This window comes from Henckelia pumila, chromosome 2 (genome assembly GCF_033568475.1).
Source record: "Henckelia pumila isolate YLH828 chromosome 2, ASM3356847v2, whole genome shotgun sequence".
Classification (NCBI taxonomy): domain Eukaryota; kingdom Viridiplantae; phylum Streptophyta; class Magnoliopsida; order Lamiales; family Gesneriaceae; genus Henckelia; species Henckelia pumila.
The window spans coordinates 110,677,298-110,749,386 of NC_133121.1; the positions used below are offsets into that span (position 1 = coordinate 110,677,298).

The 72,089-nt window shown below is 34.3% G+C and overlaps 1 protein-coding gene and 1 long non-coding RNA gene across 2 annotated transcripts; both read right to left on the bottom strand.

The window, feature by feature from the left end:
• Positions 1–31,059: 31,059 nt before the first annotated feature.
• On the bottom strand, positions 31,060–32,684 carry LOC140878158 (uncharacterized). The gene is made up of 2 exons (XM_073281770.1): positions 32,020–32,684; positions 31,060–31,966 (listed from the first exon to the last, which is right to left on the bottom strand). The coding sequence occupies exons 1-2, from the start codon at positions 32,682–32,684 to the stop codon at positions 31,060–31,062; spliced, it is 1,572 nt and encodes a 523-aa protein (XP_073137871.1).
• A 16,127-nt stretch (positions 32,685–48,811) lies between these two features.
• On the bottom strand, positions 48,812–50,226 carry LOC140878911 (uncharacterized). Its single transcript, XR_012149358.1, has 3 exons — positions 50,161–50,226; positions 49,170–49,347; positions 48,812–49,015 (listed from the first exon to the last, which is right to left on the bottom strand). It is a non-coding gene; the product is annotated as an uncharacterized lncRNA (long non-coding RNA).
• Positions 50,227–72,089: the final 21,863 nt, after the last annotated feature.

Below are 72,089 nucleotides of genomic sequence, written 5' to 3' on the forward strand. Positions count from 1 at the left end.
ATTAAGTTGTGATGGACGGTCGCCATGTGGATCCCCCAATAATATGAGCCGATCCCATGGGAGTTCCACCCAACTTACAACATGTGTCGATCCAATGTACAGCTTTCCGACGGACGGGCCCCCCCAATAATATGAGCCGGACCGTATCCGCGGGTAGCATCACATACATTGACCGTTGATGGAAGGTAGGAACATTTAAACAAATTTAAATTTCCTTTATTTATCTTGATATCAATTTTAAATCATATTTAAAATGAGGGATTTTTAATTATAAAATATTTGTCTCATCAATTTTTCAAATTATTGCATGCTTGCCGGATTCACGCAATTATGTCTAAAACATGCATACAATCATAATATCATATATTATATAGGATGATCGATTCCATTTCTAATTGACCCGTGGTTGCCAATCACGAGTCTTAGTCCAATCCTAGGTAATATGCAGTATGCAATGCAATCCTATTACATATGCTTCCAATTTACATTTCTTCAGTCTTTATTGTCTGCTGGGCCCACCGTCTTCAAATCTTGATCTCCCACTAAATCTAATGTATTTACAATAAATAACAATGACAAGTAGGGGATACATTTTTAGGGGTGGGAACGGGCCATAAACCAAGCCCACTTTTATTACATATGACATTCATATCGGGCCATAAACCAGGCCCATTAATAAAACCAACAACAATAAAACAAAATGTAAATTCCTAACATACACCTACAAAATTGGTCATGGCAATCGATCATCCTTATCCAATAACATTTAATTCAAAATTAATTTATTGGATAACATGCAGTGGCAATTCAAATTTAAACAAGATAAAATCATATTTTATATATAAAATCATATTTTACACATAAAATCATATTTTATCTCTATATCAAATAAAATCACATTTTATCTATAAAATCCAATTTTACAGATAAAATCATATTTTACTTAATATATTATAAGATCATATCTTATCATCAATTGTACCAAAAATAATTGATTTCAAAATTCAATTTAAGGATAAAATATTAAAATTTTCCAAAAATTCAAATTTATCCAAAAATCAATTTTAAAATTTACGGACTCGAACAATTCGATCCGAAATCTCGTGAACCAATCAAAAACAATTTTTGACCGGACCAAAAATAAAATTTTAACACATTAAAATTAATTTTAAATAAAATATAATTTTTCCCGCGGGTCGCCCGGGACACTCCCGGGCCGGCCCGCAGCCGGGGCGCGGGCCGGGGTTAGCCCGGCTGCCCCCTTAGGGCAGCGCCTGGGGCGGCGCCGTGCGCTCCCTTTGGGCGGCGCCGTGCGCCGCCCGGGGCAGCAACAATTGCTGCCCCGCTGCCCGGGTTTTGCCCCGAAAAATTTTTTTATTTAAAAATATTTATTTTGTTTCAAAAACCGAGACTCAAAAATTTTGTACAATTGATTAATTTAATCGTTTGATCTGAGCAACCTGGCTCTGATACCACTGTTGGAAAACTGTGTAAGAGTGGGTGCCCAGTGAGCCAACTGTATGGCTATGGGCTTTGTTGACTCTTTGTATAAACAATCTTTTGTTTAATATTATTTACACTTTTATGGCAATGACTTTATATTACTTCATATTGTTATATTGTGATATACTATTGTTGTTTTGATAAAGACCTTGAATATACTATAGTGTATGTAAGATGTGGTAGAACATGGAGATGTCTATCATGAAATACATCTTATAGTCACTGTATATTCTAAAACCGTTCCTAGTCGATTGAGCCGTCCGATAATAAGGATAAGGATCGCTCGAGTTTGAGACTAGCATTTGCGATGCGGAGTACCACGTTTCATTGGTAGGGAACATGGAGATGTTCGAAGCATGCAAATGGATATTCATAGGATGAATAATCGAACTACCCTATCCGGACTTTCCAAGTGGTTATCACTTATCGAGTGGATAAAGTCCGCGGTTTTGGTTGTACACCATTAGTCCTTACGACTTGAAACATCATGGAGACTCTATATGCTAGTGCTGTGCTTTGACTCGTTTACCGACTCTAAGGGGGTCATCAGGTGTCGAGATTGGGTACAGTTACGACACATATAGGAGTCAATGCATTGTTGTCAAGGATTCACCACATACTTGCGAGTGTGGATATCCTATGCGATCTGAGGAGATATTAGTGTGACAAATCTCTGGCCAGAGTACTTGATGTGATTTAAGAAATGGTTTCTTAGTAGCACATGCGATGTCACTAATTTGATCTTCAAGATGTATTGCATAGTTATCGAATCTTGAGCGACTCTCGATATACCAATGGTTGTTGATTCGATCGGGATATATGGATGAAGGGACCGTACTGTACGCTAACCAAAATCTACTGGTTCTTGTAGGCACTATCAGTGATACCTAGGGAATCATGGGGCGATGTTGCTAGGCGCTTTACCATGATTCGTTGGGCCCTTATTGGACATGAGGTAAATACATGGGGGTTGCTTTGGAAGCAATTGGGCTCTACCTTTTGAGAATTATGGTTGGCTGATATTATTCGGGACCATAAGTTTGTCAATTGGACTCCATGTTCTCACTAAGGAAAAAGTTTCCCGTTTTCACTAGAGGGTGGTGAAATCGTTAAAATAGTGGGAGTGAGATTCATAAAATTAAATTCGCCTATTTTATGTCTTAGTAAATTGTTAAACAATCATTGATATATGTCTGTTTTCCTTTTCAGTATTTCATACAATGAATTCGCGAAATCCTTTATTCTCGATCCTCGAACAAAACAAGCTGACTGGCGCCAACTATACGGAATGGTTCCGGAAGTTGAAGATTGTCTTAACTTCGGAGAAAATGCTCTATGTGTTAGAGAAAGCACCTCCGAAGGAAGCACCAGCTGATGTTAGTCCGGAGGAATTGGCCAAGCTTGATGCATGGTGGGACCATGACATCAAGACCAAATGCTATATGCAAGCCTCGATGTCTGATGAACTCCAGAGGCGATTTGAGGACACGGTGAATGCTGCTGACATTCACGCGCAACTCAAGGAACTTTTTGGGCTCAATCGAGGGCTGAAAGGTTCTCTACTGTTAAGGAGTTGATGACGTGCCGCATGCGTGAAGGGACTTCGGTCCGTGATCATGGGGTACGAGTGATTTGGCTCATACAGAAGTTAGCGACCCTTGATTTGGTGTTGGAGCATGAACTCAATGTGGACTTGTTGCTTCTATCTCTTCCTTCTTCATTTGATGGATTCGTGATAAATTTTAATATGAACAAGATAGAGGCCACCCTTGAAGAGATGGTCAATATGCTCGTTACATATGAATCCACACTTAAGAAGGATAAGCCAGCTTTCTTGGTGGGCTCCTCATCTTCTGCTAAGAAGGGGCCAAGTATGAAGGGCAAGAAACGTTCTGCCCCACCCAAGAAAGTGGAACCCGAGAAGAAGCAAAAGACAAAGGCTTCAAACAATGGAAAATCCAAGGATGTTTGCCATTACTGCAAGAAGCCGGGTCATTGGAAGCGCAACTGCAAGGAGTATCTTGAGCAGTTGGGAACTGCAAAGGGTATGTTCTATATCGAAATAAACATGTCACTTAATACAACTTCTTGGGTATTGGATACCGGATGTGGATCTCACATTTGCAATGATTTGCAGGTGATGACAAGAAGTCGCAGGCTTAGAATGGGTGAGACCCAGCTGAGGCTCGGGAATGGTTCCAGAGTTGAAGCTACGGCCATTGGAGATGTTTGTTTGATATTGCAGAACGGTTTTAAATTATTGTTGAGAGATGTTTTATTTGTGCCAGATTTAATTAAAAACATTATTTCTATTTCTATGCTTGATAGAGATGGTTATTCTTGTAATTTTGTGAATGGGATTTGCAATATTTACAAGAATGAATGTTTAATTGGAAATGGACAACTTGAAAACGATCTATACAATTTAAAACTAAAAGACGTTCCAGTAAATTGTATTGACAAACCGGCGACAACAAACAAAAGGAAAATCGATAGTCAAAACCCGGCAAACCTTTGGCACGCTAGACTAGGTCATATTTCCTCAAGGAGGATGAACAAGCTAGTGGGAGAGGGCATGTTTGATATGTCTGATATTAACTCTCTACCTACTTGTGAATCCTGCCTAAAAGGGAAAATGACTAAATCTCCTTTTAAGGGGAAGCCTGAACGTAGTCAAAATCTGTTGGATTTGATCCATACAGATGTTTGTGGTCCATTTAGAGTAGGGACTCAACATGGCCACACCTACTTCATTACCTTTACTGATGATTATTCTAGGTATGGGTATTTATATTTAATGAAATATAAGTCTGAAGCATTTGAAAAGTTCAAAGAATTCAAGGCTGAAGTAGAAAACAAGCTAGGTAAAAGTATTAAAGCACTTCGATCGGATCGAGGTGGAGAATACTTGAGTACCGAGTTTTTGGACTATCTAAAAGAGAATGGGATTCTCTCTCAGTGGACTCCTCCTATGACACCACAGCTTAATGGTGTATCGGAGCGTCGTAATCGAACTTTGTTGGACATGGTTCGATCCATGATGAGCTTCACTGAGCTTCCACCTTCGTTTTGGGGCTATGCGCTTGAAACGGCGGTATTGTTGTTGAATAACGTCCACACTAAAGCAGTGGACAAAACACCATACGAGTTATGGAATGGCAAAGCTCCTAAGTATTCATACTTGAGGATTTGGGGATGTCCTGCTTACGTGAAGCGGACAGTGGGAGATAAGTTGGATAGTCGATCCAGCTTGTGTTATTTTGTGGGGTATCCGAAGAATTCAATCGGATATTATTTCTATTATCCTGCTGAAACAAAGGTGTTTGTTTCACGGAATGCCACCTTCTTGGAGAAGGAGTTCTTATTGGATAAGAAAGGCGAGATGATGGAACTCGAAGAAGTTCGAGAAGAACCCGAAATACAAAATAACGATCCCACACCTCAGGAACCATTGCTGGACACGCCTGCACCTAGAAGATCCGAAAGGACTTCTAGACCTCCAGTTCGATATGGTCTTCTTCTTGAAGGGGATCAAGATGAACCCGACATTGGATGTGATCCAAGAAACTTCAAGGAAGCAATTTCTGATGCGGATTCGAATTTATGGCTTGAAGCTATGCAGTCAGAATTGGATTCGATGCATACAAACCAAGTTTGGTCTTTAGTGGATCCTCCCGATGGAATTGTTCCAATAGGGTGTAAATGGATCTACAAAAGAAAGCTTGGGCCTGATGGTAAGATATTGACTTACAAGGCGCGATTGGTGGCGAAAGGTTATACTCAAAGGCAAGGAGTTGACTATGATGAAACCTTTTCACCAGTCGCAATGTTCAAGTCCATAAGAATCCTAATTGCCATAGCTGCATGGTATGACTATGAGATATGGCAGATGGATGTGAAGACTGCTTTTCTTAATGGAGACATTAAGGAAGAAATCTATATGAAGCAGCCTGAGGGGTTCACATCCATGGGAAGCGAGCATAAGGTATGCAAGCTTCAGAGATCAATTTATGGTCTAAAACAAGCATCAAGAAGTTGGAACCATAAATTTGATGAAACAATAAAAGATTTTGGTTTCATCAAGAACCCGGAGGAACCTTGCGTGTACAAGAAAGTAGTTAAGGATGCGGTAACATTCTTAGTACTTTATGTTGATGACATCCTACTCATTGGGAATGATGTAGGGATGTTGCAGTCAACAAAGATATGGTTATCAGGTAGATTTTCGATGAAGGATTTGGGTGAGGCATCCTACATTCTTGGGATACAGATCTATAGGGATAGATCTAAGAGAATGATAGGACTCACTCAATCAACCTACATCGATACCATATTGAAACGGTATTCAATGGATGGGTCCAAGAGAGGACATCTACCCATGTGTCATGGAGTTTCTCTATCCAAGTCTATGTGTCCCAAGACTGAAGCAGAGATAGAGAATATGACACATGTACCATATGCGTCAGCTATAGGTAGTATCATGTATGGGATGATATCTACCAGACCGGATGTAGCATTTGCTCTGAGTGTCACGAGCAGATATCAGTCTAATCCTGGTCAGATGCATTGGAAAGCCGTGAAGGACATTCTTAAGTACTTGCGAAGGACTAAGAATATGTTCATGGTTTATGGAGGACGAGAACTCAAACTGGAAGGCTATACCGACTCTAGCTTCCAAAGTGATGTGGATGACTCGAAGTCAACCTCTGGATTTGTGTTCATGCTCAATGGTGGTGCTGTCTCTTGGAAGAGTTCCAAGCAGGACACCACAGCGGATTCCACCACTGAGGCTGAATACATTGCAGCATCAGCTGCTGCTAAATAGGCCGTTTGGATGAGGAATTTCGTCCAAGAGTTGGGCGTCATTCCTGAATTTGTTGGTCCAGTCCCGGTGTACTGCGACAACACGGGTGCCGTTGCTCAAGCAAAGGAACCAAGGTCTCATCAAAGATCCAAACACGTACTGAGGAAATACCACATAATCCGGGAGATTGTGGAAAGAGGAGACATCAGTGTCGAACGAGTGGCCTCTGCAGACAATATCGCTGATCCACTTACTAAGCCTTTGCCAGGACCATTGTTTGACAAACATCGCGAAGCAATGGGTCTACGTAGTATGACTAGTTGGCTATAGGGCAAGTGGGAGATTGTAAGAGTGGGTGCCCAGTGAGCCAACTGTATGGCTATGGGCTTTGTTGACTCTTTGTATAAACAATCTTTTGTTTAATATTATTTACACTTTTATGGCAATGACTTTATATTACTTCATATTGTTATATTGTGATATACTATTGTTGTTTTGATAAAGACCTTGAATATACTATAGTGTATGTAAGATGTGGTAGAACATGGAGATGTCTATCATGAAATACATCTTATAGTCACTGTATATTCTAAAACCGTTCCTAGTCGATTGAGCCGTCCGATAATAAGGATAAGGATCGCTCGAGTTTGAGACTAGCATTTGCGATGCGGAGTACCACGTTTCATTGGTAGGGAACATGGAGATGTTCGAAGCATGCAAATGGATATTCATAGGATGAATAATCGAACTACCCTATCCGGACTTTCCAAGTGGTTATCACTTATCGAGTGGATAAAGTCCGCGGTTTTGGTTGTACACCATTAGTCCTTACGACTTGAAACATCATGGAGACTCTATATGCTAGTGCTGTGCTTTGACTCGTTTACCGACTCTAAGGGGGTCATCAGGTGTCGAGATTGGGTACAGTTACGACACATATAGGAGTCAATGCATTGTTGTCAAGGATTCACCACATACTTGCGAGTGTGGATATCCTATGCGATCTGAGGAGATATTAGTGTGACAAATCTCTGGCCAGAGTACTTGATGTGATTTAAGAAATGGTTTCTTAGTAGCACATGCGATGTCACTAATTTGATCTTCAAGATGTATTGCATAGTTATCGAATCTTGAGCGACTCTCGATATACCAATGGTTGTTGATTCGATCGGGATATATGGATGAAGGGACCGTACTGTACGCTAACCAAAATCTACTGGTTCTTGTAGGCACTATCAGTGATACCTAGGGAATCATGGGGCGATGTTGCTAGGCGCTTTACCATGATTCGTTGGGCAAGTCGGAAAGTGTTGTTCCGAGTCACAAGGAGTTGTGAGCCCACGGCTAGCTGTATCCCTGAACCATTGAGGGTCACACAGTGTAATGGAGTTTTAATCCCCGTTGAGATAGTTAAATTTAAAGAGTTAAATTTAATGAACTAAGGAGTTGGACTTCTTAAATAAGAGTAAGGGAGTAGGATTTCCTAAAATGACATAGGGATGGACATTTTTGGAAACCACTGAATTCGGATTCAGGAAAATTTATTTTGACTTTAAAACGTGCAGAAATGGTTTCTGTGCACATTGGTGAAATCGTTTCATCAATCGGAGTCACGATGAATTTTATATTAATTTCTGAACGAGTGGGCTTTGCTTGTCGGGCCCCAGCTTATGACTAATGGGCCCTAAGGTGTTAGTGGCCTGCATTATAAATAAGTTATTTCAGTACAGAAATTACACACAATAGGTCATAATTTTTGAGACAGAGCAAAAATCGAAACCCTTCTCTCTCAAAGAATTTTCGGCCGTCCCCCTCCTGCTCTGCCCGAGAAAATTCCGGTCTGTGATTTTGAATCGCAGTAAGGAATAACGAATCAAATTCGTGTATTCTCTTCGCAGAAAACTTCTGATAGATTTTCTAGTGCAATCTATCAGAGGGATTAAACCTCTGTTCGTGGACCTGATTGAAGGCGTTCATCGGTTCCAGGGAGAGACAACAAGAGCAGAATTGTTCTGTTGGTGTCCATTAATCTCGTTGCGAGATTCGAGGTAAAATTTATTTAATTGTTATTTAAATTTTACACACACACGTAATTCAATCGATGAACGGTTGATACCCATACCATGGAAACGTTCCATGAAAAATTTTTAGACTTCCGCTGCACCGGGTATCAATCGTAATTGGTCTGGGAACTCGCCAGTTTTCCAACAAACTGGCGGTCAGATCAATCACGATTGATACCCGGTGCAGCGGAAGTTTAAAAATTTTGTTATGGAACAATTCCATAGTGTGGGTATCAACCGTTCAACGATTAAATTATAAGTGTGTAAAATTCAAATAACAATTAATTAAATTTTACCTTCAATCTCGAAGCGAGATTAATGGACACCACACAGATTTCTCTGCGCTTCTTGTATCTCCCAGGAACTGATGAACTCCTTCAATCAGGTCCACGAATGAGGTTTAAATCCCTCTGACAGATTGCACTAGAAAATCTGTCAGAAGTTTTCTGCGAAGAGATTAAACGAATCTGATTCGTTATTCCTGACTGCGATTCAAAATCACAGACCGAAATTTTCTCGGGCAGAGCAAGAGGGGGACGGCCGAAAATTCTTTGAGAGAGCTAGGGTTCGATTTTTTTTGTCTCTCAAAATTATGACCTATTGTGTGTAATTTCTGTACTGCAATAACTTATTTATAATGCAGGCCGCTAACACCTTAGGGCCCATTAGTCATAAGTTGAGGCCCGACAAGCAAAGCCCGCATGTTCAGAAATTAATATAAAATTCATCGTGACTCCGATTGATAAACCGATTTTACCAATGTGCACAGAAACCATTTTTGCACATTTTAAAGTCAAGATAAATTTTCCTGAATCCGAATTCAGTGGTTTCCAAAAATGTACATCCCTATGTCATTTTAGGAAATCCTACTCCCTTACTCTTATTTAAGAAGTCCAACTTCTTTATTCATTAAATTTAACTCTTTAAATTTAACTATCTCAACGGGGATTAAAAACTCCATTACACTGTGTGACCCTCAATGGTTCAGGGATACAGCTAGCCGTGGGCTCACAACTCCTTGTGACTCGGAACAACGATTTCCGACTTGCCCAACGAATCATGGTAAAGCGCCTAGCAACATCGCCCCATGATTCCCTAGGTATCACTGATAGTGCCTACAAGAACCAGTAGATTTTGGTTAGCGTACAGTACGGTCCCTTCATCCAAATATCCCGATCGAATCAACAACCATTGGTATATCGAGAGTCGCTCAAGATTCGATAACTATGCAATACATCTTGAAGATCAAATTAGTGACATCGCATGTGCTACTAAGAAACCATTTCTTAAATCACATCAAGTACTCTGGCCAGAGATTTGTCACACTAATATCTCCTCAGATCGCATAGGATATCCACACTCGCAAGTATGTGGTGAATCCTTGACAACAATGCATCGACTCCTATATGTGTCGTAACTGTACCCAATCTCGACACCTGATGACCCCCATAGAGTCGGTAAACGAGTCAAAGCACAGCACTAGCATATAGAGTCTCCATGATGTTTCAAGTCGTAAGGACTAATGGTGTACAACCAAAACCGCGGACTTTATCCACTCGATAAGTGATAACCACTTGGAAAGTCCGGATAGGGTAGTTCGATTATTCATCCTATGAATATCCATTTGCATGCTTCGAACATCTCTATGTTCCCTACCAATGAAACGTGGTACTCCGCATCGCAAATGCTAGTCTCAAACTCGAGCGATCCTTATCCTTATTATCGGACGGCTCAATCGACTAGGAACAGTTTAGAATATACAGTGACTATAAGATGTATTTCATGATAGACATCTCCATGTTCTACCACATCTTACATACACTATGGTATATTCAAGGTCTTTATCAAAACAACAATAGTATATCACAATATAACAATATGAAGTAATATAAAGTCATTGCCATTAATAAAAGTGTAAATTACTTTAAACAAAAGATTGTTTTTACAAAGAGTCATCAAAGCCTCATAGCCACAAGTTGGCTCACTGGGCACCTACTCTTTCAATAATCTTGCGGATCGAGCGAGCAACTTTGCCAAAGTTACTGCCTGAAAAACTCAGCCCTCGCTCGATCCGCAATAACTTGCAGATCGAGCGAGCCACCTAAAATTTGAAACAGAGGACAGAACAGCTTGCCCTCGCTCGATTCGCAAGATCTTGCGGATGAGCGGTGACAGAAACAGAGTAAAAACAGCAGAATTCATGCAGAAACTTAAGTCCAAAACCAACAACATTTTATCATGCATTACAATCACAAGTTCTCCAACTAATACATGAAATTCTAGGGTTACACAACCGCTCAAAAGTATTGGATTTGTAACGACAAACTTTCAACACAGCTAGCATAAACAATACAATAGCATAACGAAGTTCGATATCTAAACATGTTCAAATACAATTAGGTAGACATGCTGACACGACTTCTAAATCGAGTCTCACTACTACCTCTCCCTCTTGTTGCTAACCAGGCCCTGACCCACCTGTTGCCAAGTACACATACAAAACAAAGCAACAGCCAGATAAACCGGTGAGAATAACATTCCCAGTAAAAACAACATAACAAGTAATGAATATACAACATGCTATCAAACAACATATTCAAGTCGAAGCTAATGATATGCATGTCTTTAAAACCAGGATATCAATTCTGATAAACAAGGGAGTACTGCTCTGCTTTTGGGATCCCAAGGATGAGATCACGTAATGACTCACCGACTCTCCCAATCGAGGTGGTGCCACGTATCCCACTCCTCTAAACTTTGAGCAACCATAACGAGTATGCTAGCACAAGGCGAAATACTACAACCCAGGCCACTCAATCATAGTTCCCAAACGTCTAAAAAAAAAGGGCGGTTCTGCCCGCTGAAATTAAAGTAGGCTCAAGATGAATGCATAACAGAAACATAAACATAAGCCACATAACAAAACTCAATCAATCAACAAGATACAAGTTCCACATTCTAGAACATGTATCGATGCAATATGTGATTTAAAAGGGAAAACTCGAGAACCAACAGTCCCGAGTATGCTATCCCGCGACGATGACTGCTTTTACCTTTCAATGCAGTAGTTCCAACTTCTGGAAAGCTACAACAAAAGATTGTATCAAAAGCTATACAATCTAAACAACAACAACGGTTCAAGGCGAATCTCTTTACCGTTCTTCGTCCAATCTCTTGACGATCAAAAGGCTGATTAACACTGGCTTCACAAACTCCAAATGAATCTGTACGGAGACAAAAAGTGATCAACAACAACGTTCAACTCAAGCAAAAGTCCAACAACCCAAAAACGGTTCAAATCTCTAAAACTCAAACCGGCGGCATAACGGCTATAACTGAACAAACCGACAACGCAGACAACAGTTCAATAGTGATATAATCTCATAACAATGCTAATACCACAACAACAAGGCCATCCCAACAGATCTCAAATCTCAAACTTTCGAAAATGGCTTCCAAAAATCATAACAATTCCGAACGTCGCTCTATTTCAAAACCGACAGATAATAAACGATCAGAACACTGTAGAGAACAACATACTTGAATCTAGAATGATTCTAACAACATCCAAAAACTAGAATGCGTCGGATCGAAGGAGAACTTACGATATAACGAATCTCGTTGCCGTGATCGATAATCTGCCTTCAGAAATAATTTCTAACGGATGGATCGACAGGAAACCGAGATTGGAAAAGCTTTAAAGGCGTTTCCCCAAGCTTCAATGGTGCTTCACGGTTTGGGGAGGAAGATGAAGATTTCCCAATCAATTTCTAAGTGTAGATAATATATAAAAATCAATATTTGCGTTTTAGTCCCTGAAATTTCCAAAATTTGTAAAAAGGACCCTGATCAACAACAAACCGGCTCGAGAACTCTGTAATCTCTGATTAACTCAAATAAACTCATTTAAGATAAAAACGGGGCGTTACACATAATTTCCTGAATATCAGTTTATAGTTTGGCTTTCTTTTATAAATACCAAAACTAAATTTCCCAACAGTTATTTTTATTTAATTATTGACATAATATGAGTGATTGAATAAATAATCAAAATATAAATAAATTAAGGTTGAATTGGATTAAAGGATTTGAAATCTACGAATATAAATATATCTTCATTGCTTAGATAAATTTTTAAAAAAATTCAACTTGATATTTATTACACCACAATTGAGGTCATTACAACAAATTTCAAATCCTTAGATTATTGAAATTTGATAGGATCGGTTGAAAGTCTAGAGGGGGGGGGGGTGAATATACTTTCAAGCAGTTTTGTCAAGAAAAATAGAACTCGATCGATTTAAGAATGAGTTCAAGGGTTATCTTAGTGTCCAATGTAGTTTGGAAAACAGAAATGTGTGCGGAAATATGCCAGGCTACAGATTTAAAACACTTAGTGTATATCAGTTTAGGGGTAGGTATAAAGATGAATGGTAAACTGAAATGACACACGATATTGTTTATGGATGTTTGGAGATTTCAATCACTCCTACGTCACCCTTTCTTCTGCCTCGGAAGGATTCACTAGAAGACTTTGATTTATACAAGCAATTTGCACAAACCCAATCTAGTTTAGGACTTAAACACTGCCTAAACAAGAACTCCTAGTATGACACTTTGATTTCAGTGCTAGACTGATCTTACAGTGGAATATAATATAACTCGAAATCTTTTAACACAAAGATTGACCCTTCGATGGTCTGAATGATGCTTTGAATGTTTTGTGCTTTTGAGTTTCTTGATCAAATCTTGAGCGTAGGGTGCTTTGTGATTTTTTGAGCAATAGGAAAGATATCTGCACTTGGTATTTTTGAACTTTGATCAAGATCCCTATTTATACTCTTTGGTCTGCAACGGTCATAATTTCAAAGAGTTCTTCAGATGGGATTCAAATTATTCCCGTTGGATTTGTCACTATCATCAACGATCTCTGACGCCGACATTCCCTTGTTATCGCGGCACTACATTCTGCAGATGTGTCAGAGTACGGACGATCTTATCCGTGAGTAGTATGACGGTGAGCTGACAATCAGTTGGGTGATGGTGCACTGATAGATTCAGTTTATTAGGGTAAACTAATTTGTATCTTTGAAACGATCAGTTTGAGCAAAGATGGACTGAAGAGTTCGGTTTAGCTTGGTAAACTGAATGTGTTCCTTAGTATGACTGATGAATTCAGTTTAGTTGAGGTAGACTGAATCGTCTGATTTAGTTTATCGTCTGTATGTCATCATGATGTCATCATTATTGTATATTAGTTTAGCTTTCCGTAGACGCTTGAATAGTTTAGCTTTGTTTTGTTAATACCAAAACTAAATTTCCCAACAATTTTCCCCTTTTTGGTGTTTATCAAAACATTTCTATCCATTGTCATCATTACAAGCTGATATGTATTGTCATGCAACATAAATCAAAGTCGTAATTCTTTCCCCCTTTTTGATAAAATGAGAAGTACAAGAGTAGATAATATAATGTTCTTGATAAGAGAGGAAAAAGAACTATCATCGATTTGAAGATGGTCTGTGAAATGCTGAACTGCGAGTTGGTTGACGGGCTGCTAAATTAGAGCGTTGTAGAGCCTGAGATTCATGTTGAGCTCGTAAGACATTCTGTGATAAGCTAGCCAATGAGTTCAGTTGCCGAGAGATCCCTTGAAAACTTGACTGAACTGAATTGTGAAAATTTTGAACAAAGCTATTCAAGCTGTCAATTTTTGTCTCCAAAGATTGATGAGAACTTTGTAGATGAGACAGTGAGCTAGTTGATTGATTTGAATCTGCTAAAAATTTATCCAGTAGTGCAAGCTTTTCTTGAAGTTTTTCAAACTCGGCATTCATTGATTGTCTTAGAAAGGAGATGTTGTTGTTAGTAGTTTGTTGATTTTCTTTAAGACTGGTGACAGTTTTGGACATGATGTAAACTGAGCTCTCAATTTGAGAAAGATTTTGATACCAATCATCTTCAGCTGTTGAGGTTGGAGATGGATGTCCTTTGTCAGAAAATAGGATATGCTCTTTGGAAAAATATTGCTTCTGCGCTTTAGGAGGAGATGAAGGAAGAATTGTGAACATGTCAATCTTTCCTTTTCCCTTATCCAAGTGAGTTGATGATTCAGGAGCTGTTTGGACAACCATTGCTAGAGTTTGAGGTAAAGTCTCTGTCTCAATAGCTTTGGTAGGAGGAGATGAATCTTTGTTTGATCATGTGGGGAAGATTCATTCAATGGTTCTTGAAACTTCTTGTCCTCAAGATTAACTGGTGGGACAAAAGAATCATCAATTGAAGAGGGTGTAGAAGGTGCTTCCTCCGCAACAGACTCTGTTTGAACAGGTGTATCATTAAGTTGAGATGAATTGTCCAAAGTCTGACTGAGTTCCTGAGGTTGTGTCATAATTGATTCGATGGGGTTTGATAACTTATCTTCCTGGGACAGGTGTGGTGCTGAGATTTCCATCTGAATTGGAGTGAGAGATTCAACTGTTTGATCATGAGTTGGAGAAGATTGTGTGTCCATGCTAATTTGTGGAGGTTCTTCAAGTTCTTTCTGAATGAACACAGGAGACACAATTTTATCTATAGTTGGTGCTGATATTATAGGAGTTGAGTGATTCTCTGCTTCAATGTGAGAGATAACTTCATCAACATTCATGAGTTGCAGTTCAGGAAGAGCTTTGTCAATTTCGGAAGGATGTAGTTGCTGCTCAATTGTTGTATCTGGAGCAACTGAAGTTTCTTTTTGAAGTTCATCAAATTCCTGATCAATAGATTGGTTGGAGGATTCAGTCGAAGTATGACTTTTCTTGTTCTTCTTATGTTTGGATTTGGATGAGGAATGAGTTTTGTGTTTCTTCCATTCAAAGGTTTCAGGAATTTCCAATTTTTGATCCGTCTCCCAGAATTTGACTTCTGTTTGAATTTGGATGAGATCAGTCTGCATTTGAGTGAATATGGCTCTATCTTCGTAAGAAGTTCTAGCACATGGATCATAATTGCTTTGAAATTCACCAACAATTTCACCCAGCTTCTTAATCCGTAAAAGATCATAGAAGTAATTTCTTCTTATTAAAGCATCTTGAATGTTGGCAGTCTTGACAACTCTTAGCACGATTTCTTCAGTATTGACAAATTTAGACAGCTCAGTCTTCTTGGTGAGGTGCCTAGCCAGTGTGGAAGTCCTGTATTGATGCCAAGTGTCAAAAATTTCAGCAGTCCGCTTTTCACCATATTCAATTACTTCATCCATGGTTAGGTCAATTTGTAGTTGAATAGCATTGGATGGTCTGTCAGGATCTGAGGATGAAGCTATTTGTGAACTTCCTACAACTAAGTCCAATCCTGAATGGGTGTATTCAACAATTTGTTTCGAGGATAGACCGCCAATTGGTGTTGCTGGAGGCAGAACTATCATTGGTGAGACAAACTGTAGGGTAGCTTTCTGAGTTTTAACAACAGTGCTCAAATCTTCAGGTGTGGGAATGTCCAGAGATGGTTGAAGACTTTGAAGAGGTTCAATCAGCATCGGTTGCTTTCCCTTTGGATCAGTTTTGGTTTTAGCCTCCTTGGCCGTGTTTTCAATACGATGAGTGACTTCAGTTGAGATCAAACCAGTTGATTTAGGAACCACAGAGATGATCAGTTTGGATGGTGAAGACACAGCCTTTGTTTGTAAGGTTCTTGTTCGCTTTGTTTGAGGTAGTTTAACCACTTCTTTGCTGTTAGTCTCATCACTATCATGAATGACAAGATTTCTTTTCTTTTTGATCACCTTCTTTTTTGGGGTCTTCTGTATTTTTTAATCAGCAGAGTCTCAAGATTGAAAACTTGCAAGATATTCATGATTCAGAATTCTGAATTAGTGCAGTTGAGTAGAAGCTTGAAGAGTAACTCCGAGATTTTCAAGAAGTTGACTGGCTTGAAGTATATAACCAGAGGACTGCTTGGTAGGTGTCATCATTTGAACAAAGACATTGAAGAGAATGTTACTCCAATTAATCTTAACACCTTTCATGATAGCCGTCATTACTTTGAATTTTCCAACTGTTAGCCTAGCGAAAGACCCTCCTTTGGCCAGAATGCTTTTGGCCATGATGTCAGCTAACATTTGGTATTCAGGTTTTAGGTCTCTTTTGAGCCCAGATAAGGAAATTAGTTGACTTAACCCCGAAAATAGACTCTGCATCTGTAAGGCCCGGGATTATTTAATTTTAATCCGAGAATATTTAGTTTGGGAATATTTAGAGTTTAGAATTAAATTCTAATATTCTTAAATTGAAAAGGATTGAAATTGAATTAAATCGCTTTTCCGGGGACTGAATTGCAAATAGCCAAAAGTTCAGGGACTAAAGTGCAAATATGCAATATTTATCTACATGTCCACCTAATTCCTATCATTCTCACGTGTATGTTCAGAATAGAAGGAGAAGGAATCAGAAACAAGCCCTCACGCCATTTTCAGATTTTTCAGCCATTTCAAACTTCGATATCTTGCGATCCGGTAGTCAGAAATTTGAAAGAAATATATATCTGCGATCACCGCTCCGAGACCTTCATTTTGGTACAAGTTTCATTCATCTTTCTCAGACTTTATTTTTATGTTGAAGATGGAATTTTATGATTTTAAGATATAGTCATATATGAGCTGTACCGATTGTGTATTCGCAGACGGTTCGACAAAAGACTGTCGTTCGGATTTTATATGAATTTGGGAAGAATAATTCGAACACTACCATGTTTGATTGATACTGATTTTTATGGTAATGAGATGATATGTTAGAGATTATAAGTTATCTGGATTGTTGGATTGATTTGGATATTGTTTGGATTGCCGGTTTTAGCCGTTATGCCGTCGATTTGCAAAATGTCAAGACTTTGATATTGTTGATTGAACGAAGCATGGTTTGAATGGCATCTGATCTTGTTAGTTATTCGATATGTAATTTATCAGCTTTCTATCGAAGTTGCCGAACTCGAGATCTCCGAGTCAAACCGAGAAGGATTTGAAGCAAGGTTTGCTAGCATTTGCACTTGAGATTGAGTTGAGAAGTGGAGCAACCTTTTGATATGAATTTTCATTGATGTACTTGCAGATTTGAAGTACTTTCAGACGTGACATAGAAAGGTATAAATGACAGCAAATCCAGATGGGATAGAACGCTTGAAATAGCTTTCATTTCAAGTATTCCCATGTCAATCACATACTTGTTTCTTTATATTTCTTATGTGATTATTTGTTTGTACTGCTTTGTTTGCTTATATGCTTAGTTGTTCAAGATGTGTTTTATAGCTTTTAATGCATACAGCTTATGTTGCATTCATCTTGAACTCCAGCCTTAATAGCACAGAGGGCAGCCATCGCCTAGAGTGCAGATGACGTTTGGAGAGCTGTAGTGAGTGGCATGGACTGTAAATTTATTTCTAGAGTCAGCTTGACTCATGGCACAGAATATGGATTTATGTTCAGAGCCAGAAGACTCACTATAGTTGTACCAAAGTCAGAGGACTAAAATACTTGATGCCGCCTCGAATGGGAGTATCGGTGGTTTGATAGTTATTTTATTCCTCGGGATCCCAAAGAACTAAGTTTTATTGATATCAGCTTGATAGCCTTCCTTTGCCATTTGCATTGCATTCATGTTTATTATCTCGCGTTTAAAGTTGTTTATACTGGGATTTTATTCTCACCGGAGTTATCCGGCTATTGCTTTGTTTTGTATGTGTGCATGGCAATAGGTGGGGCAGGAGCTAGTCAGAAAAGACAAGGATAGCTCGAGATTGAGGCATAGCAAGTGAGGACACGGGCTTAAGTAGCACGACTTGTACTTTATGTTGTTGAACCATGCTAGAAGTTATACAAGAACTTTGTATATTATGGCTTGAATACATGCTAGTTTATGTTTATTATGTTTAGAAGCTTGTAAGACGTTATAAGATAGCATGTATTTGATTTTGTAGCATGTATAAAAGATTATGACTTGTTTATCCATTCTTTGGCAGCAGATTTTTGATAGCATATTCCCCGATCGAGCGAGACCCTGCCGTTTAAAACAAAATTTTTTTTTTTAGCTCTTGTTTCTTTAATTCTTTTAAGTAATTGTTTAATTGTTAATTACAATAAATTGCCCTAAGATAAGATTAGCAACCCGGGTCCCCACAACAGGTGGTATCAGAGCATAAGTTTCTGGATTGAGTTAGAAGTTGATGAGCGGGGTAGATTGAGTCTGTCTGATTGTTTGATATTGCATGAGATTACATGTTGTATCTGATTATGTGCATTATATGCTAGCATGCTTATATATAGCAATAATTATGTGATTGCATAATTATGTGCTTTTATTGCTACTGCATGCTATATATGCACTTGTATTCCAGATTATCCTCAGTTAGAACCTGAATTCTCATGAGAATGCATGAGAATGCTTATCAGAGAAGGATGGAATAAATTTCTGCATATTATATTGTTTATGCACTAATCTGTTTGACAATCAGATATGCCTCCCCGTAAAGCACCGGTCATTAGATAGCCATTAGTGGTTCCTCCAGCTGAACCAGTACAAGTACCACCGCCAATTGTTGAAACTCAGAATGCACAGGGTAGTACATCTACTGACCCGTTGGATCCTACTGCTACTCCAATGGAGACTTTGTTAAAGCGATTTCAGTCATTCAAACCGCCAAAACTGAAAGAAATAGAAAACTCAGTTGATTGTGAAAATTGGCTTGAAGATATAGAACAACTATTTGAATCACTTGACTATACAGATGATCGTCGTATCCGACTGGTAATACATCAACTTCATGAAATTGCCAAAAGTTGGTGGATTACTACCAAACGGGCATTGGAACAACGAGGTACGATTATCACCTGGACTGTATTTAAAACTGAGTTCTATCAACGTTTTTTTCCAGTCTCCTACAGGAAGGATAAGGGTGCTGAATTTGCCAATCTAAGGCAAGGTAATTTGAATATCGAGGAATATGTGGCCAAATTTTCAAGTCTTTTGAAGTTTGCACCACATATAGCAGCTACTGATGAAGCAATGGCGGATCAGTTTATCAATGGCCTTAATCCAGAGGTGTTTACCTTGGTGAACAGTGGACGACCAAATACTTTTGCTGATGCCTTGAACAAAGCTAAGGGAGCCGAAGCGGGTATTTTGCGACAAAGAGGAACACCGTTCATTCCACAGCCATTTCCCCAGCCTGTATGAGCTTTCATTCCATAGAATCCGCCACAGTTTCAGCAAACATCTCCCAGATTTGAGGGAGGAAGCAGTGGCAGAAAGGATTCTAGATTCAGGCCAAAGGGAAAGCAATTTAAGAAGCCAGGTAGTAGTTCTTCAAGTTCTAGTGGATAGAGACAGTTTGGGGCAGGTCAGAGAACTGGTGAATTAGGAGCATTCTGTTTTAAGTGTGGTGGAAAACATTCAAGTGATCAGTGCAAGGGTGTGACAGGTAATTGCAATATTTGTCGTCAACCTGGTCACTATGCCAAGGTATGTCCTCAAAGAGCTATAGGTGAAAGTTCTTCTCGACCAATACCTCAGGCCGAAAGGCAATCAGTGCATTCATTTCAGCCTCAGCAACCTCAGCAACAGACCAGAGGAGGAGGAAGCCAGACTGTGACTCAACCTCCTAGACAACAGGCTCGAGTTTTTGCACTTACTGAGGAACAGGCACAGGCGGCACCTGACGATGTCATAGCAGGTAACTGCTTTATTTATGGTTATCCTGCCTATGTTTTGATAGATACAGGTGCATCTCATACATTCATCTCTGAAAAATTTGTTATGATGCATTCTTTATCTTCTGAGCCATTGCCTACTGTTGTTTCTATTTCATCACCGTTGGGTGAAGGTATTACATCTGTTCGAATGATTCGAAATTGTGCGTTGCAATATGACGGGAATGTGATTAATATAGATTGTATAGTACTTGGATTATCAGATTTCGATTGTATTGTTGGTATCGACATGTTAACCAAGTACAGAGCAACTGTAGATTGTTTCCAGAAAGTGGTTCGATTTAGACCAGAAATGGCATCTGAATGGAAATTCTACGGTAAGGGTTCTCGAGCCAAGATTCCTTTGATATCTGTGTTATCTATGACCCGTTTATTGCAGAGAGGGGCGAAAGGATTTCTGATTTATGCAGTCAATGTATTGAAATCCAGTCCAGCAGTAACAGATATTCCAGTTGTGCATGAATTTGCTGATGTATTTTCTGATGAAATTCCTGGTTTACCTCCAGTACGAAATATAGATTTCAGTATTGATCTAATGCCAGGTACGCAACCAATATCCAAGGCTCCTTACAGAATGGCACCTATTGAATTGAAGGAGTTGAAGGATCAAATGGAAGATTTGTTAGCCAAGGGGTACATTAGACCGAGTGTTTCACCTTGGGGTGCTCCGGTACTGTTTGTACGAAAGAAAGATGGTTCCATGCGCTTATGCATTGATTATCGTCAATTGAACAAGGTAACCATCAAGAATAAATATCCACTGCCTAGAATAGATGATTTGTTTGATCAGCTACAGGGTTCAGCTATCTATTCGAAGATTGATTTGCGATCTGGATATCATCAACTGAGAATACGAGATGAAGATATTCCTAAAACTGATTTTAGAACAAGGTATGGACATTATGAATTTATCGTCATGCCTTTTGGTTTAACCAATGCTCCTGCAGTATTTATTGGATTGATGAATCGGGTATTTCAAAAATATTTGGATGACTTTGTCATTATTTTTATCGATGATATCTTGATCTATTCCAAGAATGTACATGAGCATGCTGAACATCTCCGACTCATTTTACAGACTTTGAGAAATGAGAAATTATATGCTAAGTTATCGAAATGTGAATTTTGGTTGCAGAAAGTTGTGTTTCTTGGGCATATTATTTCAGGTGATGGGATTTCAGTGGATTCAAGCAAGGTCGAGGCTGTATTGAATTGGCCTAGACCTACATCAGTGCCAGAAATACGGAGTTTTATGGGCTTGGCAGGTTATTATAGACGTTTTATCAGAGACTTTTCCAGTATTGCGAAGCCTATTACGCAACTGACTCAGAAGAATAAGCCGTATGTCTGGACTGAAGCCTGTGAAACTAGTTTCTTGGAGTTGAAGAAAAGGCTTACAAGTGCACCTGTCTTGACGATTCCATCAGGTACAGGTGATTTTGTTGTATATTGTGATGCTTCTCACAAGGGTCTGGGTTGTGTGCTTATGCAGAGAGGTCATGTTATCGCTTATGCTTCGAGACAGTTAAAGCCACACGAGACTCGATATCCTATCCATGATCTGGAGCTTGCCGCTATTGTCTTTGCATTGAAGATATGGCGACATTATCTTTATGGTGAGAAGTTTGAAATCTTTTCAGATCACAAAAGTTTTAAATATCTGTTTTCGCAATCAGAATTGAATATGAGACAGCGTAGATGGCTTGATTTATTGAAAGATTTCGATTGCGAGATTAAATATTATCCAGGAAAATCTAATGCAGCTGCGGACGCCTTAAGTAGAAAGGTATGTTCTTTATCCTTGTCTACGATAGGTGTATCTCAAATGGTGGAAGATTGTTGTCTTTCTGGATTAATATTTGCAACAGATATGCACCCTATCTGTGTTTGTGCTATACGAGCTGAGCCAGAACTTTTGATATGAATCAAAGAAGCACAGAAAGAGGATCAGAATATTCAGAATTCGATTGCTATGGTCAGATCTGGACATCAATCTGAATATCAGGTCAGTGCTGATAATGTGTTATATGTGAATAACAGACTTGTTGTTCCAGATGTTTCAGCTTTGAAACAACAAATTTTGAAAGAGGCTCACAGTAGTCGATTCAGTATTCATCCTAGTGGCAGAAAAATGTATAATGATTTGAAAATGCAGTATTGGTGGAAACAAATGAAGTCAGATGTGACTGAATTTGTAGCCAGATGTTTGAATTGCCAACAGGTAAAAGCAGAAAGAAAGAAACCAGGTGGTCTATTGCAGAGTCTATCAGTTCCAGAATGGAAATGAGATCATATTTCCATGGATTTCGTTACACAGCTACCACGTTCATCCAGAGGGTGCGATGCCATTTGGGTGATTATTGATCGTTTGACGAAATCAGCATGTTTTATTCCGTACAGAATGACGTACAGACATGATCAGATGGCAGAAATCTACGTCAGAGAAGTGGTAAGATTACATGGTGTGCCTAAATCTATTGTTTCAGATCGAGACCCTAGATTTACATCACACTTTTGGCATAGCTTGCAACAAGCTCTTGGTACTCAATTGCATCTGAGTACAGCTTATCATCCTCAAACAGACGGACAGTCAGAGCGGACTATCCAGACACTTGAGGATATGTTGAGAGCTGTAGTACTAGCTTTTGGTACTAGTTGGCAAGATTCATTACCACTTGCAGAATTCTCTTATAATAACAGCTATCAGACGATCATTGAGATGGCTCCTTTTGAAGCATTGTACGGAAAGAAATGCAGATCACCGTTGTACTGGGATGATATCTCAGATGTTCCTGATGTTGGACCTGATATGATCCGAGAAATGACAGAGAAAGTAAAGCTTATTCAGAAAAGAATGAAAACAGCTCAAGATAGACAAGCAAAGTATGCAAATATCAGACGACGACCTCTATCTTTTGATCAGGGAGACAGAGTTTTCTTGAAGATTTCTCCGTTTAGAGGTACGGTCAGATTTGGAAAGAGAGAAAAGTTATCTCCACATTTTATCGGTCCATATGAGATTATCGAGAAGATAGGCGATCTTGCTTATCGACTTGCTCTTCCTCCATCTTTGTCTGGTATTCATGACGTATTCCATGTCTCTATGCTGCGGAAGTATCAGCCTGATCCTTCCCATATTTTTCAGCATGATGAAGCTGAACTTGACGAGACTCTTAGTTATTTTGAGCAGCCTATTCAGATTCTTGATCGCAAAGACAAACAACTCAGAAACAAAATAATTCAGCTAGTCAAAGTTCAGTGGAGTCGACATGGCATCGAAGAAGCGACTTGGGAGACTGAGTCAGACATGAGACAGAGATTTCCAGAGTTGTTTCATTGATGTGAGTTCTTATTTTGTTTTATGCTATTTCATTATCTTATGTGTATACAGATTGTCTATACAGCTTGCTTGTGCTTTCGAGGACGAACTCATGTCTTAGTGGGGGAGAAATGTAAGGCCCGGGATTATTTAATTTTAATCCGAGAATATTTAATTTGGGAATATTTAGAGTTTAGAATTAAATTCTAATATTCTTAAATTGGAAAGGATTGAAATTGAATTAAATCGCTTTTTCGGGGACTGAATTGCAAATAGCCAAAAGTTCAGGGACTAAAGTGCAAATATGCAATATTTATCTACATGTCCACCTAATTCCTATCATTCTCACGTGTATGTTCAGAATAGAAGGCAAAGGAATCAGAAACAAGCCCTCACGCCATTTTCAGATTTTTCAGCCCTTTCAAACTTCGATATCTTGCGATCCGGTAGTCAGAAATTTGAAAGAAATATATATCTAATCACCGCTCCGAGACCTTCATTTTGGTACAAGTTTCATTCATCTTTCTCAGACTTTATTTTTATGTTGAAGATGGAATTTTATGATTTTAAGATATAGTCATATATGAGCTGTACCGATTGTGTATTCGCAGACGGTTCGACAAAAGACTGTCGTTCGGATTTTATATGAATTTGGGAAGAATAATTCGAACACTACCATGTTTGATTGATACTGATTTTTATGGTAATGAGATGATATGTTAGAGATTATAAGTTATATGGATTGTTGGATTGATTTGGATATTGTTTGGATTGCCGGTTTTAGCCGTTATGCCGTCGATTTGCAAAATGTCAAGACTTTGATATTGTTGATTGAACGAAGCATGGTTTGAATGGCATCTGATCTTGTTAGTTATTCGATATGTAATTTATCAGCTTTCTATCGAAGTTGCCGAACTCGAGATCTCCGAGTCAAACCGAGAAGGATTTGAAGCAAGGTTTGCTAGCATTTGCACTTGAGATTGAGTTGAGAAGTGGAGCAACCTTTTGATATGAATTTTCATTGATGTACTTGCAGATTTGAAGTACTTTCAGACGTGACATAGAAAGGTATAAATGACAGCAAATCCAGATGGGATAGAACGCTTGAAATAGCTTTCATTTCAAGTATTCCCATGTCAATCACATACTTGTTTCTTTATATTTCTTATGTGATTATTTGTTTGTACTGCTTTGTTTGCTTATATGCTTAGTTGTTCAAGATGTGTTTTATAGCTTTTAATGCATACAGCTTATGTTGCATTCATCTTGAACTCCAGCCTTAATAGCACAGAGGGCAGCCATCGCCTAGAGTGCAGATGACGTTTGGAGAGCTGTAGTGAGTGGCATGGACTGTAAATTTATTTCTAGAGTCAGCTTGACTCATGGCACAGAATATGGATTTATGTTCAGAGCCAGAAGACTCACTATAGTTGTACCAAAGTCAGAGGACTAAAATACTTGATGCCGCCTCGAATGGGAGTATCGGTGGTTTGATAGTTATTTTATTCCTCGGGATCCCAAAGAACTAAGTTTTATTGATATCAGCTTGATAGCCTTCCTTTGCCATTTGCATTGCATTCACGTTTATTATCTCGCGTTTAAAGTTGTTTATACTGGGATTTTATTCTCACCGGAGTTATCCGGCTATTGCTTTGTTTTGTATGTGTGCATGGCAATAGGTGGGGCAGGAGCTAGTCAGAAAAGACAAGGATAGCTCGAGATTGAGGCATAGCAAGTGAGGACACGGGCTTAAGTAGCACGACTTGTACTTTATGTTGTTGAACCATGCTAGAAGTGATACAAGAACTTTGTATATTATGGCTTGAATACATGCTAGTTTATGTTTATTATGTTTAGAAGCTTGTAAGACGTTATAAGATAGCATGTATTTGATTTTGTAGCATGTATAAAAGATTATGACTTGTTTATCCATTCTTTGGCAGCAGATTTTTGATAGCATATTCCCCGATCGAGCGAGACCCTGCCGTTTAAAACAAAATTTTTTTTTTAGCTCTTGTTTCTTTAATTCTTTTAAGTACTTGTTTAATTGTTAATTACAATAAATTGTCCTAAGATAAGATTAGCAACCCGGGTCCCCACAGCATCTCAGTGATATCAGTGATGGAGATAATGTTGAAATCAGTGTTACCTGATGTAGGTAAACTGAAAAAGGATGGCAAAAAATCCTTCATTGATCTAAACTGTATGTCCTCCAAGAGATACCAATAAAATGCCATCGTCGCCGAGCTTACATTTATGATACAGAGATAGAAGATCATTCTGATAGATATTCAAATTCTTGATGTCCAAGAATTTGCGAAGTCCAGACTGTTCCAGAGCAGTGCAGACTTTGGATATTTCAGGGTTGTCCATTCCTAGTAGTGAATCAAAATCAACTGCAAGAGCGTTGAGAATGTAAGCTGCAGATGAAGTAGCCATCGAGAGTTTTTCCTGTGTATCGGAAGAGAAATCATTTGAAAGTTTTAGGGTTCAACTTGATTGAAAATAAGATAAAACACAAGACTTGGTCAATACGACACAAGTGTGACGTGGCTTTTAATAGGAATTTAAAATTCAAATTAAATAGTACACAAGGGCGGGAGATAGTACACGTGTTTCCCTTTACACACGCTACAAATAAACCTATAAAAGGTGAAGCTATTGTATGAGAGGTATAAACAAAAAAAATGAGTGATAATATTGCTTTGTTTGGGTTTGGTCAGAATCCTTATGTGGCATGTGAAGCATGTCGTGATAACTATTTTGAAACTGAGAAGAAGAAGATTGAGGAACGTGTCTTTGAAAAAGTCATGAAGGTTTGGCTAAAGATTGAAGAGCTTCATATGTACCACCATGCTCAATTTCCTCCGAGAAAGTTTGAGGATGCTAAGGAGATAGCTCAACGAGCAATGTACTATATGATAGCACTGGATACTTTTGCACCCAGAGACATTTTTAAGGATAAAAATGTTCTCTATATGATGCTTAGCAAGGAGTACATCACACTGGTTCGCATTGCAACTGATGAGCTAAGTGATCCTACTTTCGCTCCTCTACGAGCATGGGTGACAAGCTGGAGTTTTGAAGTTTTCCTAAGGATGAGGGAAATAAAAAGTGTGTGATTGTAACCTTTTATCTTCTAAGTTGTTAATGAAAGAGTTAATTTGTCTAGACTGAATTTGTTCGACAACTGAGTTTTCCTATGCTGATATTTTTCATAAACTGATTTTATCGAAACTGATTTTATCTAAACTGATTTTATCTAAACTGATTACATAAGTGAAGGTAAACTGAACTACTGAAGGGCACGAGAAACTATGTTATCAGGTAATGATTATAGGCAATCAAACTTCAGAGATTTTTTTACATCATAAACAGTGCTTCATTTTGTGAAAGGTTACACGTAAACGACTTTTTATATTCTGAGGATTTAAAATATAATAAATGCGAGAGACTCTTTGATATCCGGACTATCAGTCTATATAAAGAGATAAACATAAGAGTAAAAGTATAGAGAAAATGGAAAATTGGAGAGCTGCTCATGATGATTTTATTGAAGGAAAGGTTGCTCGCTTGAGGGCCAAGCTGATTCGGATGCAGTTCCGAGGTCCAAAGGCTCTCAATCCTGAAGAGGTCCGACGCTTGGAGAAGTTCAAGCAAGTACTCGGAGTAAACAACCCTCCATATGTCCTCAGTCGAGAGGGCATACGACTCCTTCTCTTGAAGAAGGAGTTGAGGGTGGCAACCCTTCTTCATGGCCTGGAGGAGGTGGAAGATGGCCCGTTGGAGGAGCATCTTTGCCTTCTAAAAATCGCTGTGGAGATAGAATTGACATTGTAAACCGAGTTTATTGAATGAAATAAATTTTTATTTTGAATGTGTTATTCATGATTTATTGCGCATCTATATCACAACCTACGCACGAGATTCCCCCTTAAAATATGCGTAAGTCCTTTACGACAGAAAAGAATTTATCAAAATAAAATAAATTCAGTTTAACAGCCCTGCGAGGAATTCAATTTAGATCATATTAAACTGTGTAGACAAGATATAAAGAATAATCTAATTTTAATCTAAGTTAATAAGTCCTAAAATATTTCGAAAGTAAGAAAACTTAGTCTCTGGCAGAGGTTTTGTGAAGATGTCTGCTGTCTGTTGCTCTGTAGAAATGTACTCCAGTCGAATATTCTTCTTCAGTGCATGATCTCGGATAAAATGATGCCTAACTTCGATATGATTTGTTCTTGAGTGAAGAATGGGGTTGTAAGTAATTGCAATTGTGCTGGTGTTATCACAAAATATTGGAGAATCTTGTTCTTCAATCCCATAATCTCTCAACTGTTGTTGAATCCAGAGCAGTTGAGCACAGCAACTTCCTGCGGCTAAATATTCAGCTTCTGTTGTAGATGTAGCAATGGATGTCTGTTTGTTGCTAAACCATGAAATCAGTCTATCCCCAAGGAATTGACATGATCCACTGGTACTTTTTCGATCCAGTTTACATCCAGCATAATCAGCATCTGAATATCCAACTAAGTTGAAGGAGTTGTGCTTAGCAGACCATAGACCAACATTTTGAGTTCCCTTTAGATATCTTAGTATCCTTTTTCCAGCTATGAAGTGGGATTGCTTAGTATTTGATTGAAATCTTGCACATAAACATACTGCAAAAACAATGTCAGGTCTATTGGCTGTTAAATAAAGTAATGACCCTATTAGACCTCGATACATTGTGGCATCAACTGATATTCCCCCTTCGTCTTTATCAAGTTTAGTTGATGCACCCATGGGGGTTGTCACTATTGTGCAGTTTTTCATACCAAACTTTTTTATTAATTCTTTGGTGTACTTGGTTTGGCTTATGAAAGTTCCATTCTCCATTTAACAAACTTGCAATCCAAGAAAGAAATTCAGTTCACCCATCATGCTCATCTCGAATTTTTCCTGCATTAGCTTAGAAAATCTAGTGCATAGTTTGGGGTTAGTTGACCCAAAGATAATATCATCAGCATATATTTGAACTAATAGAGTGTAATCGCCTTTCGTAAATTTAAACAATGTCTTGTCAACTGTGCCTATAGTAAATTCGTGTTCAAGAAGAAATTTGGTTAGAGTGTCATACCAAGCTCTAGGAGCCTGTTTCAGTCCATAAAGAGCTTTATTCAAGTGATACACATGTTCTGGGAATTAATGATTTGTGAATCCTGGTGGTTGCTCAACAAACACTTCTTCTTGAAGTTTTTCGTTTAAGAAGGCACTCTTAACATCCATTTGATAAACTTTGAAGTTCTTGAATGAAGCATATGCAAGGAATATTCTTATTGCTTCCAATCCAGCTACTGGTGCATAAGTTTCGTCATAGTCAATTCCTTCTTCTTGTCTGTATCCTTGAGCTACTAGTCTTGCTTTATTTCTAACCACTGTTCCTTCTTCATTGAGCTTGTTTCTAAAGACCCATCGAGTGCCAATGACTGATTGATGCGTTGGTCTTGGAACAAGATCCCAGACTGCATTTCTAGTAAACTGATTTAGCTCTTCTTGCATTGCATCTATCCAACAACTGTCAGCCAATGCTTCTTCAATTTTCTTTGGCTCTACTTGAGATATAAATGCTGCGTGAAGAAGTTCTTTGATAATTTGTCCTCGAGTCCTTAGTGGCGCCGTTGGATTGCCTATAACAGAAGTGAGTGGATGCTTTTTAGACCATTTCAGTCTAGTATTAAACTGATTTCCACTAATCACTTGTGCTTCTATATCTCGATTGGACAAGTTGCTTTGGTCAGGCTCTGGGTTTTCATAATGAGTGTGTTGATCCTGAGTTTCACGATGATGTACTTCAATATTCTCAACCGAGTGAGTTTGATGGATGTCAACTGGTTCATCAATGTTATGATCCTCAACTACTGGGTCCACTAGTTTTGGTTCAGGAGATTGAAGAGATCTTGTGGGTGGTGAAGCTTCGTCCTCACTTTCATCCTGATCAACATTGTCTGACTGTATTTCCTGAAATAGATCTGAGAGTTGATGAGTATTAGTTGTAACATCAGTAGTAAGATCTTCATCAAAAATAACATGGATTGATTCTTCAACATTCAGAGTTCTTTTGTTGAAGACTCTATAAGCTTTACTGATTGATGAATATCCTAGAAAGATACCCTCATCTGACTTCGCATCAAAAGCAGTCAGATAATTTTTACCATTGTTGTGGATGAAGCTTTTACTCCCGAAGATCTTAAAGTATGATATATTAGGTTGTCTACCATTCCAGATCTCATTTGGGTTTTTAAAAAATTTCTTGCATATCATCGATCTGTTCTGAGTGTAGCAAGCAGTGTTCACAGCTTCTGCCCAAAACTTTTGAGAAATTTTGGAGTCAACTAACATGGTTCTCGCAGCTTCTTTAAGAGTACGATTTCTCCTTTCTGCAACACCATTTTGTTGTGGTGTTCTAGCTACTGAGAGTTCATGCTTGATTCCATAATGCTCTAAAAATGAAGATAAAGTTTGATTGACAAATTCAGTTCCTCTGTCACTCCTGATTCTGTCAATCTTACTTGATATTTCGTTAAATAATCTTTTGAAAATTTTGATGAGTTGAAAAGCAGTTTGGTCTTTAGATTTTAAGAAAATGTCCCAAGTAAAACGTGAGTAATCATCAATGATGACAAGTGTATATCTCATTCCCCCTAAGCTTGTTACTGGGATTGGACCAAATAAGTCCATATGAAGCAGTTCCAAGCATCGGGAAGATGAGTTATAACCCTTGTTTTTAAAAAATGACCTAATTTGCTTCCCAAATTGACAAGCTGAGCAAACTTTGTCTTTTGAAAAATCAATTTTGGGCAGTCCTATTACTAGCTCGAGCTTACTCAGACTGGCAATTGATTTGAAATTAAGGTGATTCAGTCGCTTGTGCCAAATCCAGTTGCGCTTAGAATTGGGGGCTACGAGGCAGACTGGTTTGCTAGACTGAATGTTCAAGCATACTTTATAGGTGTTTCCATATCGGTTTCCTGTCAAAATAATGTTACCAGAGGCATCTTTAATAATGAATTTTAGCTTTTGAAATTCGACAGAGTGCCCGTAGTCACACATTTGACTAATGCTGAGTAAGTTATATTTGAGAGTTTCAACCAATAGAACATCTTGAATAATAATGTTTTCGTGGATAATCTTACCCTTACCCCCGGTCTTACCCTTTGAATTGTCACCAAAGGTGATAATGGGGCTGTTGAATTCAACAAGTTCGGATAGTATTTTATCATTTCCTGTCATGTTCCTTGAGCATCCACTATCTAGGTATCATGATTCCTCTTCTTTTTCCTTGATACCTACTTCCTGCATTCACAAAGTTGAATAACTTTTGGTACCCATATCTATTTGGGTCCACGAGGGATTAATCCTTTAGGAACCCAAACCTGAATACTTTAACTAGTTTACCAGTTTCTGTGTTCCTATAGGTACGTACTAAATTAGATGCTCTAGATGGTGGAGTGAAATGTGCTTGTGAGACAGTATGTTTTTTGCCTTTTCCAATATCCTTGAAATTTCTATATCGCTTTTGAACTGGATGTTGATTATGGTATTGATTTCTATTTCTTCTCATGATATTAGGTTGATATGCCTTAGTCTATTTAGGACTTTTAGCAATCTCTGCCTTAGTTTCATGAGGATTGAAGCCAATACCAAATCTTTTTCTGTTCATCTTCTTTATTTGTTGCCAAGTCATCAGAATAGGTTTTTCATCTTCATGTTCCCTAACTGCTCGTACAAAGTTTATGTATTTACCTTTGCACATATTCAGTTTGGGTAGAGTACTTGATTCACCGGTTTCAACTGTCTTGCCATACCCTAGACCAGTTTTGTCATTGAGAGGTCTTTGTGAATCATGCATTTCTGTCAGTGTACTCGAGGATCTATTCCATGAACTTACTAAATCATCCATTCTTTGTTTTTCTACTGTAAAATTCATGATATTGATCTTGAGTTGCTCATTCTCAGTTTTAATCATAGCAATCTCTGCTTCAAGACAGCTTATCTCAACTGATTGTTCAAAGGACAGTTCAGTTGAGTTGTCTTGCAGGTCCTTTTTCTTTGCTTTTACTTCATCGAATGCAAATGACAGTTTTTGATACTCATTTGCCATATCATGAAGAGCTTTGATTAGTTCTTCTCTGGTAAATTCTTCAGAGCTAAAATCAAATACCTGTTCACTGGTGGATGGATGTTCATGATCGTTTGCCATAAGACATTTGACTTCTTCTTCATCATCACTTGAGCTAGAAGAGTCATTTGATCCCTCTGAATCACTGTCTGTTTCGGCCCACTTGGATTTGCTGTCCTTTGCAACCAATGCTTCATGCTTCTGTCTTGAGTTGTGTCTATCATTCCTTGAACTTTTTCTTTTGTCAAGGTTCTTTGGTTTGGGACAGTCGGCAATGAAGTGTCCTGTTTTCCCACAGTTGAAATAGCTTCTTGGTTCTTCAACTGAATCTTTCTTTTGAAAGTTTTTTCTGTGTGATCCTTCTTGGTTTCTTCTGATGAACTTGCCAAATTTCTTTACAAACAACGACATGGCATCACTGCTGACTTTTCCGGTTTAGCTGGTGACTCAATTTTTACTGCAGTCAAAGCTTTGGTCAGTTGTGAGGTAGACTGATCTTCTTCTCGAGTCTGTAACTCAAACTCATATGCTTTTAGATCTGCAAATAGGTCATGCAGTTCTAATTTGTTCAAGTCTTTAGATTCTCTCATGGCCATTGTTTTTACATCCCATTCTTTGGGAATGCCTCGAATAATTTTGAGGATAACTTCTCTGTTGGGATATGTTTTCCCCAATCTGTTGAGCTCGATAACAATGCTGCTTACTCTTTCATCAAATTCTGTCATTGATTCTCCTTGTCTCATTTTGATGTTGTCAAATTTTTGAGTGGATACAGATAGCTTATTTTCCTTTGTTTGTTCATTTCCTTCACAGAGTTGAATCAACTTTTCCCAAATCTCTTTTTCAGTTTTGCATGTCTTGATTTTGCTAAAGGTATTCTTGTCAAGAGTTTTATACAAGATATCCTTAGCTATATTGTCTAAGTTTGCCTTCTTTTTGTCGTCGGCAGTCCATTCAATTCTAGGTTTCTCAATGTATTGAGGACCACCTCCAGAGAGGGCTATAACAGTATTTACCTTTGTAATCTCAAGAGGTCCATCAGTGATGACAAACCACATGTCATCATCTAGTGCAGATAAATGTGCTTGCATGCGAATTTTTCATTCATCAAAATCTTCCTTTGAGAACATAGGAATCTTGCTGAATGAAGTCATTTTGTTTAAGTGCTTTAAGAATAAGATAACAACCTCTCTGATACCACTTGATAGGATCGGTTGAAAGTCTAGAGGAGGGGGGGGGGTGAATACACTTTCAAGCAGTTTTGTCAAGAAAAATAGAACTAGATCGATTTAAGAATGAGTTCAAGGGTTATCTTAGTGTCCAATGTAGTTTGGCAAACAGAAATGTGTGCGGAAATATGCCAGGCTACAGATTTGAAACACTTAGTGTATATCAGTTTAGGGGTAGGTATAAAGATGAATGGTAAACTGAAATGACACACGATATTGTTTATGGATGTTCGGAGATTTCAATCACTCCTACGTCACCCCTTCTTTTGCCTCGGAAGGATTCACTAGAATACTTTGATTTATACAAGCAATTTGCACAAACCCAATCTAGTTTAGGACTTAAACACTTCCTAAACAAGAACTCCTAGTATGACACTTTGATTTCAGTGCTAGACTGATCTTACAGTGGAATATAATACAACTCGAAATCTTTTAACACAAAGATTGACCCTTCGATGGTCTGAATGATGCTTTGAATGTTTTGTACTTTCGAGTTTCTTGATCAAATCTTGAGCGTAGGGTGCTTTGTGATTTTTTGAGCAATAGGAAAGATATCTGCACTTGGTATTTTTGAACTTTGATCAAGATCCCTATTTATACTCTTTGGTCTGCAATGGTCATAATTTCAAAGAGTTCTTCAGATGGGATTCAAATTATTCCCGTTGGATTTGTCACTATCATCAACGATCTCTGACGCCGACATTCCCTTGTTATCGCAGCACTACATTTTGCTATTTTCTCGCGATATTTTGTATCTAATTTATCATGATATTTTTATATATTAAATTCCTTTGTAATTTTTTGAGTTGTAAAATTTTGTGTACAAATTTTGTTTTATTGGACAAAACAATCAACGCTAAAAGCAAAAATTAAATTTTGTTTGATCAAGATAAAATATATTTTAATTTTTTAAAATTAAATTGTATTTTTATCTATATTTTAAAATTTTTAGATCAAATATTTTTTCATTTATAATATCATCTTATTTTTTGAATATTCAATATTTTCTCTATCTATAATTTTAAATTAAATAATATATTATTTTTATTTTTTAATTTTATGATATCTTTACTATTTTTGAAAATATCTTTTGGGCGTAAAAATTTGTTTTATTTTTATTTATGTGACTTTTTTGTTTATATATATATATACAAAACAACCACATTATTAAAAACAAAAATTAAATTTTGTTTGATCACTATAAATAGTGCTTTAATTTTTTAAATTAAATCAGATTTTTATATATTTTTTTAAAATTTTAAATCAAATATTTTATCACTCATAATATTATTTTTTTAATCTTCAATATTATCTCTATCTATACTTTTAAATTTAACCATATTTTATTTTCAAATTTAATGATTAATGATAATGTTTTTACTATTTTTATAAATTACTTTTGGACGAAAAACTATTTTTAGCATATTTTTTTGCTTTTATATAGATATAGATTAATAATATTATTTTTTAATCTTTGTTGTGCATATACATAATTGCTAGTCAAAACACCAGCTATTAGAAAAAAATTTAATTTTATTGAATCAAGAAAAATAATATTTTATTTTTTTAAAAAAAAAATCACTCGTATTTTAACTATGTTTTAAAATTTTTGGATAACATATTTTATCACTTATAATATAATATTTGTTTTATTTTGAATAATATCTTTATCTAGTTTAAATTCAACAATATCTTTACTTTTATCTATGCAATATTTTTAATAATTTTAGTATAAACTTTAGGCGGGAAAATGCTTGTTTTTCTTTTTTTAGCATACTTTCTTGTTTATATATATATATATATATATATATATATATATATATATATATATATATATATATATATATATATATACAACATTAATAATCATTATTTCCTTTTTTATAATTACGTTTTGGCGAGAAACTACCATATTTAGTAAAAACTCTGTTTATATATATACTAGTATTTCCACATGTGCGATGCACAAAATGTTATTTTTATATAATTATTGACATAATATGAGTGCTTGAATAAATAATTAAAATATAAATAAATTAAGGTTGAATTGGATTAAAAGATTTAAAATCTACGGATATAAATATATCTTCATTGCTTAGATAACTATTAAAAAAAATTCAACTTGATATTTACTACACCACAATTGAGGTTATCACAATGTATTTCAAATCCTTAGATTATTGGAATCAATTTAAATTCATTGTGGTTGGAGTGGTGTTTGACAGAATTTAAAACTTTTGTAAATTTCTTTGGAAAATTTTTAGAAAACAGTTTTAAGCGATTGAAATAAGTTATTTGACATCTTCTAATATGTTTATATATATATATAAATTTGTCCACCCCTATTTTTTTTTATAAATGTCTTATTTTAATATTTTACATTTTCATATTATCTTTGTTTTAAAAAATTTGTTATTTTCTAAGGGATTTATTTACCCAATAATTATAAATTTGATGCATGCAATATTTGTATTCTATACAAAAGAAAAATATAAATTTTTCAAATTTAAAAACAAATTTAAAATTTCAAAGTTGAAATATAAAAATATAAAAAATAAATATAATAAAATATAGATACATAATATTTTAATAATATAAAGTTACATTAAACTTTTTACAATTAGTATAAAATGTTTTTTATATTAACAAAAAATTAATATATAAATTATATAAAATTAAATAAACAAAAAAATTATAAGTATTATAATAAAAATAATTTAAAATTAAATCATATATTTATCTATATTTTTAAAAATTTTAATCAAATAATATATCACTCAAATCAAAATAATATTTTCTTGAATATCCTATATAATCTCTATCTATAATTTTAAATTCAATCATATCTTATTTGAATTTTTAAATTTGATGATTATAATGCCTTCACTATTTTCGAAAATAATTTTTCGGTTGAAAATACTATAGTTTATATTTTAGAAATCTTTTCATCTTACATATATAAACAAAAATTAATTTTTTATCACAAAAAAATTTATTTTTAATTTAGTTTAACTTCAGAAATATTTTTATCTATATTTTAAAATTTTATATTAAATAATATATCGCTCATAACATTATATATTTTTTTGAATATTTTTGTTGTGTATATCTACATATGCATATAGACAAACCAATCATCCTATTAAAAATAATCTTAAATTTTATTTGATAATAAAAGAATATTTTAAATTTTTTCAATCATATTTTTATCTATATTTATAATTTCTAGATTAAATAGAATATCACTAATTTTTATTAAACTTTTTTTAATAATGAAAGTTTTTATCAAACTTTAATTAAATTTTTTTTAATAATGAAAAATATTTTTTTTAAAAAAATCTGTCGGATTTTTTTAAAAAGAGGAAAAAGTTAAATTTTGTAGAAATACTATTTGGATTTTATTTTTTAATTCAATAAAATTTTTTACTTATATTTTCAAAATTTTAGTTTAAATATTTGCATATGAGTTTTATTTTTTTATATATAAAAATTGCTAAAGGTATAACAAATATCATGTACAATGATATCTAAAATATTAATATCTTGAAATTTTGCTATTCTATCACGATATTTTGTATATAATTTATCATGATATTTTTATATATTAAATTCCTATATAATTTTTTGTGTTGTAAAATTTGGTGCACAAATTTCATTTTATTGGGCAAAACAACCAACGCTAAAAGCAAAAATTAAATTTTGTTTGATCAAAATAAAATATATTTTAATTTTTTAAAATTAAATTGTATTTTTATCTATATTTTAAAATTTTTAGATCAAATATTTTATCATTTATAATATCATCTTATTTTTTTGAATATTCAATATTTTTTCTATCTATAATTTTAAATTAAATAATATATTATTTTTATTTTTTAATTTTATGATATCTTTACTATTATTGAAAATATCTTTTGGGCGTGAAAATTTGTTTTATTTCTATTTATGTTACTTTTTTGTTTATATATATATGTGTGTGTATATATATATATAATATAGATACAAAACAACCACATTATTAAATACAAAAATGAATTTTGTTTGATCACTATAAATATTAATTTTAATTTTTTTAAAATTAAATCAGATTTTTATATATATTTTGAAATTTTAAATCAAATATTTTATGAATCATAATATTATTTTTTTAATATTCAATATTATCTCTATCTATACTTTTAAATTTAACCATATTTTATTTTCAAATTTAATGATTAATGATAATATTTTTACTATTTTTATAAATTACTTTTGGACGGAAAAATATTTTTAGCAGATTTTTGTGCTTTAATATAGATAATATAGATATAGATATAGATTAATAATATTATTTTTTAATCTTTGTTGTGTATATACATAATTGCTAGTCAAAACACCAGGTATTAGAAAAAAATTCAATTTTGTTGAATCAAGAAAAATAATATTTTAAATTTTTTAAAAAAAATATCTCGTATTTTAACTATATTTTAAAATTTTCGGATAACATATTTTATCACTTGTAATATAATATTTGTTTTATTTTTAATATTATCTTTACCTAGTTTAAATTCAACAATATCTTTATTTTTATCTATGTAATATTTTACTAATTTTAGAATAAACTTTAGGCGGGAAAATGTTTGTTTTTCTTTTTTCAGCATACTTTTTTGTTTTTATATATATATAATATAGATATAGATTAATAATATTATTTTTTAATCTTTGTTGTGTATATACATAATTTCTAGTCAAAACACCAGCTATTAGAAAAAATTTTAATTTTGTTGAATCAAGAAAAATAATATTTTAATATTTTTAAAAAAATCACTCGTACTTTAATTATATTTTAAAATTTTTGTATAACATAACTTGTAATATAATATTTTTTTTATTTTTAATATTATATTTACCATGTTTAAATTCAACAATATATTTATTTTTATTTATGCAATATTTTACTAATTTTAGAATAAACTTTAGGTGGGAAAATGCTTGTTTTTCTTTTTTTAGCATACTTTCTTAATTTTTATATATACTAGTATTCCCACCTGTGCGATGCACAGAGTGTTATTTTTATGTAATTTTTGACAAAATTAGTAAATATGAGTGTTTGAATAAATAATTAAAATACAAGTAAATTAAGGTTGAATTGAATTAAATGGTTTGAAATATACCAATATAAATGTATCTTCATTGTTTAGATATTTTTAAAAAATAAAATAAAATTCATCTTGATATTTATTACACTACAAAATCACAACGGATTTCAAATCCTTAGAGTATTTAAATCAATTTAAAATCATTGTGGTTGGAGGGATGTTTGAAAGAGTTTATAAGTTTCGTAAATTTGTTTGGAAAACTATTAAAAAATTGTTTTAAATACTTGAAATAAGCTATTTGACATCTTTTAAAATGTTTTTATAAAAAAATTGTTACATCCCTATTTTTTAAAAAATATATCATTTTAATATTTTAATTCTTCATATTATCTTTGTATATTTAAAATTTTACTATTTTCTAAGAAATTTATTTATCCAATAATTATAAATTTTATGCATGAAATATTTGTATTCTATACAAAAACAAAATATAAATTTTTTAAATTTTAAAATTTTTAAAATTGAAATAGCAACATAGAAAAAAATAAAATAAAATATAGATGCATAATATTTTGATAAGATAGTTATATTAAACTCTGTATAATTAGTATAAAATGTTCTTTATATTAACAAAAATTATATAAAGTATATCTGTTCGAGACCTATCGTCCACTGGTCGAATTCCATTAGCTCTTTTTCATTCATAGGTAGAACTAGAAAACCAAAGCAAGAACAAGGAAGCTGGGCCTTACCAAGCCAGAGAGCCCACTCGAGAGGCTTGTGATTCTAACCCCCGTAGGAGATAGAAGAACTCCCACTCCAAAGGATCGACATCATTCTTTTTCAAGGCTGCTAAAGTCCTCCAAGAACACCCCCCGTAAGCCCTAAAAGCGTGAGGGGGGGGTGTATTTGAGGACTGAGAGCTACTAGAGAGAGTTAAAGGAAGGCAAGGGAGTGATCCTCGGGTGAGGATCACGAACCGATAAGTCAGCTACTGTACATGAACATGTTAGCATGGTTAGCACTTTGCCTGTTTGACTCTGAGCGGAGAAGGAGCTGTTCTCAGGACAAATGCCAGATGCCCGGAATCTACTCTTATTTCATCCCCTGCCGGCTGTTAGGTGCCTAGAATATTGGAAAAGTTAAATAAACAAAATCAATTCAAAGTATGATTGTTGGAGATCAAACTCTAGAATTTCGTTGATTACAAAGTCAAAACAAAACCAAGTAAATAAATTAATCGGACTCATCAAATATTAAAGACTAAAGATTTCTACGAAAGTTGCCAGATCAAAGTATCGTGATTAAACCAAGATACAGATCAAGCTCCACAGATCTTATTACACCGGATCGATTGACACAAGATCAAATGGTCAACAACCAGATCGAAGCTTCATCAGGAATCTATCCGTTGCTGTAATTGAAGAAAATGACAAAATCATTTAATGAGAATTTGAACGTTGATCGCCTTCGCTTTAAGTCAAGATTTGTGAGCTATTTATGAGATATGCTGACAGCCCAATATCAGAAATTTTTGGCGGCTCACTGTCTACTTTTGGAAACTATAAATACTCAAGCATTTCGAAGATTCAAGACACGAGACCAAGAGTGAAAATTACAAAGCAATCAAATTCAAAGTCGAAAAAGCCTTCACTCAATATACCAACTCAGATACTTATTTCATCAGATCAAAGTCTCGATATTCTGAGTTAGAACACAACACAGATCGATCAAGCTCAAAGATACACTTCAAATCGATCCAGATCAAAGCTACAACTTCCCAGTTCAAACCATCGAAGCATACTCTGTTGCTTCATCTTGTAAACTCTAAGTAGAAAAATTGTTCTACTTCGAGTTAGAGTATTGCTAGGAGTTCCTATCAAAGGATTGATTGGATTGGATTTGTACAAAGGAATTGTATAAGTCAAAGTCTTCTAGTGGAATCCTTTTGGAAACAGAAAAAGGGGTGACGTAGGAGAATTCATCTCCGAACATCCAGAAACAACTCTATCTTTTTACTGCAATTATTTCATTTCATTTGCATTAGTACTATTAGGCATTCAATCTGTGAGAAAGATTATTTCCGCCTGACTTGCTCAGATCTTTCGAACAGATCAAAGTTTTAAGCAAACAAAACTTCTGTCTGATTCTTACAAATCAGATCGAAGTACTCGCAAAATTTTATATTGTGTATTCACCCCCCCCCCCTCTACACATATTTTGATCCTAACAAGTGGTATCAGAGCGGTTCTTGCTTATCACCTGAATCGTCTCTTAAACTATGGCATCTTTAGCTATGACATCTTTTAGCAAAATCCCTATGTTTTCAAAAGAAGATTATGATGACTGGAAAATTCGTATGCAGGCACATCTATCAGCACTGGATGATGATATGTGGTTCGTTGTAACAGATGGACCAATGAAGATTATGAAAGTCAACACTACTGTTGCTATTACTGAAGGTGCTCCTCAGATGATAGAAAAGCCTTGATCTGAATGGACTTCTGAAGATAAAAGGAAAGCCAATCTTGACAATGTTGCCAGAGATATTCTATATAAAACTCTGGACAAAAACATGTTTAGCAAGATCAAAAGCTGCACTACTGCCAAAGAAATATGGGAGAAGCTCACTCAATTATGTGAAGGAAATGATCAAACGAAGGAAAACAAACTCATGGTAGCTATTCAAAAGTTTGACAATATCAAGATGAAATCAGGAGAAACAATGAATGAATTTGATGAAAGATTCAGCAGCATTATGATCGAGCTAAATGCACTTGGAAAGAGTTACAGCAATCGTGAAGTAACACTCAAAGTCATGAGAGCTCTGCCACGAGAATGGGATGTAAAGACAGTCGCTATGAGGGAATCCAAGGATGTCAATAAGATCGAACTACATGATCTATTTGCAGATCTTAAAGCTTATGAATTCGAACTGGGAGTTCGAACTGAGGAAGACACATCAACATCACAAGTTACCAAAGCTCTCACTGCAGCAGATGAAATTCCAGCAACCAAGACTGTAGAACAAATAAGTAGCGATGCAATGTCACTATTTGTAAAGAATTTTGGAATATTCATGAGAAAGAATCACAACAGTTTCCAAAGAGCTAACAGATCAAGCTTCAAACCAAAAGAACCAGTTGAAGAAAATCGAGCTTGTTACAACTGTGGAAAAGAAGGACACTTTATAGCTGACTGTACCAAACCCAAAAAGGATGAGAAAAGAACATCATACAAGAAGAACTCAAGAGAAGAAAGGAAAAGATTCAGCAGGAAGAAAGAACAAAAGGCCCTCTTAGCAGATGAAAGCAATAGAAAATGGGCAGAATCAGATTCCACCTCATCCGACTCAGAAGCATCGTCAAGTAAAAGTGAAGATGAAGCTGTCAAATGTCTTATGGCTAATAACGCTAACATTCCAGAAGATGGAGAGGTACTTGACTTTACTTATGATGAATTTAGTAAGGAAGATCTTATCAATGCATTAAATGAGATGGTTAATGAATATCGCATGATATCTCTTAAGTTTGATGAAGTCAGAACAAATGGAAAGAGCATAACAGATAAGTCAGATCAAAGTAACTCGAATGAGTACACTGGATCAGACAGTCTAAGAGCTCAGATAAATTTGCTAATGACCGAAAACAATGATATGAGAAGCAAGCTACAAGAAACTTTATCTGAAAATCAGAGATTAACAGATCTAGTAAACTCTTGGAATAAAGCATCGATATCCTTAGATAAACTTACCGGAATGCAAAAGCAAGCTGGAGATAAATCTGGCTTAGGCTACAACACAAATGAAGGAAGTTCATCTACTCCAATCACTCAATCGTGTCTGGAAAATAACAGCTTAAAGTATATGAAGTTTGTGAGATCCAGCACGATATATGAACCAGAGATCCCTATGACATATTCAATACCTCATCAGAGCAAACTCTTACACAGAAGGCTGGGATATGTTGAGCCAGATAGATCTAAGTTAGGATGGACTAGATCTAGATCAATTTGGTCTAGAAATAGTTCTGAAAGACAGAGAACTTCGTCAACTCAACATAAACTACATTCAAACAGCTCGTATAGAAAGTATTGGAATTCAAATGGGAATAATCGATCTGATCACAACACTTGGCACACATAGCACAAAGCACAAAGGTCATCAGATAAATATGTTATTCCCAAAGGACAACATCATGGAAAGCCTATAAGGATAATCCAAGTATGGATTCCAAAGGGATTAATCCAGCGTGGACCCAAGTAGGAATGAGGACCAAAGTTATTTTAATTTTTTTTTGTAGGAAAACAAGGGCGAATTGATCAAACAAACAGTGTGGTATCTGGATAGTGGATGCTCAAGGCATATGACAGGAGACAGAAGAATGCTATCTAAATATATACCAGGATCAGGACCTAAGATTACTTTCGAAGATAACTCTAAAGGTACAACCATGGGTAAGGGTAAGCTTATCCATGGAAATATTCATATTAAAGATGTATTACTCGTAGAAAATTTGAAATACAATCTGATTAGTATTAGTCAATTGTGTGACTATGACTACTGCGTAGAGTTCCAAAAGCACACTTGCACTGTAAAAGATCAATCTGGACTAATCATTATGACAGGTGAAAGAAATGGAAACACTTATAAAGTCAATTGGTCGGATCAACCATTCACTTCAGTCTGTCTGGTAGCAGCAAAAGTGAACCAAAATTGGTTATGGCACAAGAGACTCAATCACTTGAACTTCAAAGCTTTAGCCAATCTGAGTAAACATGAATTGGTTAAAGGTCTGCCTAAAATCGAGTTTTCAAAAGATAAAATTTGTTCTGCCTGCCAACTAGGTAAGCAAATCAGATCAACTTTTAAAAACAAAGGATGTAAATCATCCTCCAAAAGCTTAGAACTATTGCACATGGATCTTTTTGGACCTATACCAGTAACAAGCTTAGGAGGAATGAAGTACACCTTGGTTATTGTTGATGATTTCTCAAGATTCATTTGGGTGATATTTTTAAAATCCAAAGATCAAACTGCCACCCAATTGATTGAACTCCTTTTAAGACTTAAAAATGAGAAATCTCAATCGATTGATAAAATTAGAAGTGACAGAGGAACCGAGTTTACAAATCAAACTCTGTCTACTTATCTTGAAAATCATGGAATCAAGCATGAGTATTCAGCAGCTAGAACGCCACAACAAAATGGTGTTGCAGAAAGGAGAAATAGAACTCTAAAGGAAGCTGCTAGAACAATGATTGCTGATTCAGGTATTTCACAAAAGTTTTGGGCAGAAGCTGTAAACACAGCTTGTTACACCCAGAACAGATCAATGATTAATAAAAAAGTTGGAAAAACACCTTATGAGATCTGGTATGGTAAAGTTCCAGTGATATCATACTTTAAGGTATTTGGTTGCAAATGTTTCATTCACAACAATGGTAAGACTCATCTGACTGCACTCGATGTCAGATCAGATGCTGGTTTGTTTCTTGGATATTCATCTGTTAGTAAAGCTTATAGAGTATATAATACTAAATCTCTAACAGTTGAAGAATCTATACATGTTGTTTTTGATTAAACATCTATCACTAATGAATCTTCAAGCCTAAATGATCTCAGTAACAGAATTGAGGATGCAAAGCTTGATTCAGATGATGAAGAAGAAATCCAGATCATACAAAATATTCAATATGAACCAGATCAAGTTGAAGAACAGAGACCAGAAGAACCACTAGTTGAGAATGAGATTACTACAAACACAGATCATATTGCACATCACGATGATCAAGATCAACAAGGAAACACAGATCAACTTGGTCCAAATTACAGATGGTCCAAAACTCATCCACCAAACTTAGTAATAGGTAATCCATCTGCACCTTTGAGAACCAGAGGTCAGATTATTAATGAATTCATGCATGCTGCTTTTATTTCTCATATAGAACCTAAGAAAGTAGAAGAGGCTCTTCTTGAAAGTAATTGGATAGAAGCCATGCAAGATGAATTGAATCAATTCGAAAGAAATTCTGTCTGGCATTTAGTTCCTAGACTTTTAGATAAATCTATAATAGGGACTAGATGAGTATTTAAAAATAAACTCAATGAAAGTTGTAATGTAGTAAGAAATAAGGCTCGATTAGTAGCATAGGGTTACAGACAAGAAGAGGGCATTGATTTTGACGAAACCTTTGCTCCTGTAGCTAGACTTGAAGCTATTCAAATTTTTCTTGCTTATGCTGCTTTCAAGAATTTTAAGGTATTCCAGATGGATGTTAAAAGCGCATTTCTAAATGGTCTTCTCCAAGAAGAAGTGTTTGTAGAACAACCCTCAGGATTCGAAAGCCAAACTTATCCAGATCATGTATTCAAACTGGATAAAGCTCTTTATGGGTTAAAACAAGCTCCACGAGCTTGATATGATACTCTTTTACTTTTTCTTAATGATCACGGTTTTACTATTGGCTCTGTAAATAAAACTCTTTTTAAGTTTGTCAAAGACGATCATACTTTATTAGTACAAATATATGTTGATGATATCATATTTGGGTCATCTAACCCCAAATTATGCAAAAAGTTTTCTAAGATGATGCAGGACAAATTCGAGATGAGTATGATGGGAGAACTAACATTCTTTCTGGGATTGCAAGTCAGACAGATGGAAAAGGAAATATTCATTAACCAGGTCAAATACACAAAAGAACTTCTAAAGAAGTTTGGAATGGAGAATTGCTCTGCTGCTAGTAATCCAATGAGTGCTTCAATCAAATTGGATAAAGATGAAGCTGGACCTTCGGTAGATCAAACTCTATTCAGGGGACTTATAGGTTCCTTACTCTATCTGACAGCAAGCAGACCGGATATTATGTTCTCAGTCGGTCTGTGTGCAAGATTTCAATCTGATCCGAAGCAATCTCACTATATTGCCGCAAAAAGAATCCTAAAATATCTCAAGGGAACTCAGAATGTTGGATTATGGTATCCAAAAGATTCTAGTTTTAATCTAATTGGTTACTCAGATGCAGATTATGCAGGTTGCAGAATTGATCGTAAAAGCACAAGTGGGACTTGTCAATTTCTTGGTGACATGCTTATTTCTTGGTTCATTAAGAAACAAACATCTATTGCTACATCTACAGCAGAATCAGAATACTTAGCCGCTGGAAGTTGTTGTGCACAATTGCTCTGGATACAACAACAACTCAGAGATTATGGTGTTGATTCATCTGAATCACCAATTTTTTGTGATAATACAAGTGAAATTGCTATCACATACAATCCGGTTCTACATTCCAGAACAAAGCATATTGATATTCGTCACCATTTCATTCGAGATCATGTTCAAAAAAAAGATGTTCGTCTGGAACATGTTTCAACCGATTTGCAAGTTGCCGATATTTTCACCAAACCATTACCCGACGCTAAGTTTTTTTATTTTCGAAATGTTCTTGGTTTAGTTGATATCGATTAAATAAATCACATGTTTAGGGGGAATATCTGCTTAACACTTAATTTTTATATCTGCTCGTTCCAGTACATTTAACAGATAAAGAACATAAAACTTATTACATTTCACTGATTTGTCTCATAAGCTATACGAGCTAGATCTATTCTTCTATGCATCTCATAGCTCCAGTTGATCATCCAAGTACTTAGGGAGCCTTGACCATTGCAGACGTCATCTTCAAAGCAAATGTTCAGCATTTCATCTTGCTCTGTGAGGAGAATGACAAGACGAACTTCAGAAGACTTCAAGACATCTCTAGCACAATGAGTACCTAGCATGATTTTACACCACTGCATCCTAGCACAATTTCGACGATGCATTGCCTGAGTCACCGGAGGAGGATTCGGATGAGGACAGCGAATGGAATCAAAGAAATTCCACATCCTCATTCCGCGCTCAAACACCCTTCTCCTGTATAAATCCTTCCGGATTTCATACTCTTTCTCAACAGATGGAACAACGGTGTTATTATTCTCACTTGCCATTTACTCTTACTGCTTTAAATTATGAGTTGCTAGTGTCTTGTAACTTTGCTTCTTATAGGGACAGATAAATGGATGAAAAGGCTTCAGCCACTTCAGCTTCTTTAAACGTCCAATCAACTTCTACCTATTTATTACGGGAATTCAATTTGATCTGCCTAGATCATGATAATTCTTCTTGAGATTATCAAAACCTTTCTAATTCTCTTTGACTTTATTGCAGAAAGTTGATAAATCGCAAGACTATTTCACAGACAACTTGTCCAATCACATTTATTTTATTTTATCTTATGTGTTTTTTGCTTCGTAACCTTCAAAATATCATCATCATTTTTCGTCCATTTTTTTTAATTAGTTCAATTTCTTTAATGATCTTTCATCTGACTTTGGATCTTTCATCCGACTAAAGATGAAACGTTTAGTTTAAACTTTTATCTGGATAAATCTTCATTTTATTCGATGCTGGTTAAGTTTTCTCAAGTATTTTTGTTTATACTCACTAGTATCAATCGCTCGCACAAAACACAAAACTTATAAGATAAAACATAATATTTCATTGCATAATTCAAAGGTAGTACATCATACTCTTCATACTAGCTTAATCCCCTAAATTTTCTCTCATTGGCCCCCAGACCCGCTTTCTCACATCAGCATCCAAACGCCACCTGTTCAACCATTCCAACACAACCGGATCAAAATGCCTCCCTTTGAACTCACCTGCATTGATCAGATGAGTGAGGACCCTCACTTCTTTCCTGTACATCAGAAAGGAAACACCCTGATTCGAGAGGATCTCCTCAACGCTTATGGCACCCAGCAACTCCTTGTACTTGTCCTTGCGATCCTCAAGCTCGCAAACATCCTCATGCTTGCGTGGAGGAGATGATGCCTGATGATACATCCGGATCTCTTCCACTTTGAACCAGAGACACATTACCCACTTCAGGATAAATTCCTGAAGTTCTTCCTTAAATTCCTCAAGAGACAGATTAGAACTCATTTTCCTTATTTGAGTTTATAGTTTGAGTATGAAACGGAATACTCGGAAGATACATCCGAGTGATCTATTTATAAGGGATTTATTTACTTATTTATTTATTTATGTCGATATGCATTCCCAAGATAATATTAAATAGTATTTTTTTTAACCGCGTGCTTGGCATCCCACATCAGCCGCACTTTTTGAATTTGAAAAGTCGCTTACGTCATCTGCCACGTGCTTAGCCTCTTAAAAATTATCGAAAAAAATGCCTCTTCTACACTCCGCATTCTTTTGAGCCCTAATTTGTTCCTTCTTCGCAAAAACGAGATTACTCGCATTTATTTTTCGATTTGCAGGACAAAGATGACGCCCATTTCCCAAAACGTTCTTCTCATCGATTTTCACACAATATTCGATCTGACAGATCAAGGATTGGTGGATATGTTCAGAACAATTGAAGCATCTGGGCTGCGGAAATTTCTCGAAGGCGGGAAATTGCTTTACAAGCAAGCCCTACCCAAATTCTTTCAGACGGCCAAAGTTGAAGACGACTCCATCTCTGCAAGTCTTGGTGGAGAATCTGTCCGCATCACCTCTACCCTTTTCACTTCGTCATTTGATTTGCCGAGACAGGGTATCACTGATTTCTCATCAATCTCTGCTGAAACAAAGAAGCAGATGAAGAGCATGTACTCCTTGACAAACAAGCCAATTCGCATTCCGTGCAAGAAGAAGGAATTGAAGATGGAATTCAGGATTCTGCACGATATTGTGGCCAAATCTCTTCTGGCCAAAGCAGGTTCTTTCGATGCAATTACATCTGAGAAATTTGATGTTATGGTTGCTATATCTACTGGTATTAAAGTAAATTGGTCAGTTGTTCTGTTCAATATTCTATCTGCTATGATAACTACACCTACAGAACAATCTCAAGGATTTGCAGTTCAAATCGGAGATATTCTGAATGATCTGAATGTCCATCTGGGACCCTCGTCTGCACTTCATCCGCACAAGACTTTAAATAAAAGAGCCATTGATGTATACAAAGCTAAACAACTGATTATTTTCAATCATGGTTCATCTCACTTGGATGAGATTGAAGACTTAACGCTCCAGGATGAATCTAAATCATTGGCCATCACATCAACAAAGGAAGCTATGCCTACAAGGAGAACAGTTCCTAGAAGGAAGACTACAGCAAAGAGAAAAGTTTTAGCAATTTCATCTGAGTTCGAATCTTCTGAATCGGATCAAATTAATACTGCTGTCATCATTCCACCTCATCCGCAGAAAAGAAGAAGAATAGTCAGGCTTCCTCGGATTCCAATGCCTATTCCATCTGCACCAGTTCCAGCTATTCCTCTCTCTATGGTAGAAGATGTTGTTCCACCAGTGAATCAACTTAATGTATCCATGCTTCAGTCCGGATTCTTCAAACAGCCTGATGATGTACCAAATCTACTGTCAAACATTCAAAGGATTATTGACCTGACTGCTGACCACATTATCGAAAATGTGGATCTAAAAATGAAGTCGTTTGACAAATGGGTCTTTCATCGGACTGAGGATCATTTCTCCAACATCCACTACAAGAAAAAAGGTGAAAGACAACGCTTTTTCCGCGTTGTTAATGCCAACGAAAAAGCGTTGTCGTAGCCAGTGTTGTAAAAGACACGCTCAAAGACAACGCGGAAAAAGCGTTGAAGGGCTGATACCAAGTGGAGGATTTAAGCAGCCATTGAATGGTTTCTACCTACAAGAGAAACCCCCGTCTCTCGGCTGCATCGCATCTTCACCTTTCAAAAAAAAAAGATGTAGAAAATTTTGTGCTGGAAAGTGACAAAGGGCTGATACCAAGTCACCTTACCCCATACAATATTATAGAAGCATTGAAGGTAATTGGCTAAAAGAAAAACAAGTTGCCTATATGGACGAACAGATTAATTCATGGTACTTGCCTCTTTGTGCTCAATTGTCTGAGCCAAAGAAAGGATAACCTTAACCCCAAAGTTCCCAACTCTGGGCCCTAACAAAGTACTGGGACCCATTTTGATGGCAGCAGCTGGGTAAGCATCGATATTGTTGTCAGCCCACTCTAATCTATGATCGCGCAGAAACCTTAGTAGCATTGCAGGGGCACATTCTGCACCCAGAAAATACAGGACACAATGACAGAATACTACAAAGAATGTGTCATAATCGCATTTTCACAAGGTTTGAGGTTTGCTCTTTTTGGGTCGTACTTCAACTTGAAAAAACAAAACGATGACTAAAAAAACAAAGAAACGCAAACTGACCTGCAGGAGCATGGATGCTTTGGCGCACAACACAACATTGCAAATGGAAGTATATCCCTTGTTGAATGAGATATTTAAACCCCATAAACTTGTCTGAATTGGAGTTTACGACATGCCATCATTTCCAATCAACGAGCACTTTTCATCACTAAATCCATTAAGAGCCTCATTGAAACCCCTGCGAACAGCCAAAAAAGCTTTTAAAAATCTACAAAATAATACATGAGGTAAACAGAAGGAAACAACCCCATGAATTAAAGCATTAGCATCTGCCCAGTTGGTATTCAAGAATCATTAGGAGTTAAAGAAAGAAGCATAGCATTGTTATGGCCATTGTCGTCTTATGAGCAAGCACTGTTGATGATTCCTAGATTGACCGCAACACTTCTAGAACTTGGAAAACAAATCTTTGATACCAACAGAATCGAATTACAAATAATTGTATCGTTAGTAGGTCAACTCCTCTACATTAAACCATATTGATGGCAACTGTTAGGAAAGGTTAATCCTTTTCCAGAAAAAAAATCATAACAGAACGGAAATGTTTCTGCCCATTATTCAACACACAAACACAATATGGAATTATTTTTTAACACATTAGGTGTGCTCTAAATAACAATATAATCACTTCATGAGTTGTCCAGCATTAGGACCCACTAGTCGCCTTGGCTCTCCCCCAACACCACATGTGTTAGTGCCACCACTATCTTAATCCTATAGTTTAAAACTCAAAGTGTTAACACAAAGAAAATACCGACAAATCAAAGCTAAAAATTCTAATTCAAAACCAACGAGAATAAAAATTTTCCAAAAAGAAATAGAACACTTGCACGAAACCGCAGTGCAGACAAGCATGAAATCGAAACGGAATTAAGTGTAAATAAATTTTGAGTGAGAAACAAAACACCATAAATAAAGGCTGGAGAAGTGGAGAGACGATGATAGAGCAAATTCTCAAAAAATTACAGATCTATTAATTATATGGCATTACCTCAAGATCTCCATCACCCTCGTTCAATGTCAGACCATGGAGCAGCATGCGGCCGACCTTACTGCCACTGCCACTGCCTCGTCGCTGAAGTCGCCAAGTACCCGAGAAAGGTAAATCCCAAAAGTCTGCGAATAAGCTCGTCGCTGGAGTCGCCAAATACCCGAGCAGCAAAAATCGACGATGATGGAAAAACAGAAAGTTGGAATCGAAAGAGAGCGAAAGGGAAAGGAAGCAATCGCGACTAAGGGTTTGGGGATTTTGGGCTTTTTTCAGACGTGAAGGGGTTAAAATAATAATTATTTTAAGTTTTATTTTAAATTAATAAAAAAATGTTTATTTGTAACGCTTTTTAAAAAGTGTTGTTGTACATTTAAAAAAAACGCTCATAGACAACGCTTTTTTAAAAAAAGCGTTGTCGTTTATGAATATAAAATATATATAGACAACGCTTTTCACTAAAAGCGTTGTAATATAAAAAAAGACAATGCTTTTTACAAAAAACGTTGTCTTTTAGGTGTTGTGATTGACCATTTTTGTTGTAGTGATCAAGGAATTGAACACACTGGACAAAATTGCAGTCCTTGAAGATAAAATTCTTGAATGGGCTGAAACAAGAATGGTGTCTAGAGCCTTGAACAGAAGAGAGTTTGTTCAACTTAGGCTATGGGAAAGCACTCTTCGACACATCATTCGAACACAGAGAGCCAAGTTCAATCCAACCAGTCTGGATATTTTTTATAAGACCGCCGCATTTAACCAACTGGAGAATGATGCTAATCTGATGATAGCAAATGCTCATCTTATGAGACAAGAATTTCCATCAGAAGCACCGGTCAGAGTTCAACCTTTATCTTCAGCTCATCCGTCTGAAACAGATGAACTATCTCTGATAGATGAACTCACTCTCTCTGCCGAACCAATCGATACGAGCATTTCATCAGCTAAGGATACTTCTGTTCCAGAAGAGTCATTAATCATTGATGTTGTTCCCACAGATCAGTCTGCTCAGGAATTTCAATACAAGGAACCACTGATTCCTCCGATCTCTGAAGATGTGTTAGCTGATCAATCTGTCAATACAGAACAGCCTGACTCTTCTGTTCCTCCTGACCTTTCAACCACTGAGAAAGAAATAGAAGTACCACTAGCTGCATCTACGGTTCTCAACACTCCACCAGTTGAAACTATTATCTCTGGTGAAGAACAAGTTGCAGATGAATTGCAAGTAGATACCTCTGTTCCGAATGATTCCCATATTGAAGATATCATCATGGACTCTCCAGAACGAACAAAGACCTCTGCTATTGATCCGCACACAACACTGGTACCATTTGTTCCAATGGAAGAACAAAGTTGTCTCTTATCTGACGAGTCTCTGATGATAGATCCTTCTGAGCAATTGGTAATGGATTTGCCTCCTATCTTTGAGATAGTTAGAACTGATCTTATTCATAGTATATTCAGGCCTATTACCATTATGTTCAAAGACATGTTGGATCTTCCATCTACATCTCTCTCAGAGATTTGCATCACAGATCCAGAGAGAACATCCGAGCTTATGAAGGACATTGCCCTTACACCTCCTATTGCTTCTGCTTCACTACTTCAAATTAGTGCTTCTACTTCTACTGACGCCACTGAAGCTCATCTCTCTCATCCGATTGACATCAGACTAGATCAAGAATTGGCTAATTCACTCACTCAACTCTCTACTATAGTCGGTGAACTGCAAGCTAATCAGCTGCAAACTTCTACTGAGCTGCGTGATTTCAAATCACATGTGCTGACAATGGTAAACAACATTAGTGAATCTGTTCTGCATGTCCGAAAGCAACACACTGCAGAATATATAAATATTCTTCGGAAGCTTGAAGGTATCGAAGCCTCCACTGAAGCTCACACCAAACAGATTCATGACACTTTTGGTACTCAGCTCACAGTTATTCTAGATCTTTTATCTGAGGGTGGTGCTGCCAAAAAGGGGGAAAAGGCTAAAGGCAAGGGAAAGAAGTAAAATTTTCAAATCAGAAGAAAAGCAGAGACAAGCAGATCTGAAGAATTAATTTTCGACATTTATTTTGTCTAAAATTATTATTTGATCTATGACAGAAAATTTTTGAAAAGATTTTTGATCTATCGTCTTCATCATATTTTTTTTATCCGAATATTAACTTGGTTTTGACATCACCAAAAAGGGGGAAATTGTTGGAGATCAAACTCTAGAATTTCGGTGATTACAAAGTCAAAACAAAACCAAGTAAATAAATTAATCGGACTCATCAAATATTAAAGACTAAAGATTTCTACGAAAGTTGCCAGATCAAAGTATCGTGATTAAACCAAGATACAGATCAAGCTCCACAGATCTTATTACACCGGATCGATTGACACAAGATCAAATGGTCAACAACCAGATCGAAGCTTCATCAGGAATCTATCCGTTGCTGTAATTGAATAAAATGACAGAATCATTTAATGAGAATTTGAACATTGATCGCCTTCGCTTTAAGTCAAGATTTGTGAGCTATTTATGAGATATGTTGGCAGCCCAATATCAGAAATTGTTGGCGGCTCACTGTCTACTTTTGGAAACTATAAATACACAAGCATTTCGAAGATTCAAGACACGAGACCAAGAGTGAAAATTACAAAGCAATCAAATTCAAAGTCGAAAAAGCCTTCACTCAATATACCAAATCAGATACTTATTTCATCAGATCAAAGTCTCGATATTCTGAGTTAGAACACAACACAGATCGATCAAGCTCAAAGATACACTTCAAATCGATCCAGATCAAAGCTACAACTTCCCAGTTCAAACCATCGAAGCATACTCTGTTGCTTCATCTTGTAAACTCTAAGTAGAAAAATTGTTCTACTTCGAGTTAGAGTATTGCTAGGAGTTCCTATCAAAGGATTGATTGGATTGGATTTGTACAAAGGAATTGTATAAGTCAAAGTCTTCTAGTGGAATCCTTCTGAAAACAGAAGAAGGGGTGACGTAGGAGAATTCATCTCCGAACATCCAGAAACAACTCTATCTCTTTACTGCAATTATTTCATTTCATTTGCATTAGTACTATTAGACATTCAATCTGTGAGGAAGATTATTTCCGCCTGACTTGCTCAGATCTTTCGAACAGATCAAAGTTTTAAGCAAACGAAACTTCTGTCTGATTCTTACAAATCAGATCGAAGTAATCGCAAAATTTTAAATTGTGTATTCACCCCCCCTCCTCTACACATATTTCGATCCTAACAATGATAATGAAAAACAATTTAAAAATTAAAATCCATATTTATCTATATTTTAATAATTTTTTAGATAAAAAATTATATCACTCAAATGATAATATTATATTTTCTGGAATATCCTATATTATATCTATCTAAAGGTTTGAATTAAATATTATCTTATTTGAATTTTTAAATTTGATGATAATGTTTTCACTATTTTAAAAAATTATTTGTTGTAAAAATACTTTCATATTTTTTATTTATATTTTCAAAATTTTAGTTTAACTATTTTTAGCTGAGTTTTCTATTTTTATATAAAAAAATATTAAAGATATGAAAAATATTTCGTACAATGATATTTACAATAATAATATCCTGATATTTTATTGTGATATTTCGTATTTAATTTATCATTATATTTTGATATATTAAATTTTTGCATTGAATTTTTCGGGTTGTAAAATTTGGTATACAAATTTTGTTGTATTGGGCAAAACAACCCACACAAAAAACAAAAATTAAATTTGGTTTGATCACGATAAAATATATTTTAATTTTTTTAAATTAAATAGTATTTATATCTATATTTGAAAATTTTTAGATCAAATATTTTATCATTTATAATAATATCTTATTTTTTGAATATTCAATATTATCTCTATCTATAATTTTGAATTAAATAATATTATTTGTATTTTTAATTTTATGATATCTTTGCTATTTTCGAAAATAATTTTTGAGCTGGAAAAATTGTTTTATTTCAATTTGGGGGACTTTTTTGTTTATATATATATATATATATATATATTTTGTTTATATATATATATATAGATAGATAGGCAAAACAACCAAAATTAAAAAAAAATTAAATTTTGTTTGATCATGATAAAAGATATTTTAAATTTTGTTTAATTTAAATTGTATTTATCTATTTTCTAAATTTTTTAGATCAAATAGTTATCACTTATAATATCATCATCTTATTTTTTGAATATTCAATACTATCTCCATCTTAAATTGAATAATATTTTATATGTATTTTTTAATTTTAGGATATCTTTACTATTTTTGGAAATTTTTTTTGGGTGGGAAAATTTTTTTATTTCTATTTTAGGTGACTTTTCTGTTTTTATATATATACTAGTATTTCCACCTGTGCGATGCACAGAATGTTATTTTTAAGTAATTATTGACATAATATGAGTGCTTGAATAAATAATTAAAATATAAATAAATTAAGATTGAATTGGATTAAAGGATTTGAAATCTACGCATATAAATATATCTTCAATGCTTAGATAACTTTTTTAAAAAAATCAACTTGATATTTATTACACCACAATTGAGGTAATCACAACGGATTTCAAATCCTTAGATTATTGGAATCAATTTAAATTTATTGTGGTTGAAGTATGTTTGTCAGAGTTTAAAACTTATGTAAATTTCTTTAGAAAAATTTTTAGAAAACAATTTTAAGCAATTGAAATAAGTTATTTGACATCTTCTAATATGTTTTTATATATATATATATAAAGTTGTCCAACCCTTTTTTTTTTTTTATAAATGTCTTATTTTAATATTTTAATATTTCATATTATATTTTTATTAAAAATTTTGTTATTTTCTAAGGGATTTATTTACCCAATAATTATAAATTTGATGCATGCAATATTTGTATTCTAGACAAAAGAAAAATATAATTTTTTTAAAATTTAGAATAAATTTTAAAATTTCAAAGCTGAAATATAAAATATAAAAATAAATATAATAAAATATAGATACATAATATTTTAATAATATAAGTTACATTAAACTTTTTACAATTAGTATAAAATGTTTTTTATATTAACAAAAAATTAATATATAAAATATAAAAATAAATATAATAAAATATAGATACATAATATTTTAATAATATAAGTTACATTAAACTTTTTACAATTAGTATAAAATGTTTTTTATATTAACAAAAAGTTAATATATAAATTATATAAAATTAAATAAAAAAAGTTATAAGTATTATAATGAAAACAATTTAAAATTAAATCGTATATTTATATATATTTTAAAAAACTTTAATCAAATAATATATCACTCAAATCAAAATAATATTTATTTGAATATCCTATATAATATCTATCAATAGTTTTAAATTCAATCATATCTTATTTGAATTTTTAAATTGGATGATAATGTCTTCACTATTTTCGAAAACAATTTTTCGGTTGAAAATGCTATAGTTTCTATTTTAGAAATCTTTTCTTCTTATATATATATAAATAAAAATTAATTTTTTTTATCAAAAAAAAATTTATTTTAATTTAGTTTAACTTCAGGAATATTTTTATCTATATTCTAAAATTTTATATTAAATAATATATCTCTCATAACATCATATTTTTTTGAATATTTTTCTTGTGTATATCTACATATACATATAGACAAACCAATCATCCTATTAAAAATAATATTAAATTTTATTTGATAAAAAAGAATATTTTAAATTTTTTCAATCGTATTTTTATGTATATTTATAATTTATAGATTAAATAGAATATAACTAATTTTTATTAATTTTTTTTAATAATTAAAATTTTTTATCAAAATTTTATTAAATTTTGTTTAATAATGAATTTTTTTTTTGAAAAAAAAATCTGTCGGATTTTTATAAAAAGAGGAAAAAGTTAAATTTTGTAGAAAGAATATTTTTATTTTTGTTTTTAATTCAATCATATTTTTTACTTATATTTTCAAAATTTTAGTTTAAATATTTGCATATGAGTTTTATGTTTTTATATATAAAAAATTGCTAAAGGTATAACAAATATTATGTACAATGATATCTAAAATATTAATATCTTAAAATTTTGCTATATTATCGCGATATTTTGTATCTAATTTATCATGATATTTTTATATATTAAATTCCTGTATAATTTTTTGTGTTGTAAAATTTGGTGTACAAATTTCGTTTTATTGGGCAAAACAACCAACGCTAAAAGCAAAAATTAAATTTTTTTTGATCAAGATAAAATATATTTTTATTTTTTAAAATTAAATTGTATTTTTATCTACATTTTAAAATTTTTAGATCAAATATTTTATCATTTATAATATCATCTTATTTTTTGAATATCAATATTTTCTCTATCTATAATTTTAAATTAAATAATATATTATTTTTATTTTTAAATTTTATGATATCTTTACTATTTTTTAAAATATATTTTGGGCGTGAAAATTTGTTTTATTTCTATTTATGTGACTTTTTTGATCATTAAATTAAATTAAATCGAACAATAAAAGAATATTATTAAAAACAAAAATTAAATTTGTTTGATCATTATTGTGGGGACCCGGGTTGCTAATCTCATCATAGGGAAATTAACGATTAATAAACAATTAATCGAACAATAAAAGAATATTCAACAATAAAAGAATAATCAAACCAAGAGCTAAATTTTTTTTTAAAAAAAAACTAAGCACCTCGCTCGATCGGGTACACTTGCCCGATCGAGCGAGCAAGAATATCCTGCTCTCGGGTATGAACATATTTGGCCTCGCTCGATCGGTGGAACTCACCCGATCGAGCGAGCCCCAAATCCTTATTTCTCTGTTTTGAACAAACACAGGCCGCGCTCGATCCGTGGAGTTTACCCGATCGAGCGGGCACTCTGTCCAAAAAATAAAAATGAATCTTGTTGTACAATGTGATTCCAAAACTCATACACACTTCACATAAACTTCTAAACATGCTTCTAGATAATTTACATGCATTCAAACTAATATCAAGTGATCTAGAATACATGAACTCTCAAGTATAAATCAATACTTGACAAAAACAACCTATACAAAGGTTCTTGCTTTCTAACATGTTTACCAAATAATAAATACATGTCATCTGCTTAAAACCCGAATCACCACATGCTATCTCTCTTCTCAAGCTATCCAAGCCAACTCTAGCTTGATCATGCCCCAACCTGATGCAATGCACACATACAAACAAAGCAACTGCAGGATAACTCCGGTGAGAATAAATCTCAATATGAAAGACATGCATATACATCATTAACGCATATGGAATCTATATGCCATAAAACTCTAAAATCATAAAACATGTAATAACATGCAGATCATAGAATCATCATCGACGCTTAAACTCTTAACACATAATGATTCATCTAAAGCAATAGCACACATTCATATCTAGAATAGTGTATCACAACATGCTAGCATTTATAACTCCATAATCTAAACCATAGACAACTCTAGGTTAATGCATAAATGCAATGCATGTGCCAAGGAATAGGCTATCAAATCTGATACCAATAAGCTTAGTTCTTGGGATCCCGGGGAATAAAATCTTTAACTAACCACCGACTCTCCCAATCGAGGTGGTGTTAAATATCTCAATTCCCCTGACTTTGGTGCAACTATAGTGAGTCATCTAGCTCTGGATATAAATCTATATTCCGTGCCATGAGTCATCTGACTCTGGAAGTAAATCAACATTCCATGCCACTCAACTACAGTTCTCCAAACGTCATATGCACTCTAAGCCATTCTGCCCTCTGTGCTATTCAAGGTAGGGTTCAAGATGAATGCAACATAAGCTGTATGCATTAATCAAATAAATACTGATAAACATCTTGAACACATAAGTCAATATTCATAGCAACAAAAGCAAGTAAATCACTTAAGAGCACTTAAACAACTAAGTATGTGATTTCAGGATAACTCGAAAACCACCACGTTCTCGAGTTGTTCTACCTGGCAAGAATAATGTCAACTCATACCTTTCATCGCGATTCAAACATCTTGAATCTGTTGTCAATGCTGAGCATCTCAAAACTAGCCAAATCGGTCATACAATTCTGCTCATTTCAATCAGTGCTACTTGAAGGTAGTCTTGCTTCAACTTCAACACTTCAAGTCATTCGAACTCGAACTTGTCGATTCGACTTCGATAATCTTCAATTCAAATCTGAAATAGATTATAACATATCTAAACATCAATTTCCAATCTGAATCGATGTTTATTTAAAGCTTATATCGTTCAAATCTTGCTAATACAATCAAAATTCAAACCGACGTCGCAACTATTCGAGTCCGATAAATCTTTCGATTCAAATATCATTATATCTTCATTCTCAACATAATCACATAGTCAATTCATCCACAATAACTTGAAGATGAGCTCTAGACCTTTAGAATGCATAGCAATTCAAAATCTTGAACCGGCGGTGTAACGATACGATTTCGATCTTTCCAAAAGCGTAAACATCAATATGACAATCATATCAATCTCATATCATCACCAATTCTACATCTAAATTTCGAAATATGCAGCCCCATAATTTCAGAATTTCAACAATTCTTTCAAAAATCGAAAACATGTTCAAACGACGATCTTTTCACGATCCGTCTTAGATATGCTATCGTCGTATATGCTAGAACATGTTTATACAATCAAATCTTAATTCTAACAACACCATAAAATTCAAACATGGTAGAACTTCATAAAACTTACGTCAAAACGAATTACTCAGAGCTGTGATCGCAAATATACGATCAATCGGAAATTCTACCGGGCGGATCAAAAGTTATTGGAGATTGAACGGAAGAAAATGGACTTGGAAAGTTTCTTCTCCATTCTCACGTGTAATCTGATCTTGGGAAGCTGAATCATCTGATATTTCAACACACTACACGTATATACATATCAAGTTTCAAGGAAATTGCACTTTAGTCCCTGAACTTTGGCCTAATTGCAAATTAGTCCCCGGACAAGCGATTTAATTCAATTTCAATCCTAAATAATTTAAGAATATTAGAATTCAAGTCTAAACTCTATATATTCTCAAATTAAATATTCTCGAATTAAAATTAAATCAATTCGGACCTTATCGCATTTTAGTCCTTGAACTACTCAATATTTGCAAATGGGTCCTTGCTCGGATTTCATCCTCAAATTCAATCTTTGATATTTATCATATTGGAATTCACATCTTAAATTTCATAAATATCAATTCAAATATTTTTAATATTTTAATTTAAAAATTCCGAATATTAAAATCTTAAAATCCAAAAATTCTCAAATTAAATATTTCTGACCCGAAATTGAAATCTCCAATTTCCATACATTCTTAAATTCATCTTTTCTCTCTTATTCAGAATTTAATTCTTAAATCCCGTAATTAAGAATTTAATATTTTCGGGCCTTACAATTCTTCCCCTCTAAGAAATGATTTCGTCCTCGAAATCGCATTCGATCTTACTGCTGATTCTCGTAAGCTGTATAGCTGACTGAAGTAATACTGACTTCAATTCTCTGAGCTTTCAATATCTATTATGATATCTTCTCTTCTATCGTATCTTAATCTTCTTTCTGATTGCTTTGGAAATACATATAATCACTGAGTCAACTTATATCTAAGTTGCTCTTTCTCGTGATCTAACTCTGCATTAGTTAGTCTGTCTTGCTTAAAAGCTTATAGACTTCTGTTATATCTGAATTGAATGCACATACATATTCTAGCTGATATTCTTCAGCCAATGCATATGTATAACAATTCATCTATCCGATAATTCACGATTGAGTATTAATCAACTAGCTAGATCAAATACTCATAGCTTCGAAAATCTCTTTCTGAACCTAATGATGCTTGGGAAAGAATTTCTTTTCTGATCATTCTGTTCAGGCTTCAACTCTCTATCTGTTACTCATCTACTAGCTCTGTTAATGCTGCTCTATTCTTATTCTGTTCGAAGCAATCTTCACATTCTCTATCGTTTCTTGACTCATATCTGGTCTGATAGCTGATATATCTGAAATATTGTTTCCATATACAGATAATTTCTGTGTTTCTGATCAATCAATCATCAAAATATTGTCTGTATATCAATCAAATAGCTGTCACATGAATCATAGTAATCAAGTGGCAAATAATCAATCAATTAGTACCGAATCTAGTACTATTGTTCTGAGAATATCCTCGGAAATCTGGATACTCACATCTGATAATCCACTAATCAGGGATGGTATAATAAAATCTCATACAACAAAACACTCAGAACATCTGACAATCAATGCCACAATCTGAAAACAAATCTAAAGTCTCTATCTCGACAATAGATTTCAAGAATTCCTGTAATCTGATCATCTTGCTAAATGCATAACCAGTATCGCTTTATGTTTGTATCATATCTAATACAACATATTCGTGAATCTGTCGAAATCTATTACAAACTAAATTGCACAATCATAACAATTCAAGTAGATTCGAACTAAAGTCGTTCATAAAGTTGATCTTATTTCAACTTTTATGTAACTCATCTGTTACATAAACCACTTGATTTCTTCTTTTCTGCTTCTGCTACTGGAATTTTAGTATTGGTAATATCAATTCTATCGTATCTGCTTTCATTTCTTTTCCCAATACTCATCTCCAAGTAAATACTACATGTAACTCATACATGTTTAAACAATTGAATGGATATTAAATCTATTGTCATATGCTTCTTTCAGAATCTGATATTCCATATCTAGAATATCTGACATAATCAAACGATTATTCACCGCAAAAAAAGTCATCTGTTCTGCTCTGCTGTCTTATCTCTTATCTTAATCTAGCATTCTCAATCAATATTCTATTGCTTGACCTAAGATTAATATTGCTTTTATCTTTCCAAACTAATTCAAGTTTAGCTTGGATCGCAACAATTCTGATCGTTTACGTATCTGTCAAGCATAAATATTCAACAATTACAGATTTGTACCCAATAAATCCGATAATTATCTAAAAACCCATAAATCTTGTTGATGGTATGAATCTGAATTTCTATCAGTTACGAGCCAAATTCTTCAAGATACACTGAATAGACACATCAAATAATCAATAATTATCAAATTTTAAATCAAAGGAACTCGCTCAAGTCAAGGTCACCCAAAATCAAACATTCTGAATGACAAAATCTGCACAGTGAAAACAACTCACTTGCATATCAAAACTTAAAGAGAGTAAATTAAATCAGACTCTAGCAAAGGAATAAGAGTCAATAAAAATCGATCGAGGTCGAATACAAAAACCTCAGAATCGATAGCAAGAAATTCAAAAATCATGATTTCTATGATGGAATAGCTTCAGCAAAATTTGAAGAAAAAGCTCAACTGTAACTGATTTTTCTTATTCTCTATTGACATGAGTTCAGTTATTAATTCTTAGCTGACAATAGTCGAATATCATCTTTTCTACGTAACTTATTGTCATAGAATTAATCATCATTTCGGTACTACATAACTCTTTTCTACTCAATCTGCTAGCTGTTTCTGAAGTTCTTCATGTCAAGTAATGCTCTTCTATACGAGTTGCCATAATACTTTCGTACTAGACACCACTCTATATAGACCTGCATTCATGTCGTAGAAAGGTCAAAATATGTCATTGAACTATTTCTGTACATTCTAACCACTGACATAGCTATCAATTCTAGGTCAATTCTGTACTAGTTCAATATATCGACTAGACTTCTACTGACATTCTTCCACGATCATCGTGATATAAACAGTACCGACATAATAGAAATTTATTTCTGCAACTCATATCAAATAGATCTCTACTCATTGCTATTGCTGATCTAACTTAATCACTGCACAGAATCAATCAATTCTTATCTGATATTCAGTTATTGCATTAATATCAATAATGCATATTCAATCTTATTTCCTCAAGTCTGCATTTCATCTTCTCTGTCTAATCATTCAAATGCATTTCTTCTACTCAAAGGCAAAAATCTCAGCAAATACATTGAATAAAGGCTCATCAGATACGGATTATAGCATAACAAATCACTAATCTATGACTGTATGCTATGAAATCAATATATAAGCGATTAACTAGAATTAACTCACTTACCTGTAATATTCTTATCTGATACAACTTGAGCCTTATTTTCTGTACTTGCTTATTGCCTATGCAATTATCTGTCATTCAAATGTTCTCTTCCTCTGTTTCAGCTAGGGGACTTATGCTTATATTTTTTTATCTATTGGTGTTTAAGCTGAATCAATCTTTGCTGTTATTGTCACTATCTCTTGCTTCATAGCTATACTGCTATGAAATTTTAGTGAAAGTGATGATCATAGGTTTTCACAATGACTGAGGCGTGAATAAAACTTCAACTCTGCCTCGTATTACCGTTTCATGATTTCTTTCTTCTATTACTGGCTTGAAATCAACTTATGCGTCTATTCTGCAAAGTTTACTGTTCTATCTTCTTTAGCATATACGGAAAGAAACAATTCTGTTTACTTACCAGCCAAACAATTTCAGTACTTCTTCTGGCAACTTCATCAACTTCTTGCTAAGTCCTGGAGTTGATATAAAATCAAGCTGATTCTATGTTCATCTGAATATTCTTCTCTTGAACAACTGATCCAGCTCTTCTAATCAACTCCTTTCTAGACATAGCATATTCTGTATCGTTCGGAGTTGATGATTCATAGCTTTGGAGTTGTTCAACTAACATACTCCTCAGTGCAATTGGTTCAAAACCTTACCTCAATACGGTTCTGTTCTATCTGAGGTTCTGTTCTGTCTGAGGTTCTCATGCTATCTGCATAAGCTGTCTTATTCAATAACAGAAGCAATATATATGGAAATATATATGGCAGAGATTATAACATACAATGTCAGTATAACATACATATAATCTCATGTTTCTGAATAGAACACATACTTGCAAATTATCATGCTTTTCATATAAAACATGCTTGTAACGAATTCATTTATTCTGATGAATTCAAGAAATCATGCATACATATCAACATATAAGCATGTAATTCGCATATCGATAAAGCAAGCAGTGTTCAATCAAACAATCATAGTCGCATACAATTCTGTAAATCAAGTAAAACATACTCATGCAATACTATAAATGCATGCGACTCAATCTACCCCGCTCAACTTCTATCTTAGTCCAAGATTTTATGCTCTGATACCACCTGTTGTGGGGACCCGGGTTGCTAATCTCATCATAGGGAAATTAACGATTAATAAACAATTAATCGAACAATAAAAGAATATTCAAACCAAGAGCTAAATTTTTTTTTAAAAAAAAACTGAGCACCTCGCTCGATCGGGTAAACTTGACTCGCTCTCGGGTCTGAACATATTTGGCCTCGCTCGATCGGTGGAACTCACCCGATCGAGCGAGCCCCAAATCCTTATTTCTCTGTTTTGAACAAACACAGGCCGCGCTCGATCCATGGAGTTTACCCGATCGAGCGGGCACTCTGTCCAGAAAATAAAAATGAATCTTGTTGTACAATGTGATTCCAAAACTCATACACACTTCATATAAACTTCTAAACATGCTTCTAGATAATTTACATGCATTCAAACTAATATCAAGTGATCTAGAATACATGAACTCTCAAGTATAAATCAATACTTGACAAAAACAACCTATACAAAGGTTCTTGCTTTCTAACATGTTTACCAAATAATAAATACATGTCATCTGCTTAAAACCCGAATCACCACATGATATCTCTCTTCTCAAGCTATCCAAGCCAACTCTAGCTTGATCATGCCCCAACCTGATACAATGCATACATACAAACAAAGCAACAGCCGGATAACTCCGGTGAGAATAAATCTCAGTATTAAAGACATGCATATACATCATTAACGCATATGGAATCTATATGCCATAAAACTCTAAAATCATAAAACATGTAATAACATGTAGATCATAGAATCATCATCGACGCTTAAACTCTTAACACATAATGATTCATCTAAAGCAATATCACACATTCATATCTAGAATAGTGTATCACAACATGCTAGCATTTATAACTGCATAATCTAAACCATAGACAAAACTCTAGGTTAATGCATAAATGCAATGCATGTGCCAAGGAATAGGCTATCAAATCTGATACCAATAAGCCTAGTTCTTGGGATTCCGGGGAATAAAATCTTTAACTAACCACCGATTCTCCCAATCGAGGTGGTGTTAAATATCTCAATTCCCTTGACTTTGGTGCAACTATAGTGAGTCATCTAGCTCTGGATATAAATCTATATTCCGTGCCATGAGTCATCTGACTCTGGAAGTAAATCTACATTTCATGCCACTCAACTACAGTTCTCCAAACGTCATATGCACTCTAGGCCATTCTGCCCTCTGTGCTATTCAAGGTAGGGTTCAAGATGAATGCAATATAAGCTGTATGCATTAATCAAATAAATACTGATAAACATCTTGAACACATAAGTCAATATTCATAGCAACAAAAGCAAGTAAATCACATAAGAGCACTTAAACAACTAAGTATGTGATTTCAGGATAACTCGAAAACCACCACGTTCTCGAGTTGTTCTACCTGGCAAGAATAATGTCAACTCATACCTTTCATCGCGATTCAAACATCTTGAATCTGTTGTCAATGCTGAGCATCTCAAAACTAGCCAAATCGGTCATACAATTCTGCTCATTTCAATCAGTGCTACTTGAAGGTAGTCTTGCTTCAACTTCAACACTTCAAGTCATTCGAACTCGAACTCGTCGATTCGACTTTGATAATCTTCAATTCAAATCTGAAATAGATTATAACATATCTAAACATCAATTTTCAATCTGAATCGATGTTTATTTAAAGCTTTTATCGTTCAAATCTTGCTAATACAATCGAAATTCAAACCGACGTCGCAACTATTCGAGTCCGATAAATATTTCGATTCAAATATCATTATATCTTCATTCTCAACATAATCACATAGTCAATTCATCCACAATAACTTGAAGATGAGCTTTAGACCTTTAGAATGCATAGCAATTCAAAATCTTGAACCGGCGGCGTAACGATACGATTTCGATCTTTCCAAAAGCGTAAACATCAATATGACAATCATATCAATCTCATATCATCACCAATTCTACTGCTAAATTTCGAAATATGCAGCCCCATAATTTCAGAATTTCAACAATTCTTTCAAAAATTGAAAACATGTTCAAACGACGATCTTTTCACGATCCGTCTTAGATATGCTATCGTCGTATATGCTAGAACATGTTTATACAATCAAATCTTAATTCTAACAACACCATAAAATTCAAACATGGTAGATTTTCATAAAACTTACGTCAAAATGAAGTACTCAGAGCTGTGATCGCAAATATACGATCAATTGGAAATTCTATCGGGCGGATCAAAAGTTATTGGAGATTGAACGGAAGAAAATGGACTTGGAAAGTTTCTTCTCCATTCTCACATGTAATCTGATCTTGGGCAGCTGAATCATCTGATATTTCAACACACTACACGTATATACATATCAAGTTGCTAGGAAATTGCACTGTAGTCCCTGAACTTTGGCCTAATTGCAAATTAGTCCCCGAACAAGCGATTTAATTCAATTTCAATCCTAAATAATTTAAGAATATTAGAATTCAAGTATAAACTCTATATATTCTCAAATTAAATATTTTCGAATTAAAATTAAATCAATTCGGACCTTATCGCATTTTTGTCCTTGAACTACTCAATATTTGCAAATGGGTCCTTGCTCGAATTTCATCCTCAAATTCAATCTTTGATATTTATCATCTTGGAATTCACATCTTAAATTCCATAAATATCAATTCAAATATTTTTAATCTTTTAATTTAAGAATTACGGATATTAAAATCTTAAAATCCAAAAATCCTCAAATTAAATATTTCTGACCCGAAATTGAAATCTTCAATTTCCATACATTCTTAAATTCATCTTTTCTCTATTATTCGAAATTTAAATCTTAAATCCCGTAATTAAGAATTTAATATTTTCGGGCCTTACAATTATAAATAGTACTTTAATTTTTTAAAATTAAATCAGATTTTTATATATTTTTTAAAATTTTTAAATCAAATATTTTATCACTCATAATATTATTTTTTTAATCTTCAATATTATCTCTATCTATACTTTTAAATTTAACCATATTTTTTTTACAAATTTTATGATTAATTATAATGTTTTTACTATTTTTATAAAGTACTTTTGGACGAAAAACTATTTTTAGCAGAATTTTCTGCTTTTATATAGATAAAATATAGATTAATACTATTATTTTTTAATCTTTATTGTTTATATACATAATTGCTAGTCAAAAACATCAGCTATTATAAAAAATTTAAATTTTGTTGAATCAAGAAAAATAATATTTTCATTTTTAAAAAAAAAATCACTCGTATTTTAACTATATTTTAATATTTTTGGATAACATATTTTATGACTTATAATATAATATTTGTTTTATTTCGAATATTATCTTTACCTAGTTTAATTCAACAATATCTTTATTTTTATCTATGCAATATTGTTACTAATTTTAGAATAAACTTTAGGCGGAAAAATGCTTGTTTTTCTTTTTTTTTTAGCATACTTTCTTGTTTTTATATATATATAGATATAGATAATATAGATATAGTAATATTATTTTTTAATCTTTGTTGTGTATATACTTAATTGCTAGTCAAAACACCAGCTATTAGAAAATATTTCAATTTTGTTGAATCAAGAAAAATAATATTTTAATTTTTTTTAAAAAATCACATGTATTTTAACTATATTTTAAAATTTTTGGATAACACATTTTATCACTTGTAATATAATATTTGTTTTATTTTTAATATTATCTTTACTTACTTTAAATTCAACAATATCTTTATTTTTATCTATGCAATATTTTAATAATTTTAGAATAAATTTTAGGCGGGAAAATGCTTGTTTTTCTTTTTTTAGCATACTTTCTTGTTTTTATATACATATAGATATATATAGATTGGGCAAAACAACCAACGCAAAAAACAAAAATTAAATTTGGTTTGATCACGATAAAACATATTTTAATTTTTTTAAATTAAGTAGTATTTATATATATTTTAAAATTTTTAGATCAAATATTTTATCATTTATAATAATATCTTAATTTTTTGAATGTTTAATATTATATCTATCTATAATTTTAAATTAAATAATATTATTTATATTTTTAATTTTATGATATCTTTACTATTTTTGAAAATATTTTTTGGGCTGAAAAAATTGTTTTATTTCTATTTGGGGGACTTTTTTGTTTATATATATATCGATAGACAGGCAAAACAACCAACATTAAAAGAAAAAATTAAAAAATCTATTTAATATTTCTATTTGGGCGGGACTTTTTTGTTTATATATATATAGATTTTTTTGTTTATATATATATATAGATAGACAGGCAAAACAACCAACATTAAAAGAAAAAATTAAATTTTGTTTGATCATGATAAAATATATTTTAAATGTTTTTTAAATTAAATTGTATTTAACTATTTTTTAAATTTTTTAGATCAAATAGTTATCACTTATTATATCATCATCTTATTTGGAGGACTTTTTTGTTTATATATATATATATATATATATATATATATACATTTTTTTGTTTATATATATATATATATATATAGATAGACAGGCAAAATAACCAACATTAAAAGAAAAAATTAAATTTTGTTTTATCACGATAAAATATATTTTAAATTTTGTTTAAATTAAATTGTATTTATCTATTTTCTAAATTTTTTAGATCAAATAGTTATCACTTATAATATCATCATCTTATTTTTTGAATATTCAATATTATCTCCATCTTAAATTGAATAATATTTTATATGTATTTTTAAATTTTAGGATATCTTTACTATTTTTGGAAAAAAATTTTGGGCGGGAAAATTTTTTATTTCTATTTTAGGTGACTTTTTTGTTTTTATATATATATATAGATATAGATTTTTAATATTATATTTACCTAGTTTAAATTCAACAATATCTTTATTTTTATCTATTCAATATTTTACTAATTTTAGAATAAACTTTAGGCGGGAAAATGCTTGTTTTTCTTTTTTTAGCATACTTTCTTGTTTTTATATATACTAGTATTCCCGCTTATGCGATGCACAGAATGTTATTTTTATGTAATTATTGACATAATATGAGTGCTTGAATAAATAATTAAAATATAAATAAATTAAGGTTGAATTGGATTAAAGGATGTTAGGATCGGTTGAAAGTCTAGAGGGGGGGGGGTGAATATACTTTCAAGCAATTTATGAGAATATTTTGAACTTGATCGGTTCATGAACAAGCTCGATGATTATCTTAGTGTCGAATATAGTTTGACAAACAAGATATGTGCGAAAGGATGTCAAACTGTAGATTTGAAAGCACTGAGTAAATATCAGTTTAAGGTATGTGGTGAGTGATGAATAAACTGAAAGTGACACACATGGTTGTTTATGAATGTTCGGAGATTTCAGTCACTCCTACGTCACCCCTTCTTCCATCTCGGAAGGATATCACTATAAGACTTTGATTTATACAAGCAATTTGCACAAACCCAATCTAGTTTAAGACTTAGACACTGCCTAAACAAGAACTCCTAGTATAACGCTTTAATTTCAATCCTAGACTGATAGTATATAGAAAATAATACAACTCAGAATCTTTTAGCACAAAGATTGATCCTTCAATGATCTGTATACTGCTTTGAGCGTTTGTGCTTTCAAGCTCCTTGAGCAATTCTTGAGCGTAATAAGCTTTTTGTGTTCTTGCAAAAATAGCAGAGTTTTTGGAACGTGTGTGTTTGAGTTGTTGATCGAGATCCCTATTTATACTCTTTGGATTTCCAACGGTCATAAATTCGAATTGTCCTTCTGATAAGATTTTGAATTATTCCCGTTGGAATTGTCACTATCATCAACGAATTCTGGAGCCGACATTCCCTTAGGATCGCAGCACTACCTTCTGCAGAGATGTCAGAGTACAGATGATCTTATCCGAAAATAGCTCGGTAGTTAAACTGTTGTGGCCACCTGAAGTATGAGTTTTAGCAGGGGTAAACTGATGAATTTAGTTTAGCGAGGTAAACTGCTTTGTATCCCTGAAGCAAACAGTTTAGCGAAGTCAACTTAGTTCAGCGAGGTAAACTGCTTTGCGAAGTCAACTTAGTTTAGCGAGGTAACTCGCTTTGCGAAGTCAACTTAGTTTAGCGAGGTAAACTGCTTTGTATCCCTGAAGAAAAAAATTTAGCGAAGTCAACTTAGTTTAGTTTTAGTGAAGCAGTTTTGGTAGCGTTCACTTTATCTGTGACGTCACCATTTCCTAAATATTAGTTTAGCCCTTTGTGTTGTTGCTCAATTAGTTTGGCTTTGTTTTGTAAATACCAAAACTAAATTTCCCAACAATTTCCCCCTTTTTGGTGTTTATCAAAACATTTCATCTTATCATGCTAAACTGTTATTCAACATTATGCAAAGTAGTTTTAATTTCGGTCTTCAAATTCTTCCCCCTTTTTGATAAATAGAGAAGGGCAGTTTCAGAGAGAATGATACAAGAGTAGATAACATAATGTCCTTGATGTGATACATGATAAACTATCTTCGATCGGAAGAAGATCTGTGAAATGATGAACTGCGAGATGGCTGATTAGCTCCTGAGTTACTCCGTTGTAGAGTTTGAGCTTCATGTTGAGTTCGAAGAACATTCTGAGATAAGGTCATTAAAGTTCTGAGTTGCCGAGAGATCCCTTGAAAATTGGATTGTACTGAATTGTGAAAGATTTGAACAAATCCATTCAAATTGTCAATTTTTGTCTCCAAAGACTGATGAGAGTTTTGCAGTTGAGATAGGGAGCCAGTCAGTTGATTGGAATCTTCAAGGATTTTATCCAGTAGTGCAAATTTTTCTTGAAGTTTACCAATCTCAGCATTCATGGATTGTCTGAGAAAGGATATGTTGCTGTTGGTAGTTTGTTGATTTTCTTTGAGACTAGTGACAGTCTTGGAGATTGCATAAAATGAATTCTCAATTTGAGAAAGTGTTTGATACCAATCATCATCAGTTGTGGAAGTGGGAGATGAGAGTCCTTTGTTGGTGAAGGAAAGATATTCCTTGGTAAAATCTTGCTTCTGTCCCTTGGGCGATGATGGAGGTGTAGCTGCGATCATTTCAACTTTCTCTTTTCCTTTGTCTCGATGAGTTGATGATTCAGGAACTGTATGAACAATTATTGCTAGAGCTTGAGAAGGAGTCTCAGTCTCGATAGCTCTGCCAGGAGGAGATGATCTTAGGAAGATTTGTTCATGTGGAGATGATTCATTCAGTGGTTCTTGCAGCGCGTCATCTTTAAGAGAGATTGGCGGGACTAAAGAATCATTAGTTGAAGGAACTTTTGAAGATGCTTCTTCAGCAATAGACTTGGTTGGAGCAGGTATGTCATCAAGTTGGGATGAGATTTCCAACGTTTGAAGGACTTCCTTGGACACTGTTGGAATTTGTTCGGTGGGAGTTGAGAAGGGTATCTCAACTGCTTGAGACAAGAATGGTTCTGAGATTTCCTGCTAAGATAGAGTGAGTGTATCATCTGATTGATCAAGATGGGGAGAGGATTGAATGTCCATGGTGAGTGTGTGAGGTTCTTCCGGTTCTTCTTGGTGAGATAACGAAGGTACAACTTCCTCCATAGATGCTGCTGTGAGTACATGAGTTGAATTATCCTCACCTTCAGTATGAGAGATGACTTCATCAATGTTCATAAGTTGAAGCTCGGGTAAAGTATTTTCAGTGGCTGAAGTGTGTAATTGCTGCTCAATGACTATATCAGTTGTTTTGGGGTCAACTGAAGTTTCTTTTTGAAGTTCTTCAAAAACCTGATCAATAGACTGATTGGAGGAATCCGTGGAGGTGTGATTTTTCTTTCTTTTCTTGTGTTTGGATTTGGATGATGAGTGAGATTTATGCTTCTTCCAAACAAAGGGTTCTGGAGTTTCCAAAGTTTGATCAGTCTTCCAGAATTTTATTTCTGTTTGAATATTGATGAGATCAGTTTGGAGTTGAGTAAATATGGCTCTGTCTTCATAAGAAGTTCTGGCACGTGGATCATAATTGTTTTGAAACTCATCAACAATTTCTCCCAGTTTCTTTATCCTTAAGAGATCATAGAAGTACTTCCTTCTTATCAATGCAGCTTGAATGTTGACAGTCTTGAAAACTCTAAGTACAATTTCTTCAAGCTTGACAAATTTTGACAGCTCGTTCTTTGAGGTGAGATGTCTGGCCAAAGTAGATGTCCTGTACTGGTGCCAGGTGTCAAAGATTTCAGCCGTATGCTTTTCAGCATATTAAAGTACTTCATCCATTGTTAAATCAATTTGTAGTTGAATTGCATTGGATGGTCTGTCAGGATCGGAGGAGGATGCTATTTGAGAGCTTCCTGTAACTAAGTCCAAGCTCGAGTGAGTATATTCAACAATTTTTTTTGAAGATAGACCACCAATTGGGATTGCTGGAGGCAGGACTGTAATTTGAGAAACTTCTTGCAGAGAGGCTTTCTGAGTTTTAACTTCCTTTCCTAAGTCTGCATGTGTTGTAGTTTCTGGAGATGTTTGAAAACTTTGTAGAGGATCGATCATCATAGGTTTCTTGCCCTTTGAATCAGTTTTGGTTTTCAACTCGTCAACTATTTTATCAGAGAGATGTGCGTCTTCAGTTGAGGTTATTTTAGTTGGTTTGGGGCACACAGAGATGATCAGTTTAGATGGGGATGTAACTGCCTTGGTTTGAAGGGTTCTTGCACGCTTGGTTTGAGGTAGTTTAA

Excerpts from the sequence above, each read along its gene's own strand:
- LOC140878158 (XM_073281770.1), bottom strand. The coding sequence starts at position 32,684 with ATGCAAGCACATTTATCTGCACTAGATGATGACATGTGGTTTGTCATC. Across the intron at positions 31,967-32,019 it reads TCACCAGCTAAACCGGAAAA|AAGAAACCAAGAAGGATCAC; the intron begins GTCAGCAGTGAT and ends CAAGTTCATCAG.